Below are 72,089 nucleotides of genomic sequence, written 5' to 3' on the forward strand. Positions count from 1 at the left end.
GGACTTAGTTTTTATTATTTTTAAATTCATTGCCCAAAAATGAAGTCCATGCCTTACCTTCTATCTCTACAACTCAATGAGTGGAAAAAGACTAATATCGAAAGCTTTTTTCATATTACTCTAATTCCCCTTAAAATTTTTGATAGTTTATAATATTAATCATTTCATAGTAAATTTGATTTATATATTATGATTTGTATAAAAAGAATGTCGTTTATTTCATAAAGAGAAAATATAAAATATAGATTTTATTTAAGTTAATTTTTTGTTTATAAAAATTTTATATTTATTGATAAAAGATTTTTAATAGTGATAGAATATATATTTAATATAAATAAAATCATTATGTATTGTTGTGAAAACTCAAAGAAAAATAATTAAATATATTTGTTATTGATTGTTGAGCTATCTTCTTTACAACTATCATACTTAAACAATCATACAAAATTTTGTATTATAGAAATATTTTGTCTAATTTAAGATTTTAAATAATTTGCAATCATTCATGCTTAATTTTCACATTTTAAAATCAATTCATTTATATTATAAATGTTTATTAAGATATTTTTTATCCCTTGATCTAACCATTGCACCTTATTTTGGTGCAAGTGCTAGTTTAGCATCTTTTGAAAAAAATAAGATGGTCACCAATAGATGTGACCTAGATGGGCTCCTCATAGTCCTATTGCACATAGAGATCCATCTATCAACATAGATGACATCCCAAGGAGAAAAGAACATAAAAAAGTGGTCAACAATGGAGGTTGCCAACATTTAGAACAATGATCTTTTATTTCAAAATACATGTTTCATTTTTTTGTCTTTGTAGTCAATTTGAGTTTCACTCTAAACAATGTCGTACTATGTTGATTTTTTCAGGATAGTGCAAAAGAAAGAACACTAGAGCCAAAATATTAGATCATATAGAATGGAGAAAAAAATATAATTTGAAATAGTCTTGATTAATATAATAGCAACTATTGAGAAACAACATGATTCTAAAATAGCAACTATTGAGAAACAATATGATTCTAAAATGGGAAGAAGAAAATTGAGTTCAACATGGATGATAAAAAAAGAAATATACATTTATTGGTTTCCAAGAAAAGAATATGTTAAATTAAAATTTCATGACATGTATTATTTAATTGAAAATATTTTTCTTCACAAATATAAAATTTTGGAATGTTGATTAGGAAGAGTATTTTTTATTGATCTTTTCACTTCTAAGTGAAATTTTAGTTTATATATTTTTTTAAAATTTGAATTTAGATTTTTTGGTTGGAGTTGGACTGGGGATATAAGTTATTTCTCTCTTAAGATTAGTACATCTACTTGCAAGATGTAGAAATAACTATATATACACAAATGGCATTTTACTAAATAATAAATTTGTAAAAAAGGGAATGCCAATTGTAGAATTTTTTTTGTTGTTGATGAAATGTGAATAATACATTATAAACATATTCTTGTTATTAATCTTCAATTTATTGTTTTGTTTTCTATTATTCAAACTATTAGATTCATCAATAGTTGTTATATGATAGCTTGTGTTCAACTAATGTGTTACTTCGCACAATCATTAAATTAAAATATTTTTATCTATGCTTTAAAGGTGATGGTCTAAGATGGAGGCAAAGAATACATGAATGTGTTTAAATTCCTATTAATAATGAACATTATGCATTTACACCATCTTTTATAATATTTATGAAAACTATGCAGTAGATTTTGAAAGAAAGGATATAAACATATCAAAGTAATACTGTACAAGAAAAATAAATCAAATTTCTTAATTCTTGATAACATATATTGTATAAGATGATGTACATACAATTCGAATAGGTAGGTGAGTTGGCTTAGGTAGTGGGTTTGCTCCATCAACAATAATATTTCTTATATTCTAAATCTATCTTATCTTATTCATGGAAAATATTTATATGCACATTTAATTAAAAAAAATTATAAATTAAAAAAAAAAGAAAGGATAAATTGTTATTATCGATAATTATGCTAGGTTCCCTATACAATGGAAATGTCATAATAGTGTGTTTAGCAAGACATAATAGATTAGAAACACTAATTGTGTTGTCTGAACTTTTTGTTATTGTGGAGATTATGGTTATGAAAAACGTGGAGTTTGGAATGTAGGTGGGAGAGAGAAAGTCAAATGGAGTTTGGAATAGTGATTGTGCTAACAAGGGTATCTATAAAAGATGTATGAGAATAGTATGTATTTTATGAGTGAGTGAATAGAAGCTCGGAATTCATTTGGTTGCATTTTCAATTTGGCAACATTACATTGGTTTTTTAATGCTTTGGCTAAGTTGGCATCTAGGTTTCCTATTAAAAATACATAAGTTGAAAGTTGAAAAGAGAAGCAGTGGAATTGTATTGTTGGTTGTTTATTGTGATTGTAGGTGTTGAATGGTTGTGAAGCAACCATTAATTTGCATCAGAAAATAAATTTTATTTTTTATTTTTGGTTCTGAGTTTGAAAGGGCATGTAACAGCCCACAATCCTCATACGATTGTTTGTACTTTCCTTTGTGATAAATTTAAAATGAATATTCACTCGTTGCAACATACAAGCCAATTTGTATATTGTTCTAGCGAAGAGTGGTTTTCTGAGTATGAGGTTTCCTTTTATTTTATTTTGTGAGGGATCTTTTATTCAAATAACTCGCATACATTAGTTTTATCAGACCTTATGATTATACAAAACATTTTATTTACATTTGCTTGTATGGGATAATTTGATTGTAGTTATTTTTTTCTTTTCTTTTTGGGCACTTGAGTGTGGAATATTATTTTGAGAGTTTATTTAATATTTACCTCTCATCCATTAGTTCTATTAGAGAAAGGTTGAACCTAAGAGTGTAAAACTTAAACCGAAGAGAGGTGACTTACACTAGGACTTGTGTGTTGTGGGTTTGTAAAATGTTTCCCAGAGGAAGAGGAAGAGGAAGAGGAAGAGAACCAAGCTATTTGTTAGAGATGATATGATTTTAGAGCATTAAGAAGGTAGGTTGAAACACTTCAAGATAATATAATAAGAGGGTTTGCAAGGATAAGAGACCCGGGTAGTGATGAAGATGAAAGAATTGAAAATGCAAGTCAAGCTGGGAGTCATGGAAGTGTTGGAGTAGCAGTAATAGACCATAATAATTTCTTTATCAAAGATTGGAAAAAGGCCAAAAATCGATGCTTAATCCCAGAAGAATTAATTGACTGGTTGACTAAAATGGATGAGTATTTCGAATTTGAGGAGATAGCAGACCTAGAAAAAGTGAAGTTTGCTAAGACAAGATTGAAAGATCATGCTTCAATATGTTGAAGAGAGGTACAATTGGAAAGAGGAAGAAGAGGAAAAGATAAAATCACTAAATGGGATAAAATGGTGGAGAAACTAAAAAGATAATTTATTCCTGTAGATTATGAACTAGACTTGCTCAAAAGGATGCAAGAATTTAAACAAGGGAGTAGGAGTGTGAAAGAGTACACTAAAGAATTTCACAAAATTCTTATAAGGATTGGACATTCAGAGGTGACAAAAGAGAAAATTGTAAGATACATTAATTGATTAAGGTCAAGTATTCAAGAGGAAATGGCAATTGTTAGAGTTGTGACAATGGAGGATGCCTATCAAACAACATCAAAGATTGAAGAAAGATTAAACAAAAGGTTTTAAAATAATAAAAAAGGAAGTGGAAATGGAGTTAAGGTAGAAGGAAGAACCTACAAGAATGAAGAGAAACAATAAAAATATTTAAAAAGTGAAGAGGGTAGTAATAGGACAACAAGAAATGATGAGGGAAAATGTTCAAGAGACCAAAAATTTAGAGGTAGAGGTAGAGGTTGTGGTTGTGGAGGATGTCCATTCAAAGGAACATGTTTCAAATATGGAGAAGAAGGGCATTGATCCTATGAGTGTCCACAAGTAGACGAGAAACCAATGAGGAAACAAGAGTATCAAGGAAGGGAAATGAATGCTAGTGAAGAAGAGGCACCTTCCTCACAATCTGAAGATGCAAAAGAAGGCTAAACCTTGATGACAAGAAGAACACTTCTTAATGATAACAATGAGCCCATGCAAAGGAAAAAGTTGTTCAAAACAAGGTGTAAGTGTAAAGGTAAGGTATGTAACATCACCATGGATAGCGAAAGCACAAACAACATTGTGTCCAAGGAGATGGTAAAGAAGTTAAAACTTGAAAGGATAAAACATCTTAACCTATATCTGATAGCTTGGGTTCAAGACACTCAGAACTTGCTTGTGAATGAGCAGTGTAATGTGAAGGTCAAGCACTAAAACATTTGGACTAGATTTTCGACTGAGGTTTCTGACGGAGAAGGTATATTGTGGCCAAATTTGACTTTTTTTAAAAAAATGCCCGCATTCATCATAATTCTGACATAAATAACCCATTTGGTTTCGACGAAGAAGGCATTAGCAATGAGAATTTTCTTTTTTTCAAAAAAGTTCTTGAGTTCATCGTAATTCTGACGATAGCGTCCATTACAAAATAAAAAAAGAGACGGGGAATTCATTTGTGAATTGCAATCTTGCGTAGGCATCCGTGGTGACTTCAACTCCCAAGAAAATCAAACCCACGTCGAAGGTAATCACATGTAGGAGGTAGATTCAAATTACCCTAGGTTTTAATTTCATGTTGCAAAAAATATACATGTGGTGGTTAATTGTCCTAGTTTAATCTTGTAAAACCATAGAACTATGATTGAGGAGTGAGCATTCAATTTTGTATCAGCAAGCCCTTCCTCCCGTATACGCGCGTGTTGATTGTTCACATGAGATCACATCTCTTTGTGGCATCATATCAAACAATTCACGAGCCTTGTCCATGTTTCCACATTTTGCATTCATGTCAAGCAGGGCATTTGCAAGTACAACACCTAACAAAATTCCTCTATCCATTATGCTTTGATGGATGTCCATACCCTTTTCCAAAGCTCCCATTTTTGCACAGGTAGGGAGGATGTTGGCAAAGGTTGTGGAATCTGGCTTTATGCCTTCCAATTTAATTTGCTTGAAAGTGTCTAAAGCCTTTTCGACAAATCCATTTTGTGCATATCCAGCAATCGTTGCAGTGCAGGAGACAACATTTCTTTCAGGCATTCTATCAAACAGTTCACGTGCCTTGTCTATGCTTCCACATTTTGCATATATATCTACAAGGGCAGTTATAACTACAACATCTGACAAAATTTCTCTATCCTTTATGCTTCGATGAATGTCCATACCCTATTCCAAATCTCCCATTTTGGCATAGGCAGGAAGGATAGTAGCAATGGTCATGGAATTTGGCTTTACACCTGTCGATTGCATTTGCTTGAAAGTTTCTAAAGCCTTCTCAACAAATCCATTTTGTGCACTTGCAACTACATCTGACAAAATTCCTCTATCTTTTATGCTTTGATGGATGTCCATACCCTATTCCAAAGCTCCCATTTTGTCATAGGCTAGGAGTAGGCTGGCAAACACAACTAAAGAAATGCAATGATCAGCTCCAAAGACATCAAACCACTACTAACAAAACCAAGAGTCTAAAATATGATAGGGAATAGTGTGAGCTGTCCTGAAATAAAATATTTTATTTTCAACTTCAACTAAAACATAATTACTCAACCATTTAATGTTATTAATAAGTGTTTAAAATATGAAAGAGATAAATGGTTGGCCACAAGTACATGAGTTACTATATGCACACAAATAAGTGAATTTGATATTCAAAACTATCTACAATGAATTCTATTCTTGTCCATTAGTCATTTATGTTTGCAATAAGCATCTTTCTTTGTTTTTCTTAATCTTTATTCATAGTTATGTACATATTTCACATTCTATAATTAGGATATCAATTGCTATGGCTGAGCACTAGCATGATGTTTGTGTTGTGGTATAGATGCATGGAAACATAATTATGGGATTGTTATATTATAGAGATCATAAATCTAGATATCGCATATTAGTTCTAGCTCTTCTTGGATTGAGTCTAAAGTTGACATATAGTCATAAAGCCATTATTAGCAGATCTATCCATTTATAGTAATGACAATTCAGAAAGTCATTTTTATATTGAGAGTTTCTTATCTATTTACATATTAATCATTATTAAGCCATAATATTTAGGTCTATTTATCTCTCTTGCAAAACCTTTGTAAGTGTCCTAGATTGTCCCTACTACTCACTCTTCAATTCGGACAAATGGAGTTCTAAAGATTTGTTGCACAAGATGGTGTTGAATGTATCAACAAGGATAGCATGGAAGGCATGTTCAAGCTTCCACTTGTACAACTTACAACAAATGATTTGTAGATAGAAGAAAATCTTGAAATAGGGATACAATTGAAAGACAAGTACATACAAACCTCCTCTGTTGAAAGTAAAATCTATGTATAAAAAGAGTACATTGAATCCCAATCTATAAACACAATAGAGATACCGATGGAGACTTAATTGGATGTAGCATGTCACACCAAAGTTGTTAGAGTATGCTAAGCTAGTACATAATATTTCATAAAGCCACATTAGTATTTTACCCAGATCATTATCTACCAAAATTAACTATAGTAATCCTTTTGAGGATTCATTTCATGGTGCTAGATCTTCATTTAGTTCCATTGCTTGTTGGAGAAAAGAATAGTTATTTCTTGAGGTAGATGAATATCCCATCAACAAAGGACAAGACCCTTTCTAGAATATAACAAATTCTACTACAACAAAAGATCATGGGGGTCTCACTAGAGATATTGAATAACAGATAGACTTCTACTGCTACATTAAAAGCATTGGCATGTTCTTCATTTATTGATGTAAACTCTCTATGACGCCACCACAACCAACAAAGGTGTAAAAAGTTGTTTGCAATGCATGGATTTTTAGGATTGTCCTTTGAGAAAACAGAATTAAAGTATGGAAGCAGGATCTGCCAGCTCCTGAGGGAAAGACCATGTTAGGCAATATCAACGAACAACAAAATGAGGAGACAATTGCTAGATTGTGGTCTAACTTGAAAAGAAAAGGTGATGGAAAATGTTATTTTTCATGCAAAATTTGTAAGGGGTTAAAGACTAGAAGACTTCTAATCAAAATAGTGAAGAAACATTGTAGGCTGCATGGTCACATTGAAGGTGGACATGATTATCATCCATTGGTAAGTTTTTTATTATATCGTTTTGACAATTTATATACATAATAAATCACGTGGTGATGAGATCATGATCATAGTTTATTTATGTATATCAATTTTATATAGGTCGAGTACCCTAGAGCACATGGTATGGATCAGCACAACCCTAAGAATATGGTTTTCGAAGTGGACAAACATGGAGGTGTGAATATCGAAGCTAAAGATAATGATCCCATGGAAGATGATGATCATGAGCTAGAAAACACAATTGAAGATGATGGTACAAATACATTGATCCATGACTCATTTAGTACTTGCATAGCTGATCATGATGATGAAGATGACCTTGATGTTGTTCATGATGTCCCTCTGCTTGAGAAGGCATCTGAGGCCCTTTACGAAGGCTCGCATGCAGCTCTTCTCTCTATTGTATTGTTAATGGTGAACTTGAAGGTTATGAATGGTTTATCCAACATAACAATGTCACGTATGTTAAGGCATGTCATATATGTCATAATAAAATGTGAATCATTTTGTACCATTAATATTCATTATAAAAAATTATATTTTGTTGCTGTAGATTGATAGGTGAGTTTTTGTTACCACCATCAAATATTCTACCTCGCTCATACCGAGAATTATCTGCCGTTATGAAAGATATTGGAATGGAGTATCAAGCAATAGAAGCTTGTCCCAATGATCATATTATATATCAAAAACAACATGAATTTTGAACTTAATGCCTGAATGTCATATCAGTAGATATCAAACAAATCAAATAATAAAAAGGGTTCCTCGCAAGGTTCTTTGCTATATTCCCATTATTCCACATATGCAATGATTATTCAAGTGCACTAGCTTGGCACAATTTATGGATTACCATGCACACAATAGAAGTCGATATGACACTATTCGAATGCCTGCAGATGGTTCAGCATTTATGGACATAGAGGAAAAGTGACCACACTTTAAAGAAGAACCTCTTAATCTCAGGCTTTCATTGGTAGTGGACGATGTCAATCCACTTGGAGAGATGAGATCTGTTTACTCAGTGTGGTCTGTTTTTGTTATCAACAATAACATTCCTCCATGGATGTCAATAAAGAGGGAGCACATAATGTTGGCAATGATTGTTCCAATTATTTTATCATTTAAATATAGTCGTCTAAATTTAATTATAAATATTGCAGTAAAATGGTCATAATAATTATGTAATGTTTTTGTTCATTCGATTAGGTAAGTACCAAGTTAAAGATATGAATGTATATATTGAGCCTCTTATCGACGAGTTGCTGGAGTTATGGAATGGTGTCACTATGTATGACGTCTCTAGACCAATAGGACAAAGACAATTTCAATTCCATGCGATGCTTCTATGGACAATACACGATGCCCTGGGGCTAACACATTTTTGTGGTATGTTCTAGTGTTTAAGTTGTGCATGAACATTATAATTCAAAAAATTATCATATTTAATCCAATTATACATTATCTTTTAGGTCTTCAAACAAAGGGAAAATTTGCATGTCCTGTTTGTGGTCTAAAGATGAAATCTCATCCTTCAAAAAGTTTAGGAAAGCAGGTGTTTGATTAGTACAGGAACTTTCCCACAAAAATCATAAGTATCGAAATACTAAAAAACATCTTTTCAATTGGAAAGAAGAGAATACATCAAAGCCACGAAGAATGACACCTCACCTATGGAAGTTGGAATATAATATAACTACTCATCAAGGTAATGCCATTCCATCTATTGGTTTGTCATAAAACATCTTTTCTATTTTGTTTTGTTTACTAATGATGTGATTGATGATCATGAAGGTCATGAAGGCATAAATGACCACCTTCCTAAGGGAATAAAAAGTTATCCCTGACAATTTAGTAGGTTACCCTACTACGAGCAGTTACAAATTGTTCATTTGTTTGATAGTATGCAGATTGGAAAGAATATAATAGAGACATTATGGAAAATATTGGATGGAAAATATTGGATGAAAAAATTGTCAAAATATGTAGTGACATTCAGGATTCCAATCATGCAATGATAAATGTCATTCAATCAAATAGCCATGGAGACCAGATTAATATAAGCGAGCTTCCTTGGTTATTAACGGACCAACAAAGCAATGCTATAAAAGAAGTCATAAGAAAAATTCGATTTCCCACAGGATTTGCTGCGAACATAAACAATCTCATATCAAATAAAAGTGAATTTGGGCCAGGGATGAAAACACATGATTGACATACCTTTATTAAGGTAATTCATGTTCTTGTGTTTTTAGTATGTATTTAAGTACTGTGCGTACGTGTACTTTTCATTATGTTACAAAAAAATGAAAAGATAATTTTATAATTATTGTAGTACGTTCTACCTCTGTCTCTCCCAGACGACTTCTACAATAATGTCAAGAAATTCATATATGATATTGGAAAATACATGAGGTAAGTAGTGATATTTGTTTAGTTCATTGTATAGATATTATATTTGTGATTTGTTTTACTTCTTATGTAATATATTTTTTTTGCGTCTTCAATACCTTGTAGGTGGTTGTCATGTAAAGAAATCCATAAAGACAATATAAAATATTGGAAGAGAAAAATTCCTCATTTAATGTGTGAAATGCAAAAGTGTCTACCTCCAGCTTTTTTCAATGCACAAGAACACTACCTCGTACACCAAGTTGTGGAGATTGAATTGTGTGGACCTATACACACTAGGTCAATGTGGATGGTTGAGAGGCACTTGAAATTTTTGAAGGCTTTTGTTTGACAAAGAGCACATCCTGGGGGTTCTATGGTGGAGGGATATATGGTATACCAGACTATGGTGTACATTTCTGAATATCTTCCTAAGTTTGCAGCAAAGATCCACGTGGATTGTATTTGGGATCCCAACACCATTAACAAATTTGAAGGGGAGTACTTGACGAGGAAAGGTAGATTGAGGAAAGTGAGAGGTAATTATAAGATGTTATTGTAGTTAATTAATTCTAAATCTTCAAAATAAATCCATTGTAAGACGTCTATTTATTTTTTGTACAGTTGGTCGAGAGTGGGATGCACTACATTTGTATATTGCAAACAATCTTGATTGGATGATGGTATGGATTGAACATTTTCAACATTCTCGATGCACGTTAACATGTGAAGGTGTGGCTTCATTGGTTAAAGAAGCACATTGTAATGGAGATTCCAATGTTACGTAAAGGGAAATTGATTTAGCATAGGGTTTAAGAGATAAACAGGTATGTATAAATTAATTAATCACCCATATGTTTATCAACTCACAATACAATGAATTTTACATGTTTGACATATCACAAGTCAAACACCACAACGCTATGTGCTGCAATGGTCATAAATTTTGCATAAAAAAGTTGGATGACACGAAGAAAACTTGTGATTCTGGCATCATTGCAGTCTTTGAGGTGACAAATATTTCATCAAGAAATGACATTCATCCTCAACAGTCTCAAAATCAATACTATGGCATTTTGGATGATATACTTGAGTGTGACTTTAATTCCTTCAAATTAGTTTTGTTCGTCATCAAATGGTACAGGCTACAATTGAATAAAAATGATCCTGATAGAACTGTTATTGAACATGATAATGGTTTTATAATGCTAAATACAAGGTCATTTGAACCGGTTGGGGATGAGCCCTATGTTCTTCCAAGACAATGTGAGCAAGTATTTTACTCAGAGGTTCCACATAAATCGGGTTGGTAATTTGTTGTTAGACATGATCCAAGAGGAAGGCCGATAAAGTATAATGTGATGGAAGAAGAAGATACCGAAGAAGTAGAAGATGAAGTGGATGATGATCACGATCGACATTTTCTCAATGACGACGAAGAAGAACAAGAAGAAGAAGGAGAAGAAGATGATGATGGTGATGGTGATGGTGATGGTGATGGTGATGGTGATGGTGATGGTGATGGTGATGGTGATGGTGATGGTGATGGTGATGGTGATGGTGATGATGATGATGACGATGATGATGATGACGATGATGATGATGATGATGATGATGATGATGATGATGATGATGATGATGATGATGACGATGATGATGATGATGATGATGATGATGATGATGATGGTGGTGTTGGCGATGATGACCTTGATGTTCATGATGATGAAGAATAAAATGTATGAGGTATGTGATTAGTATATTATCTATTTAATTTTGCTAACGTTTTTTATATTTTTTCTTTGTCACAGGTCAACATGAATCCATCACATATCACAGATAGAGATGTAGCTTGTGACACTTCTACCAAGCAGGTAAACCTCATTGTAATTGTACAAATTAGATAGAAGCAAACTATTACATTATTATGTTCTTTTTTTTAGCGATTTATACTAATTTTGTAATTGTTAATGATATTCTTGACACAGATGGATGTTCAAGGAAAGGGAAAGGGAGTTGCAGTACCTGAGCACCTTTCTATGGATGTGGAATCATTAGGGTTAAGCAATAATGACCTTGAAGATCCCACAGACCTTGTGAAATTCTTTAAAATGCCTCTTATAAAAATTAGAAAAGAGATTGTTTCTTTGGTAGTCGTGCATCTTACCACTAATGAGATACGACAGAGGGTGGAATTATTGTATAAGACAACATAAAACTTGCAAGTACGCAGTAATGAAAGTTTTAATTATAACAAAAGTTCAATAATGGTTTATATTTTATTCTTTTTTATGTCATTAACTAAAATATGTACGTATTGTTTTTACAGCAATTTATCTGCCCTCATGAAAGTCGTTCCCATGATCAGGGTGTTGCAGGATCTTCAGGTGATAATGATTTTCTTGTATTATCACTTTGTTGGCTTATCACTCTAACTACCCAAAACACATCATACTTGATATTGTCAATTTTCAAAATAAAGGTTCATCCTTGTTTACAATTCTTGCACTTTTCATATATTTAATGTTTGATATATTTAATGTATTATTCTTTAGGTGCTGTCAATGTTACTATGCAAATGTCGCCGCCGCCTCATTAGAGGTCACCCTCACCTGTATTTTTTACTGCAATGACGGCAACACGTAGCATGCAAACATCCTCTAGTGCACGTCATATTGGCCCACCCACCATTGGTAGATCCCTCCTTTGCTCTATCTTCTGTCATGTGTTTATTTCCCTTCAAGCGTTCTTTCTTGAATTCTTATGCCATTTCATAGTGGATTCATTTTTTGGAGGAGGAGATGCACATGAGGACGTGCCAGAGGCGACTACTACTGATAACATACCATCATTTCCTAGATCTTCTCGTATTTCTAGTACGGGAACATTGCAGGCCACATTGGTGGTGAGCGACGAAGAAATGCTTCCCTTAAAGATACAAAAGGTTCCAGGTACTTTAAAATTATTATTATATATACTCTAATTGTAATTTACTTTATGATCACTCATTTTGGACTAATGATCCCATGAATTTTTTGCAGGCAATGATATTTTCTATAAACATCTTAGTGACACTGCATTGTAGATATTTGGGCCCACCATTCGTAAAAGGTGGTACATCATATGTGAATGAACCCTAATCCACTTTTGATTTCATATCATTACTGGAATAGTTTACCTTTGATCCATTTCTTGAAGTGTAATAAATGTAGCTTCGGTTCATCTCTGAATCTAACAGGCTTGTTTTTGCTTTAAAAGGTGGAATGACCAAGAAAAATGGTTAAAAGATGAATTGACAAACCAAATGGTTGACTAGTTTGGAAATGACACTTTTGACAAAACCAAGCTCCTTGAAAAAGTTGGCACATATCTAAAGTATGTGAGGGACCAATATAGGACCCATTTAGAGAGGAACCTAAAGTATGAGCATCCCCCCATGATTCCAGAGAGGGAGTGGAAGGACCTGATTTTGGATGCCAAGGAGAGAATTGAAAGGAAAAAAGTAAATACACCATTAGACGCTACAAGAAGGTACGGAATACTATTCAGAATGTAATTATGTACTAATTAATTACTCTTTATATTTATATAATCTAACATATTTCAAAAATTTTATAGACTGAGTGACACATCAAAGGCAACCAAGGCAAGGCAAGAAAAGCACGGGCAACACAAACTCGGCTCTGGTGGTTACATGAAACTTGCTGCACAAATTGTAAGTATCTCATGTAAACAAAACATTGCATCAAAATATTAATAAATTGCAAACATTTTTTTTTATCAAACAATGCAAGCAAAATTCACAGTACCAAGCAAAAATGCAGGGCTCTGAATTCAATAGAGCACCCACAAAAGATGACAAGAGAATTGCCTACCAGCAAGGTTGTTCAACCATGGCTGATCGGCTTCAAGAATTGAGTGGGCATACACAACATTCGAGTGCATCCATCACATAGGTAAATATGGTAAATGGAAGTTGTTTCAAATTGAATACTTTACCAATAATCTAATTGATGTTGAGTTCCAACATAAAGTGACTATATTTGTTTTAAATAAGCAAGCAATGCTAACAATGTGCATGTCATTGCAATGCAACTTGCTAATTGTGAAACACCACCTGCATATGAAGGTTCGGATGTGCGTCCTAGTAGTGGAGGTATTCATTTGCTATTTAAATTTATTTATTTAGCTATTAATAAAATTAAACATCTTAATTTGTAATTAGAGTAGTAATTAATGTAATCTTTTTTGTTAATATTTTAGAGCATCTAGTCGGTGGTGAGCAAGTGGAGCATGATCTGGGTACACAACCTCAAGAACGTGATGTTCCCCACTCAGGTAAAGAGGACCATTGTTATTGCTTTAAACAAATATAATTGCAATTGGTGTTCAGCATTAATGTAACCTTTAGTATTTCAACTCCAGATGATCTAGAGGGTGTTCAACATGTTGAGGTTGAGTCTACACAAAATGATGGAGCCCCATCAGGTAAAGAGCACAACAATTATGTTCTCTAAATTAATGAAATACTTGTAACAATAATAATTTTTTTTTTTGAATTTTACCCTTTTCTTTGTTATTGCAGAGGACCCCCCTTCACTTCAGTGTCCTCATCCTCAGTATAGGACTAGGCATACATTGAGATCACGAGCAGTTGGTGAAACATCTGTAGAGGGGGGAAATGATGAAGACACTGATGTTCCACTTAGTCTTTTCATAGCTTCAAAGAAAAAACAAAGAAAGAAATGCTTGTAATCTAACTTATTTGATAATGCCTGATTTTTATGTGTTAGTGAATGTAATTATGTGCTAGTTAATGGTTATGGATGATATGTGTTAATTAATATTGATGAATGTTGCGTGTTAATTAATGTTAATCAATGTCATGTGTTAATGAACATTATGTGATATTAATGAATGAACGCTATATTTTATTAATGGTAGAAAGAATGAATGAATGAATGTTATAAGATGTTAACGGGGAATTTAGAGTGATGTTAGGGGGGGGAGGGGCCAAATGAGCTTCCACCTTCACGTGGTTGGCCCTGTTAAGTAGAGAATATTAAAATATTCTTGAACCAAGTGAATCTCAACAAGGTAACACACTTTTCAATATTTCATTATGTTGCACAGTTAATCTTATTGAATAATGTATATTGAATCTTAATTGCAGGGTCCAGCAGAGCCAACATGAACAACAACACCACAAGTTGCTGGGTATAATGAACTCCCATATTGTCTTGTCTATACACGAACAATATGAGTTGCTTCTAGTGTTGATATCCAAGGTGTGACTGCAAAAGTTATGAATATGCCTCATCCTTGTAATTTTTTTTATTACTTGTTTGTATTGAATATGCCTCATCCTTGTAAGTTTTTTTATTACTTGTAAGTCATGAATATTGCTCTTTAGTTGATTAAAATTAAATGAAAATCTTTAATGAATACACAAAACTATATACACATGCAGGCGCACCATGGTTGAGATGGTCCAACTCCCTAGTCTCACTCTATGACTAAGCTCATGCCATATCTAAATCAAAGACATCTCAAATACATGGTCGGTGGAAAGCTGCAAAATGCCATTTTCATACATAAGCAAGACATACATAATAGGGCACAATCACCAAGAGAACGGTAAAAAGTGTGTTTGAGATTGTATCATGGATTCTTTTAAGGATTGTGTCATGGATGCAAAAAATCTCTTCATTAATCCTTGACTCATGATTGCTATAATACTTCTTTAGAATTCTCATGTCATTTGTTGCACTTCTTCACTATTTTGGACTGAGTTTCAACTATGTATTTGCCTTGACTTATGACTGTACCTAGATTTGTCCTATCTTTGTAAACTTCCTCTTTGAATTGTGGTTGTAGATTTGATAATACCTTTTTAATGTTGCACTATTTTTAAGGAGGACAACTCCTAATTCATGTTGCAAATTGTGTTCTAGTGACTAAGACTAAACTTTTTGTACTTGATGTTTTTGACTAGTTCTGATAACCTCTGACTTTGATTCTTGTGCTTTAATAGAACTAGATGTTTCTTGTATGCATACTTGGTCAGGGATTTCATTATGATGCTATAGGGCTACAAACTAAGATTATTTATTGTATTGAGTTGCACATTTGACATGAGTTGCCCTATGACTGCTATGCCTCTTGAGGTAATAAGGTGTTGTTCTTGTCAAGTTTTGACAATGCTGCAACAATAACGTGTTATTTGTTGTTAAGGTTTGAAAAGACCTTTTAGAAACTTATACCCTGCTCTTTTTCACTCAGTAGACTTGATTACTATCATTTTATTTGGTACTAGGTATGACTATCTACTAGCTTTACTGTAGACTGCAATCTCTCTAGACTGTATTTTCTAAGTGTTGTTGTTCTATACTTGACCATCTTTTAGGAAAACATAGCTTGAAATGTCCAAAACAATTAATGAATGTGTTGGGTCTCAAATCAACAGATTGGATAGGTTCTAAGGAAATGTCAACTCCTATGATCAAACCCTCCAATTGACTTGGCCAACTTATAGAGTGAACCTACTTTGTTACTAACTCTCTCACTTTAGGCTCTACAGGACCTAGGCGGGTATACTTACTCACTAGTTGTTTTCAATGACTAATGCTTTTTATAGCAAATTAAGTATCTTGATCTGATTTCTTCTGTACTTATTTTTGATGTAGTTTTCTTCTATTTTATCGATATCACTTTTTCAATGAGAATGCTTCTTTCAGTGAATCTTCTTTATCTTGCATCGATGATATTGTTTCTTCTGGTTATATCCTTGAAGACCTTTTCTTGTCAATGAGAACCATCTCCAATTTCCTCGATATCTTTTATCAATGGAGTTACTATCTTCGATGAGTCCTTTCTAAATTTCATTGGCATTTGCTTTCTTTGATGCCCTTTTTATATCGATGAGACATTGCTGGGTCTCATCGATACTGTTTGAATCTTAGATACTTTGATAGAATGCTTTTAGACTTGTTCGATAACTTATGGGTTATTACGGTATCAATGAAAATGATGATTTCTTCCAAAGAGAGATGGCTTCTATCGATGAAACCATGTGTATCGAAGACATGCCTTTTAGTCTCCTCGGAACTCATTCTCATTGAAATCTTTTTGTTGTTTTTCAGGTTTCATGTCGAAGAGACTCTGGACTTGGTGACTTCTTTTGTCCTCCCATCGAAACTCATATCCTTATCGATATCATTCATCGATGTAGTTTGCTTTTGTTTTATCAATATCACTTTTTTGATGAGAATGCTTCTTTTGGTGAATCTTCTTTATCTTGCATCGATGATATTTTTTCTTCAAAAACCTTTTCTCATCAGTGGGGGCCACCTCTACTTTCTTTGATACCTTTTGTTGGTGGGACCATCGCTTTTGCTGAGTCTTTTTACACCGATAGTGTTATATCCTCAAAGACCTTTTCTTGTTGATGAGAACCATCTCCACTTTCCTCGATATCTTTTATTGATGGAGTTACTGTCTTCAATGAGTCCTTTCTAAAGTTCATCGGTATTTGCTTTCTTCGATGCCCCTTTTATATCAATGAGACATCGTTGGGTCTCATCGATACTATTTGAATCTTAGATACTTTGATAGAACGCTTTTAGACTTGTTCGATAACTTATGGCTTATTACGGTATCAATGAAAATGATGATTTCTTCCAAAGAGAGATGGCTTCTATGATTTAATTTCTCAAATCAAGATATTTTACTTAATTCAGATTTGATGCTCAATAGAATGACTACACTATCACCAATCTATCTTGAAGATTTGACTACTCTTTACATTATGATTATGATTGTCATGATATTTCTGGAGACTGCTCTATCCCCATATGAAACCCTTTGTTCCAACAAATCAATGATTTGAACTTGACTGTAACTTTATAGTGATCACTCTCTTTGTATAGTAAGCTTGCTACTTTCTCAACTTTTGATATATTGGAGGCTCCTAGGATGGTTTCTATCTTATAGTCATAATACCTTGCTACATTTTGCAACTATTCTATGTTTATTTGTTTTCCACTCTTAACTTATAGTTTGACCGAATATGGTTCATCTTGGAATCAATGCACATCGGTTATAATCAGATTATATCAGTCTCCATGGTTGCAAGACTTGAAGAAGGATTCTTATCATCAATTAGATGCATACTTTTGGGAATATAGAAAGACAAAAAAATATATTAGAACCGTATATTTTGTTGATTCATAATATGATGTGTTAATTTAGCTAAATAAGGGAACCAATGTTGTATGAGGTTTAATTCCATGATGACATTTGAAGCTTGTTAGAGATAGGGGATTTGTAGTAGTTGGCTTGTTAGGTTATGTCACAATCCCATGAAGGTCCTTGTAAACCATTAATGTCAGTAGACATGAGACTGTTATGTAACGAATTGGATCAGCTAAACCTAGAAGTTCTATAACCAATGAATCAACTGACTCAAGTGTATGTTAATTATCTTATGATGGTCATTTATGACCGTTATTCTTAGTAGACATTAAGTAGTTCACTAGATAGTTGGTTAGTAAACCAGTGAATTAGTTGGCTCAACTGTATGCTATTTATCATATGATGGTTGCTAATAACCATTATTGTTAGTACACATTAAGCAGATGGCTTGTTTAGATGGTTGGTAACTAGTGAGTTTGTTGAGCTCAAGAATTGGATGTACAAGTCGAGCAAGGGAGGTGAACACTAACAATGCATTGGTGCTTGTAATGTTAAAATTACTCAAAATAGAAACCAATAAACTATTGAAAGTAAACTAGAAGACAACACAAAATCTAGGCTCGAATGTTCATAGTCTGTATATTGATATTAATTTTGAAAAGTATTACAAAACTCAGAGTATTCTCCATAAGACTAGAAAATACCAGATATATTTCTGCAAAGTTTTCTTACAAATTCTTGCGATCCCCCTTTTCATTAGTCCTAGTATCCATTTATATAATCATGGATGCATACAAGCTTCGGGCCCCTTTTCAAAAAGAGTTTGTTACAAACTGAAAATACTCCCCAAGAAATGGTTACAAGTCTTTTTCAGCATCTTCGGCCTCTTGCACTTTTTGCTCGGTTGCAACCTCTTGTAATTGCTCCAGAGCATCTTCTTCCTGCACCACATATTTTTTGGACCACTCTTGAAAAACATCATCGGCAGGCCATGAGTAGCCAATAATATTTTTCTTCAACTTTAATAGCTTTTTCCAAGAATTCCTTATTTTCCTCAATTCTAACTCCAAGAAACCATAATGTCATTTGATCTTTTCTATTTCCTCAATTGTTTTAACAAATAGTGAGGTGTCATCTTTATTGATTATTTCATTTACCCTTAGAGATAGATTAGCTCCTAACTCATCCAGCCATACCTATTTGTCCTTTATCTAATTTTGGTTGACAAAACCTCTAGGAAATAGTTCAAATTTGTGCTCATTATACTCTTTTCTATATAAATTCGCCTTCCTTTCCATATTGGCTTTCCCTTCTGCTAGCTTTGTCAAACCTTTGGTCAATTCACATGTGGATTTGATAGTGGCATCAGATCCAGCTTCATCATAAGATATACACATGAATTCTAAAACTACTTCCCTCGGGATCCACTTATTTATAATAGGCTCTAGAATGGCCTTGTCCTCATTTAACTCGCAAAGAGTGTCAAAAATTCTCTTCATATTGATATGTATTGTGGGAGCATCAACGGTATCAGCAAAACTCAAAATTGTAGCCTTTATCTTCTCCTCATACTTATTTGCAAATAAGGCCTAAGCCTGTTTCAACTTTTCCAATTCATGTTGATAAGTCTCAGCTGGTTGAAAACAAGAAGGCATAGGAAAAGGAGGGAATTCTATGATGGGACTAGTAGGTAGGGGCCTTACTAGAGAAGAAGAAATTGCCAAGGTAGAGGACTCACCTCCTTGGTATTGTACCATCAGCTGACTTTGAAGTTTGGCAATGATAGTGTCCTTACTAGCTACCTCCTTTTTGGCTTCATTATAAGCCTTTAAAATTGTTTCCAACCTAATTTGGAGATCGGCCTTTTCTTTTGCTTCCTTCTCTGCTACTACTATATTGAACTTAGCAGTCTCTAAAATAGTACTAGCTGCTTCCACTACCCTTGTATCCTAAACTCTTCTGACTATCATAGCTCCTAGAAGGTTAGACTGTGAGGTATCTTTCCTTCTTCTACCTTCATCTCTTTTAAGGGACCACATAACCAGAGAAGCATCATCTTTGCTGAATACCACTCCCTTCATTGGCTTAGTTTCCTTTCTGACCATTTCAAGAACCAATGCATCAACTATATCCCATTTAGGGAGGATTAGCACACCAGCCTTATCCACCATCTCTCTTCCAGCCTCAGAAGTGATAGCTTTGAACACAGCCATAATTTCTTGTTTAACCTCTTCCTCCACTTGGGCTACATCCTTGAGAGGCTGTTCATTTACCCTTTGCTCACATTTGATCTTGAATTGATCAATATTTTGCTTCCATAGAAACTGCATAAAAGCTCCTGATGTGACAAAATTGCTGTCGGCTAGGAATTCTTCACTAGCTTTTTTGATAGTAATGTCCAATTATTTTCCCTGTAGCTCACCATCAGTTACATCCATTTTAGGATAGGGTGGCTCTTCTAGCATTCCTTCTTGAGTCTCATTTTAGGTGTAGGCAATTTCACCCAGACTCCCCAATTGTATCAATTACTCAGCCACCGCTTGCTCATCTCCTATATGAATAGGGGACTGAGATGGAGAGTACTGAGGGTCATCAATTTCAAACTCTTTACCTATCCTCTACCTCTTAGGAGAGTCCTGAATCTCAATAGTATCTTTAATGGCCCATTTCCCTCTAGAAGTAGAAGGTTCACCTGTTACTTGCATCATTACAGTATACTTAGATCTGTTGTGCATTATATAATCACCTAGTGGAATAGCCTTAGCAAAGGCAGGCTTGGCTAGGACCAATTTAGCCCTGTGAGGATCATTCTGCATTATGGCTTCTCTTTTTTCCTTCAGGGTTTGCATTAAATCTTCAAAATAAAGAATTAAGAATTTAACATTTTATTCAAAAGGGGTAAAACTAGTGAGAAGATCATAACTAGAATCAAATTGATGGATAAAGTCAAGGGCTCTTCTGTATGCAATCCACTTCTCCTTCCTCAACTCTTGCTCATCTAGACTAAATTCATTCTTGATCAAATCTTTAGGGAATTGGAATTGGTGAGGCCTGATTTTACAAACTGCTCTCTACCTAAGCATGTTGTTGAAGAAATATTGAGGGTCGACACACCTTGACACTGCAGTTGATAACATGTATGGTTTTAATAATTCTTCAAAATACTTTCATCCACCTTTGGTAATTACAAAATGATGAGCCATGGTGATTGTTGGGAAAATTGTCCCTTTACCCTTGTTAGTTAGCTCGGCCTCCTACACTCCTCCAACCTGTCTTAATACTTCTGCAATCCCTATCTTTAATGGAACCTAATAGGGCAGTAGATAAGGGGTACCCCTAAATCCAAACACTCTAAAAATAGTATAAACGGGATATAAATACATATCTCCCCATTTATGAACAATCTTGATATCCTCTGCAAATTCTTTGGGCCTAAGGAATTCCAAAAGAGCCTTGGGAATCCTAGGGTTTTCTGCACACAAGAGAACTCTAATTTTAGAAGCAAAGCATCTATCAAACTTTAGATAATTTGCATCCTCTCTATCCCAAGATAGAACAGTACTCCACAATTGCACTGGCATCTCCTCTTTATCCTTGACCTTAACTAGGTCCATCTCTTTTGCAAAATAATCAGCCCCTTGAATAGAAACATATGCATCAACAAGGAATACCATCCAAATGGCTTGTCTACCATACCATTCTTAATTCCTACTAAGCCTGCATGGATAGCATCAAAGTGGAAAGGAGTGAAGTCAAATGTTATGGCCAGGGAAGGGTTCAAAATTTGGGCAATCATTAACATATAATGGACGGGCATGTTTTTCTCAGCATCTTCTCCAAAAATCTGACACAGTGTCCAGTACATACCCTTAGCTCTCAAGGTAAATAAATTCAGGGAAAATGGCTCCATTGTGCTAGGGCCTACAAATGTTAATCCCCCTATTTTGACAAAAAATTCTCTCAATGGGCCACTCCTAAGATGATCTCTTTGGGCATTGTAAACTTGGGTTAATGCCTCAAAATCAATAGGCTCAAGGTAGCTGGAAGCTTCACTAATCTTGAAGACATTCCTAAATTCATCATCTTTGATTTCGACAAGGGCTAATCCCTTTATGTGTTCTAATGCATCTGGCAGCAGGGTCATAATTCTATGCAATTAGGGTCAACAAATCTACATCCATGAAAACACTTGGGACCACAAGCTTCCCTACATCTAAACTCAAGACACTATTCATAGGGGAAGGGGCATGTCTCTGACCAAAACCCACTTTAAACAAACTGAGACTAGATATCCCTATTTCAGGGTCCCTCAACCAATTTCTTTTATCATATAAACCATCCCCAATTTTCAAATGGGGGTTTTTTGGCACTAACTCCTTGGCCCTAGCCCCGACATTGGTCGACATGGTTAACTACTCAAGAAAGTCATCACAAATATTTTGGTCTTGGTAATTTACCTTCTCTGTTAATTCTCTTTTGGGTCCCATTTTAGGAGTATGCAACTAAGCCAATTATCAATCAAAGCAATTTTCTAATAGGACAAGAACACAATTCAACAATCTTTAAGCAATGGGTAAACAAAGAGCAAGAGAACCTGATTTCGGTTTGCAAACTTATGCTCTGCACGAGCTCTCTCTACAACTTCTTCTATGAAATGATACCCTTGTTCAATTGATGCAGGGATATATACGGCAATTTGGCTCCTTAACTGCGACATTAACACTACACACTTCGACCATCCCTTCAAAATTGAATTCATGAAAGAATTCAAAAATTTGTCTCCAATTGATCAAAACTGCTCTGAGTATTTTTCATTTTGCTCTTTCGCTGTTTCACAGAGCGTAAAGCTCTTGCATGTTCATCTAGCGAAAAGATGCCAACCGTTGGATCAGATAGAACTTGCACCACTTTTACCCTTTTGACTCTTCCTTGCTTGGCAATAGGCTGGAAATCCTTTCGCTATTTTGCAATGGGTAACCATCTTGCATCTTGACCTCATGAAGTTGTGCTAGCTATCCAATCAACTGAAACTTGATCGATCTTTACATTGTCCTAACCTAGCGGTTTATATCACTAACCGCATTCAAAACGGTTAACGCTAACCGTTTTCGCTATTTCGCGAATGGTAACCATCATGCATTTAAATTTTATGAAATAACACCCACCGTTAGATCCTTCTTGAGATGCCCTTCCTTTAACAACCTATTAGAACTGCTAGGCGTGGGCCTTCTGAATGAGCGCCATTCACTTTGGCATTCGATCCCTCTTGAACTGGCGTGTCAACTTCCTACTCGCTGAAAGACTTCAGTGGGATCCACTTCTGAAATGCCACCTGTGCATGACAGGTCTCCTCTTTGTCTTCAATTTATATCATTCTGTTTGTTGGGCCCACCACTTGGTCACCAAGATTGTTCTTTGTTTTTCGTGATCTGGAGCACATGTGTAACCTTTTGATTTGCGATCCCTACTTCCTGGACTACTCACTTGGAATGCCATGTCATTTCGCCACTTCGCGAAAACTAACTCTCAAGCATCTTTGGGTTGTGAATCAACGTAGGTCATTGATTATTCTCTGAACCACTCACTCTTTACTCGTTAGAAAACCCACCGGCTTCTGGGACCTACCACAACCTTTCTCTATTTCGTAATAGTTAAAACACGTACGCTTTGATCTCATGAAATAATGAGGGCCATCCGATCAGATAAAACATGATCGGTCTTTAATCTTCAGATGAAGCTTGGACGTTGGGCCCACCAAACCCTTTCGCTATTTCGCAGAAGGGTAAAACTTGGTTATCTTTATCTCGCGAAACAATGCGAGGGGTTAGATCTCAGGGACTTGCATTATTGTTACTCTTTCTACTAGCCACTTCACTCAAGCCCACCATCTTTTCGCCATTTCGCAACTTGCAAACCACGAGCATATTTAGGTTGTGAATCAATGCAAGCTGTTGATCTCTTTCCAAACCGATTGCCCTTTAGCCAAGAAAGAAGTCCTCATCGCTAGGTCCCACCAAAACTTTTCGCTACTTCACGATAGGTAACTTTCGGGCATGTTGAGTTCGCGAATCAATACGGGCCATCCGATTGACTGAGAGTTGCACGACAATTACAAGGCCCGATGGTCATTAGAAAAGGCAATTTAAAAGTGAATAAAAATTAAAACATTTAAAAGGACCGCCTAGGTAAAAAACAACGGGGGGAACACTTTGCATGACAAAAGGACCCATTACTTAAGTGAATAAAGTAACACGGAAATAGAATTATAAGGGTTTTTTCTCAAACATTTTGAAAGTGATTAAACCTAAACCCTAAACCCTCTTTAGGACCCAAAGCAATAGAAGTCACAAGGCCATACCAGACCCAAGAATTTCATAGACTTAGCCAATTATGGAAAAGAATACCCATTTTTTAAACAGTGATAACAGTAACCTCTGAACCTTTATCTCTTCCCTCAAAAATGAAACTTGCCATTTGAATTCCTTTCTCATATTGATTAGCTTAATAATATTTGTTTAGTGTTTTTTATCGTTAAAAGATTACCTTCCTTTTAGATAAATTAGTTAGATTCTTATTATGTTGAAGAACATTTAGTTAGTTTTCTCCTTCAACTGAAGTAGTTATGTTTTATTTTGAAATGCTCAATTTTTTATCTTAATATAGATCACAATTTATTTTCTTTAAGTATAGAATTAATGGAATATTACATATGGTATCAGAGCAACCAAGTTCAGCATTGAACCTTAGGCTTTCCACCTATAAACAAACCTATATACATATGCAGGTGCACCATGGTTGAGATAATATGCATGTGCACTATATACAAAACTATATTTGCAAGTAAATCTTTTATTCAAATCCACAATATGAAACACGAAGTTTTACTGGAAGAAAACAAGTAACCTTATCTCCTTTAGATAATATCACAAGCAACTGCCTACAGAAAGATGCAGTAATCCACAACATATACACAAAAGAAAGATGACTAATTATATTATGTATGTTTGTAAAATGGTACAATAGTAAGCCTGAGGCTATATTCTACTTCTTCTCTAATGATCCTTATTGTTACAAAAATTCCCTCATTTATATGAGGGTATACATTGTCACCAAGCATCGTGGCTTTTCAGCACATAACTATTAATTAGCAGTTTTGTTAACAATTTCGAAGATAAACAAGTTCAACATTCCTATGTGTTCAATGCACTTATCATCTTTATACATTAGAACGTCATTGTTTAGTGCCCTCATGTCGCTTTCTATCTGGAAATGATTGGATAGAATATTGTTAACACAGTGACAAATCTTTGTCCCAATCCAACTCTGGTACTGCTTGATTCTTCTCATCACTGAACTCTTGTTTCCACTGTTCCAACGATACTAACTCACCATTACAGTAAAAAGAGGGCATGCTAGGGGTATTCCCATCATCCACCCTCTGATTCTCTTTCCTTAATTGATTTTCCAATTCATCATGGGACTTCAAGTGAGCCTCGGCTTCAATTTTCTCACCTGGATTCATCAGACCATTGTCATTCATCAAGCCTTCCAACCGAGACTTGAGCCCTTCATGCTCTTTCATAGCTTTGACTATTCTAGTGTATGTCTTCCAAATAGATTTCTGCAACCTGCATCATACTTTTGAATCTATGGTCAATCACCTCGAGAACTAACTTATCCATCTTTTGTTGTTCCTTTTTTAGTTGTCGAGATTTCTTTTCGGCCTTGTTCCTCCAATACATAGCGTCTATCATGGCATCCATGGCATCTATGTCAACATCGTATGTCATCAATGTTTGACTAGTACCTGTATCAATCTGACGCAATCTTGCTTGCAGCCTCTATTTTTCTTCATCGGTTTTATCATATAGGCTTTTGTATGTACAATTTTCTTGGACCAGAAACTCTATCTGATCTTGGTTCAGTTTAACGACATCCAAATTTAGTTTGGCAGTTGTTCTAGGGTTAGTCTTTCCAACCTGCTGCACCATCAAATGTCCAAAAGCTTCTTCTATATCAACCAATATAGGTCTTTTATCTTTTGGATAGATAGCCCACTATAGAAGAGCCTTCTGATCTGGATCATATCCTGATCCTCTAAAGAGTTTATCAATCTCTTTTGGCATCATTTACCTACTTGGGTCCTATTTCTTGAGGAATCCATCAAACAACAAGGCAGAGTTCATGTCCCATCTAGAGTATAATAGAACACCAGCTTCCTTAAGCAACTATCTTCCCTTCTGAGGTGTCATTTCTCTCATCATAAGATCCATCTCCTCTTGTAACTTTTGAAGCTGCTGCTCTTCTTCACTATTTCTCATGTTATTCCTAATTTGAGATCCTTTATGTTGATAGAGGAATGCGGTGAACTCCTTGGAAGCAATGCAGTCACTATCAGTAATGAAATCTTCATGCTCTAGGAATCTGATGTCAGCCACTTCTCGAACATTTAGTTGTCCTGTTGCCAAGTCTATCAGTGTATCCTCTGCATAACCAGGGGGGTAATCCTCTGCATAACCAGTGGGTTAATCCTCTTGAGGAGTGAATGGAATGATGCTAGATGTTGAAGCAGGAGACATATGAGCCAAAGGCTCTGTATTCCTAATAGTATCAATGTAATCCCTAAAAACATGAGGTGGGACTCCCTCAAGTATTTCCAATTCATGCTCCACAAGTTTGTTGGCAAACTCCAAGGGGTCTTCAATCTTTTGTAGCATGTTCTCATCCATTTTCCTTCTATAAAGCTTCCATTTATAAGCCTGCATTGCTTTCTCAAACTTTATTCGCTTCACTCTGGCCTCTTCTCTGCCAATGTTCTTAATGAGGTCATCTAGTAGGTAAGATTTATGCTCTCTAGCCTTCAGCTTTTGTGATGACTGGGCTATCCTTATGTATCCTTCAGGATCGAAATTGGGCCTTGGATCCCCCATAGCCATGCCATAATTTTGACTATAGTAGGCCATAACTCTTTGAACTTTTCACAATAAAATCTGAAAATACTAACAACCTAGGTACAATTAATTATTTTCCATGGCTTGTCAGATGTTCTGTACTCACTATTGACAGTTGCCTCACAATTTCCAAATAAGCCAGTCTGTTAGGGACTATAAGTGGTAGTAAATATGGTCTCCCTTCGAACCCGTATACCCTGACTTGTGTGCAGTTTGAAAAACAATACCAATCTCCCCAATTGTGTTCAATTGAGGGATCTTCAGCGAAATATTTTGGTCTTAGGATTCTTTGAACCTCTAGTGCAAGGGCATGATCACATTGGCATCCCAATAGTCTATATAATGGCTTGACAAAGAACTCCTCAAAATTCCAATATTGATTATTCACATACCTCTGGTGCCATGAAGAAACCCATAGTTGCACTTGTTTTCTCATTCTAGCATTGTTATATGTCCCGACACATAACTCTTCTAGCCATAACCCTTCATCTTGGCCCACATACAATAGCATATGCATAAGTAAGGAATAATGCTTGAAATAAACATTGATGACATCCCCCTTTAACTTTTCTAACCCATGATTCAAAACCTCAACCAAATAAGTAGAAAAATCAAAGAAGCGGGGGTCCTTAGACTATAAATTGGCACAAATGACCATGGCTGCAATATGCATCAAAGGATGGGCTTTTATCCCTAGCACTTGGGCAACACAGTAATAGGTATACTTGAAATATGGATGGAAAGAGTTGACATCATAGGGAGCATTGTCATCCTAACCTAGTGGCACTAAGGACCCTGCATTCCTAGGTCTATATATAGGGAGTCTCCACATTTTGTAAATGTGCTCTAGGTTAAAATATTCACTTGTTAACTTCTTGAGGTCAATCAATTTTTCATATCCCCAATCCAACTCGAACACGGTGTCAATAACCTCCTTTGTGATTGCAAGAATTGGCTCACCCATGTAGTTATACATGGTCCTAGTTTTAGGGTCATAATTGTTTGCCAATGCCTTCATGAGCTCCACATTCATGAGTACATTAGCCACAACTAACCTTCCTAAGTTCAATCGCCATAAATTGTTGATAGGTTGAGGGGCAACTCTTCTATTGTACGAATAATTCATACCCTCTATCTCCAAGATCCTCAAACTGATCCTCCAGGCCTTCCACATCAGCTCTAATCTTCTTGGACCTCAAACTAGATGATGGGCACTGGTCAATTAGGTCCTGGGCCAAAGGATGCCCTTCCCTTCTCTGTCTTTTAGGTTTTTCTTTTGCAGCAATAGGTTCTTTTCCCTTTCTAGTATTATTAGTTTTAGATGATGAATCCATTTGAATTTTCAAAAAGAGGTCTGTGTGCAAACAACTTACTTGGAATTATTGAGCTTTATCTATGAATTTGCCCAATTCCTGCTTTCAGTTCATTGCTTGTGAATTCATTAATGCTATTTCCTTTAATGGTTGATCCACTACTTATGGCGTATTTAATCAGTTAGTAATGGCACTTTGGACAACGGTCACTTGGGCACATGTTTGAATTTAATGGCAATGTGATCTTTCTTGGGATTTGTTTATGATTTTTGCGGCAATCAATAATCATTTCGATGAGGATATATCTTTCAATCATTTGTTTCTTTATTCCATCGATCTCTTTGTTTCTATCGACAATACTTTTGTTTCGAATATTACTATGATCAAGTATTTTTTCCCTTCATCGAAATACTGTATTCGATCAGTATGGATGTCTCCTCATCGAAACATATCTGATATGCATCGGGTCTTATGTTGAAGAAACCTTGGGCTTTGGTGACCTCCTTTGCTTTTCCATCAAAATTACTTCTTTCATCAATATCACTATGCCCCATCGATGAATGAGTCTATTATCTCACTGAAGCTTTTCTTTATTTTCCCTTATCATTCTTCACCGATAAAGTTACATCAGCAAAACCACACATATCGAGAACATGCCTTGTAACCTCCTCGAATCCTATATCCTCATCAATATCTTTTATCAATGTAGCTTCCTTTTGTTTGATCGATATTATTCTTTCAATGAAAACACTCCTTTCGATGGGTCCTTTTTATGTTGCACCGATAGTATTATTTCCTCGAGAACTTTTCCCATCGATGAAGACCCTCTCTACTTTCTTCGATATCTTTTGTCGATGAAGTTTAACCTCCTCGAAACCTATATCCTCATTGGTATCTTTTATTGATGTAACTTCTTTTTATCTAATCGATATTATTCTTTCGATGAAAATGCTTCTTTCGGTGGGTCATTTTTATGTTGCACCGATAGTATTATTTCCTCAAGAACTTTTCTCGTCGATGAAGACCCTCTCTGATTTCTTTGATATCTTTTGTCGATGAAGTTATTATCTTCAGTGAGTCCTTTCGGCGTTTCCTTCCTTCGATGGCTCTTTTATATCAATGATAATTATTATTTTTTTATAAAAATGATCATCGTCGGAATTATGACGAATACTAAGCTTTCGATGGACGACTTCTTTGACCATTGGTAGAGTCCATTGGATTGTTGAATTTTTGACAGGCATGGTATCATCAACCAATCTGACACCGAGTTTTCGACAGTGGATTTTGTCAACACTCCGACGAAAATTTGTCGAAAATCCGACAAACGACCGTCAGAAATCAGCTCTGAATGTACTAGTGAATGTTCAAAACTATAATAAAGAAATCTTCTGTGATATCATCCCTATGGATGCTTGTCACATTTTTTCTGGAAGACCATGAAATATGATAGAAAATTAAGACATGATGGGTGTGCCAACAACTATACAATTGTGAAAAATGGAGTGAAACGTAAGTTGAACCTTTCAAGGAGAAAAATATTCAAGTTTGTGGTAATGCTAGAGTTTGTTTAGTTTATGCTAGAAAATTTCTTGATGGTCTGAAAAATGAGAAGTTTCATTTTTCTATTATTCCTAAAAATAAAAAAGGTGTGAGTGAAGAAGTTCCTACAAAAGTTGCAGATTTGTTGCAGGATTTCCAGGACATAGTGTTTGATAATGCACTGAAGGGACTCCCACCACTGAGAAAAAATAGGTGGATCAAATAGATTTGATTCCAGGGGAAAGTTTACCAAACAAGGAAGCACACACAATGTCACCCATAGAGAGTGAAGAATTGAATAGACAAGTAATAGAGTTGTTGAAGAAAGGATTGATTCGAGAGAGCTTAAGTCCTTGTGCAGTGCCTACAGTATTGATGCTTAAGAAAGGAGGAGATTGGAGAATGTGCACAGACTCCAGATCCGTCAACATGATCACAATAAAGTACCAATTTCTATTACACCAGATGGATGAAATCATGGATTTCTTCAGTGGGGTTGAGTACTTTACCAAAATTGATTTGAAGAGCAGGTATCATTAGATAAGGATACGAGAAGGAGATGAGTGGAAGACTGCATTCAAGACAAAACAATGTTTGTATGAGTGGTTGGTCATGCCATTTGGGCTAACCAATGCACCCAAAACATTTAAAATATTTATGAATGAAGTTTTGGAAGAATCTCTTAGGAGTTTTGTGATTGTGTACTTAGATGATATTCTCATTTTTAGTAAGACACTAAAGGAGCATTTGATGTATATTAGATGTGTGTTTGAAAAAATTATAGAAAGAAAATCTCTAATCAATCTCAAGAAATGTAGCTTTGTGAAGAAGGAGTTGGTATACTTGGGTTTTGTGGTGTCAATTAATGGTGTCAAGATGGACCCGAAGAAGATGAAAGAAATCGTGGAGTGGCCTACACCAAAAATAGTGACCAAAGTGAGATCATTTCATGGTGCAGCTAGTTTTTACAAAAAGTTCATAAGAGGATTTAGTAGCATACATACCCCACTAAAGGAGACTATGAGAGGTGATAAAAGGGATTTCAAGTGGATTTCAGGGGCAACAAAGATTTTCAATGTGTTGAAGGAAAAAATCATAGAGTAATCTGTCTTAGCACTTCTAGATTTCAACAAGGTTTTTCAAGTGGATTGTGATGCAAGTGGTAGTTTCATTGGAGCTGTTTTGAGACAAGAAGGTAAACCCATTTCTTACTTGAGTGAGAAGTTACATGATGCTAAGAAGAAGAATTATATGTATGATCAATAATTTTAAGCTATTGAGAAAGCATTAAAAAAGTGACGACACTACCTTTTGCCAAAAGAATTTATTGTGTACATTGATCATCAAGCATTACAATATTTGGGCAGCCATGGTAAGCTAAGTCAAAGGCATATTAAGTGGGTTGAATTATTACAAATAACTCTTTTTGAAGCATAAAAGCGGTAAGTCTAACAAGGTTGCAGATGATTTGAGTAGGAGATAAAAATTGTTAGTTGAGATGCAGGTTGAGGCTGTAGGATTTGATTAGTTGAAGGATTTGTTTGAAGAGGATCCTGATTTTGGAGAAGCATGGAAAGCCTATAGGAATCCTATTTCAGCTAATAGGACAAGATGTTTGGATTATCTCATTCAGGATGACATGTTATTCCAGGGTAACAAATTTTGCATTCCAAGAAGTTCAATGAGATTAAATCTAATCAAGGAAAAACATAGTGGTGGACTTGCAGGTCATTTTGGCATGGATAAGGCATTGGCACTTCTAGGTGAGAAGTACTATTGGCCTCAAATGCAAAAAGAGGTGAGAAATTATGTGCAATGTTGTAGAGTTTGTCAAGTAGAAAAAGGAGTGAATAAAAAAATCAGATTATATCAGCCACTACCTATAGTTGAGAAACCATAGGAGGACATAAGTATGGATTTTGTGATTAGTTTTCCAAGAGCACAAAGAGGACATGATTCCATTTTTATTATGGTTGATAGATTTTAAAAAATAGCACACTTTATCCCTTGTCATAAAACTAATGATGCAGTGAATGTTGCATATTTTTCTTTTAAGGAAGTGGTGAGACTTCAAGGACTTCCAAAGAGCATTATTTATAACAAGGATACCAAGTTTGTGGGCTACTTCTAGAAGACTTTGTGGAAAAAAATCAATAGTGATGTGAATTTTTTCTCAGTATACCACCCTCAAATAGATGGGCAAACTGGGCTGGTAAATAAGAGTTTGGGGAATCTATTGAGATGTTTAGTTGGAGGCATACTAAAGCTATGGGATTTGGTTATAACACAAGCTAAGTTTGCCTCCAACAACTCAGTTAAAAGAAGCACGAGTAAATCTCCATTTTAGATTATTTATGGAAGAAATCCTATGGGTGTTTCAGATTTAAATCATATTGACAAAAGTGTGAAGAAAAGTGCAAATGCTTGCAACATTTTGATAAGCACATGAGGACCTTGCACGAAGAGGTAAGAAAACATATCAAAAAAATGAATATTTTGTACAAAGTTAATGCTGATTTAAAGAGGAGACATAATGAGTTTCAAGTTGGTGATCATGTGATGGTACATTTAAGAAAGGAGAGGTTTCCATTTGGAGCTTACAATAAGCTCAAAATGAAGAAGGTTAGACCATGCAAGGTGTTGAAGAGACATGATTTAGGTAATGCTTATGAGGTTCAGTTGCCTAATGAACTTACTATTTCTCCCATATTTAATGTTTTTGATTTAACCATGTTTCATGAGGATAAAAATGATGAATTTTTATTAAATAATAAGCCACAAGAACTCATTCCTAAAACAAATCAAGAAAAGATTGAATCAATTCCTGATAAAACAGTGAAAAGGAGCACATGATTTTTTTTTTGGTTTATAATTTTATATGTCAAATTAAATTCAGATTTTTTGTTGTGTGTGATGCAATTCCATTTGATGATTCAAATTTCAATTTGAAAATCAAATTTGGAGCCAATTCATTATGGAGATTGTTCAAGCAATTTGTGAAAAATGGAAAAAGGCTGAAAATATGGGCATGGATTTCTTGGGAGTTAAAAATAATTTATTTGCATTCAAATCTTGGAAAGAAAGGCTCCTAAAAATTAGGGAAGAAAAGGTGAACTCCTAGGTTGTGGAAAAGTTGATAATAAGTAATGTAATCTCCATTCATCTTAAACGGTGTCACTTGCAGGTTGCAAAAGTATTAAGCAAACAATATCTAAAAAGGGTGATTTGTATGTTTCCCTTAAAAAGTATTAGAAATTTGAAATTGAGGGCATAGAAGGTAGTGAATTCAATACTACAAGAAGTTTATAAAATTCAAAATAAAATTAAAAAAAAAGAAAAGTATTTTTACTAACATGATTAAGAAAAAAATGACCTTGACCCAAAAATGACTATGAAATTTTAAGGGGTTGCAATTTACGACACTATATTTATCCCCCACTTTAATGGGAGTATGAACTTATGCTCATACTCATAGTAAAGTAGGATTGAGAGAGAGAGAGAGAGAGAGAGAGAGAGAGAGAGAGAGAGAGAGAGAGAGAGAGAGAGAGAGAGAGAGAGAGAGAGAGAGAGAGAGAGAGAGAGAGAGCTTGATTAACCACGAGAAGATTAACAAGAGGTAAGATGTCACTAAGTTTGAGAGAACAATCCCCCAAGCTTAAAAACTTAACTCACACAATCACATGTCCAAGAAATTACATACCAGATAAAAGGAAAAACATATGCAAACAAAAAGGCACACAAAAGGGGTTAGTACTAAAAAAAGGCTCCAAGTCAACTAATTGAAGAGTCCTCAATAATCAAAATGTCTCAAGTATTAATATCATTCTCAAAATATTAGTGCAAGAGTACAAGAAATCCTATTGCAAGAGAAAGAGAATACACCAATTGATGAGACAAGAAACCATCACCCAACAACTAGAAAGTTATGTTATGCTATGGGTTCATGGAAACAATGAATGCTACTGGCCAAGAATGTGTATTATGCTGGGTGATTCATGTTAGAGGAATGGATTCTATTGGTTAGCATGTTGTGGTGTGTTAGTTTAATATGGTGGAATAGGGATTCACTAGTAAACAAGGAATGAGCCTATTTCATGCAACGTTTATATTGAAGGGAGGATAAATCAGTAGACTCACCTCTCAGGGGTGGATGTTGATTTACTTTAGGTGGATCCTTTTGTGGGGGTTGAATTGGATATCTAAAACTTGTAAAGTGAAGGCTAGATCTAGGGCTAAAGAAGGGAAATCAATATAAATGAACATGAATAGGTAATTGCATATATGATATGAATTTGTTAGTACGGATCTCTAAGATGAGGAAGATGAATAAAATCTATCATTGGAATTTGGACCTAAAAAATCAAGACAATGTATCTCCAAATGAACTTTTTCCTAAATATGAGAAGCAAAGAAAATTAACTAATACAAAACCAAAATGTTGCTCATTATCTTCACCTAAATTCTCATGAGAAATTACATCATTCATTAGGTTTTCTAACAAATTTAAAATGTAATAAATTATGTTAATACTACATTAAATTCAAAACACTCTCCTCTTCATGTCTACCTCTCTAATATAAATATTGAAACTTTCTCCATTTAACGAAGTAATTGTACAAGAGGAGACCATGACTTGAGAATATAAACCCTATGAAAGTATACATAGCATCAAACTATAATATGCTCCTAGCCAAGGACCTAAATATGTAGAATAATCAAAATATTAAATTATATTTTAATTAAAATATTGACTATTTCTAAAACATGACCAATATTAAAACACTTTTAATTATTAGTTTTATGTAATTAATGGAGATCATGAACAAAAATTTGTGAATTTCAATCATTAGCATAAAAGGTGGTTCTCATTAATGTCATACTTAGTTCTAAGGATCAATAGTGAATAAAAATAACCAAAAATCATGAAATTTTTTTGCCCAAATTAACTAAGTATTAACTTTAAAAAAAAAAAAACCAAGGATCCACCATAATGCACAAAAATCCACTACACCAATGAATGATGAATTAATATATAATGCATCACTATCATTCATAAGGTAAAATTCATCATGCAACTTAAATAGTCATTAATTTTGTATTTATGAATCTCTTTTCTCCTTCAATTTCATATTAACTTGGAGCACTCTACCCTTTGGAGTTTTTCCCTCAATATCTTAAAGATAGAAATAACATAAATAACAAGAAAAAAAATCTTGAATTAGTAATAAAAATAACATGAAGGCATAGAATTAAATTAGAAAAATTTAAGAAACAATATATTTCAAAAAAATTAATATTTTATTATAATATTACTAAGAAGAATGTTATATATACATCATTGGAGATTACCAAGCATAGTATTCATAGATAAGAAATTTGAGAGAAATAAATAACTCATATGTATTTTAGGAGCATGCATTTTCCTCATATTCATGATAACATTTATTACATCATATAAAATCATGTATTTTATATTGCACTAATAACACAATATATTCTAAAAACTAAAGGAAACATATCATGATTATTGTTTTCCTTAGTATTTTTGTACATAAATGGAATTACCATCTATTCCAAGTATTATTTTTCATATATTTATTTATTTCTTACCACACTAACTAGTGATATTGAATAATATTCACATATTTTGGAGAAGTTAGCCAATGACTTTTTTCCATTGAGTTTTGTATTTGTGTAATAGTGCATATATTCTTTTTGTTTGAACTTCCCATATAGTGAAGGGTGTTCTTCATTGACAAGGTTGCTTGCAGGAGCCACTTCATCATCTAAGCCTGGGAAATAAAACATAGCAATGGATAACCTTGTGCTCTCTTTGTTTGTCACCGCGCGATGTTCTATACTCTTATAGATTCCATTTGTCATCACCTATAAAAAAATTAAAATGTCACATGTTATATTTTATAAATTATTAATACTAGAAATAGCTTAATCAATAGCCAAACTTACATAACATTTACCTCTATTAGGTCACCAATATTAACAACAAGGGCATAAGGAATGGGTTGAATAGGAACCCATTTGTTGTTCTTGCGAACCTGAAGGCCTTCTATGTGTTCATCTTGAAGTAAAAGTGTTATGGCAGCTCCATCGGAATGAGGGCTTAACCCCAACACTAGATTAGGCCTAGGGCAAGGTGGATATAAGTTCATCCTTACTGCCATCATTGGATCTTCTCCAAACTTTTCTCTAAAATAATCATTGTTTAATTGTAAGTTTTCAGCAAATAGACTAAGGATGATTTGAGCAACCCTTTCCACTTGAGTTGTGTAACATTGTAGTGTATTTCTACAATAACATATTAAAAACTCATTAGGTGGTGATTATAAGTATTAACAAAAAGACTTTATTATCAATCATTATGTTTTTTAAATTATGGTTTGATATTTAATTAGTGAAAGTTTATTATAAACAACTCAAATTTTATTTTAAACAAAAGCTACCACACAATACAATCCTCACCAAATTTTGGCAAAATGTTGGTAGTGATATCAACAATTAACATGATAATGCAAGCAAAATCAATGCTTCAATAAAGCTAAATACAAAAATAAGTTTTCAATTAATAATGAAGGAGAGAGAAAAATTCATTCTAGAGTTATAATATGGAATTCACAAATGTAGACTTCTAACAATAGTCTTATGGATTAACAGTCTTATGGATTGAGAAAGTGCAACTGTTAGAAATTTTCTAAACTAGATAATATTGTGTTTTTCTAAAATAAAATCACCTTTAAAAAAATATAGAGAAATTCTAAAGGAAACAAATATATAAAACCACTTTAAAGAGAATTAAAAAAATAAAATTGATTAATATTTTTCTTGAGCACTTGCTAATGACAATATTTGCATGATCAATCAAATGAAGGGAATGCTATAAATAATGAGCAAACAAAATTTATTCATGTTTCATTAGCCGAGAAAGAAAGTAAAGTCACATCTAAATATTTTAATGCAATCTATTGCTCAGGCCATGTTATTATATATCTAAAATTGTTGATGCTCACTCTTGAGGTGAAGATCAAAATTGGGGACGATCAATTTTGGGTATGTACGTAGGCCTAGGATTGACTTCGACTACTTTAACAATTCAAGGTAAGTGACTTAGGTAACCGGGGTGAATTGTGTGATCTAAGGAACCCCATTACCTACAAGCATGGTATTGGCATGGTGTTGTAGAACTACAATGATGGTCAGGTTGGTTTGGGGCTTGAAATTATCTTAAGGTTGGAGCCATGGTCAATGTTGAGGATAGGCTTCAGCCCAAGACTAACCTAAGCAACCTTAGAGACTAAGCATGCCTAGATGACTTGGGTGAATTGGTTGATTCGGAGAGAAACATTGCTTGGTAGCATAGTCAAGGCTTTGGCATCGTAGTAGTGATAGACCCCAATTCTAGGGCCGAAATATATGTTTGAGTATGATTGGGATTGACTTGCATGATATCAACAATTGAAGCTTCCTAGTTAACGCATGTCACATGTGTGACATGTGGGAACTTACAAGAAGCCAACATTTGGAAACATGATTATGGCATGGTGTTCATAAGTTCTTCAATGAACATTTTCTTTTCCCCAAGGTATGGTCTAAGGTTAAACTATCAGTTTGGACCTAAGGCAATCCTTGTAGCGAACTCAATACCTGTAATCCACAATAATAGGAAGAAATTTAGAAAGCTATAAACTTTTAGTCAGCCCAGTACCTGTAATCCGATGGTGTTTTTGGCCATAGAGATAACTTGACAAGTTTCTTAGGCATAAGAGCCAAAGCTATGGAGTCACCCCAATCCAACTTTTGATCTTCATCAACCACAAACATATTACCATAGCCTTGAGAATCTCCTGTTTGTGGAGCATACTTTTTCTTCTCTTCTAAGGAAAGACTAAAGAATTCATTTGTCACTCCTCTCATGCGATCTACCAAAGAATGTGGAATTCCATGGTTCACAATCTGAGGATCATTACACAATTAGCACAACTACAAATTTAAAGTATTAAGTCTAGAGAATGTTAGTCAATTATGAGTGTTAGTGTGACCACATAGCTTAAGCAACATATTAAGTTCAGAAAATGTTAGTCAATTCTGAATGTTTAACTTTAGAAGTGTAAACTTAATGTATGATTTAATCCTTTCTCCAAATAACAGAAATCTATGACTACTAATTATTTATTCTGAAAGAATTTTATTGTACCTGAAAGAAGCCCCACTCTATGCAGGCCTTAGAAAGAATGCCCATCTCCTTGCATCTTTCATGGTTGTCAGAGGGCAAGAGAATCTTTTCCACGTCGATTACAAAAACTGTCAAGAGAGAAGAAAGTGGTGTTGAAGACGTCCTTTCTTCTTCTGATCTGATGTATCTCTAGGGATTGTCATTGGGTTTGTTTAGTGCAAGCTCTTGCACACTCTCCACAGAAACAAAATCAAAAGCAGTCTGGAATGGACTACTCAAAGAGTCAGAGGAAGCCATTCTTATTTTAATTTGTTCCCGACCACAGGAAACCTAATCAAATCAACAAATATACCAAAATGAAATACAAAATAAACAGGAAATAATATCACCAATATGCATTCCTTTGATGTGGCTTAATTGTTCTTTCTTTCTCCTCTAATGGTGTGTATCTCTCAATAGGATGAGTGCAAAAATGACAAAATGCAAAGTGATTTAACTTACATGATCGTGAGGTTACTCAAAAATGAGCAAAAACAACTCAATTTATAGTATTCAAAATCAAAAGGATGAACAAGATCCAATGACAATTGATGATCATGATTGAGGGTGAGGAGGAGTTAAGTGGAATGAAAATGGGAAAGGTCTCATTTCCAAGTGGAGATAAATGGGAAACACATCATTTGTTTAAGTGAAAAGAACAATAGAAGGTGTAATGTGGGTGAAATGAATGGATGAGAAGATTAAGAGGAAATTTGTTCTTCCCTCAAAGGAGAGATGAAAGTTTCACTATGGATCTCCCTTCAACCACCTCACACACATTATATTGAAAAGAGGGGGGGAATTCACTTAGGAAAGAGATTGAATTCTAAATGAATTGAGAATGATTTGGAAATGTAAATCTAACCCCTCTTTTAGAATGGAAAATATTGTTTGAATTAAAAGTTTCAATACTAAGTGTAAAAGTAGCCAAAAATTGCTTATAAATTGAAATAGAAGCATGGGATGAAGCTATCCACTTGGATCTGGTCATAATATGTCAAGACAAAACTACCCCATGAATTTGAGAAAAAGTCATCAGAACCACGTTGAAAGTGCACACGGTCCTACGAAAAATCTGCCAAATGAAAAGGGTTTTTGCAGCTCTGCAAATGGAGTCCAAATCTGCAAGAACAACTGCACACATGCAACATACACATAGAAAAGAGAGGAAAAGTGGTTAGGATTGGGGGTTTTCCTTGAGGTCAAACCCAAATTTTGGAATTAACCAAATGATGAAAGTAAGTAATTGCAAGTAAATGTAAATGAATGAATAAAATGTAATTCACCTCAAGGGAGGATGCAATTGAAATATAGATATAATTACTTGTGTGGAATTGAATGATGAAAGAGATCTCCTCTTCAACGGTTGAATTCTTGACCTGAATGCAACACCTAGCCTTTAAGGGAGACTTGAGAATGCTTAATGCTTAGAAGGATGCTTGAATGCTTGAATGTTCTTGAATGCTTGATCAATTGAATTCCCACTTATGCAAATTTTCACCTTATGCAAATGGGAGGGTAAATACGACATATATATTCGTCAATTAGGGTTATTGGACTGATTTTTCATCATAGGCCTGATGAATAATGATGAATAGTAAGTACTCAACAGATACTAAGAGGGGAGGTGAATCAATATAGCCAAAAATCTCCTTTAAACCACTTTGACTACAAAGACTGAATTAACTGGTAAACAATATCACCGATCTAAAACAGGGCACTACCGGTAAAACACAGTGAGACTGTGAAACACATAGACTGGTAACACTTAGATCTTCACCACGCCTAATATCTCCTTACCACTTCACCCATATGCATAAACAAGTAATACATCAGAAATATAAAGACCACTGGATCAGCATGCATTACCACTTAACATAAAATACTAATCATGACATGAAAAAGAATCACACATGACACGTTGATTTTTCACATGGAAACCCAACTAGGAAAAACCACAGTGGGGATGAATACCCACAAGTTGTTCTTTGAACTCTTCTGAAGTCTGCTCTGTTAGGAGCCTAATCCAGTTGAGGACTTTACAATAGGTTCCGCTAGGAACCAATCCTACTAGGGATCACCCAGTTAAGGGATTGCTAAATACCTAGTTAAAGGTTAGAACCTTGTTAAAGGTTACCTCACAAGAGGATTTGAAGAACTCATTGATTTGAGTCACCCTGTTAAAGAATTTACACAAATCTTGTTAAAGCTACCCAGTTAAGGGATTTTCCAACTGCTGAAATGGTTAGAAGTCAACAGGTAATACACTGATCTGATAACAACACTTCAATGCCAAGGGAGATCCACTTTATTTTCTTTTCTTCTACAATCATACTCTGCAGGTGTCAACATACTTCTTTGGTCTGGCAAGAATCAAGTATCTCTTCACTTGGATACACACATAACATTTTCCAACAACTTCACAATGCAAATCATCATCAACCTCATAGGAAACAGATAGGTCAGTAGCATAAACCCTAAAACCAAAACATTTAGGTTATTAATACAGTCAGTCTAATCTTGACCATTCAATCACATTGCATTGAATAAAATAGTCTTGATCAGATCTCAAGACGTTCGCCATCATTCATTCTTTGCCACTTTTGGAAGTTGATAACCCATCATGCACTCTCCACCATTTATTGAGACTTCACTTTCTTCCACCTTCTCTTTCAAAAAGTTATACTAAATAGATATGTGCTTTCTTTAAGAATCATATACCGGATTCTTTGATATACAAATAGCAGCAGAGTTATCACAGTGAATAACTATCAGTGCATCATAATCCACCTTTGTATCCTTCAACATTTGATTCATATTCCATAAAACTTGTGTACTGTTAGTAGGAGTAGCAACATACTCAGCTTCAGCTGTAGATGAAGAAGTACATGACTGTTTATTGCTGATCCATGAAACCAACTTCTTTCCAAGAAAGAAAGCTCCACTGGAAGTACTTTTTTGGTCATCAACATCTCCAGCCCAATCAGTATTTGTATATGCACATAAAGTAAAGTTATCATCCTTAGGGTACCACAAGCCATATTTTGATGCACCTTGCAAGTATCTAAAAATCATTTTCACCGCCATCTCATAATTTTCTCTAGGATCACTCTGAAATCTTGAAATAATACATTCAACTTTCAAAATGTTAGGCCTAGTCTGAGTCAAATAAAACAGACCTCCAATCATACATTTATATCTTGTAGGATTTACCAGTGCAGAAACATCTTTTCTTGTCAATTTCTCACTTGTAACCATAGGAGTACTTACTGGTTTAGAGTCTCCCATACCAAATTTCCTCAATAATTCCTTAGTATATTTTGTTTGATAGATAAAAAAACCTTTATCAGTCACAGTAATCTACAAACCTAAGAAAAATTTCATCTCACCAATCATAGACATCTCAAATTCTTTCTCCATATTCTTAGAAAATTCTATGCATAACTTATCTTCACCTCAAAAAATAATGTCATCAACAAATACTTAAATAATTAGTATATCATCATCAGTTATTTTATAATATAAATTACTATCAGCACTGCCTTTAGTAAAACCAAGCATCAAAAGACATTTATCCAACCTTGCATACCAAGGTCTAAGTGCTTGTTTCAATCCATATAAATCTTTCCTTAGCCTACAAACCATATATGTATCATCTGATAGTGAAAAACCATCAGTTTTCTCAATATAAACTTCGTCATCAAGATCCCCATTCAAAAATGCACATTTAGCATCCATCTAATAAACCTTGTAGCTTTTATATGCAGCATAGGCAATAAATAATCTTACAGCTTCGATCCTAGCTATAGGTGCAAAAGTATCTCCTTAATCAATTCCTTCCTTCTAAGAATATCCTTTACAAACCAATCTAGCCTTATTCCTTATAAATTGACCATCCTCATTCAATTTATTTCTAAAAACCTGTTTAGTTCCAATAACATTTTTATTTTTAGGCCGGGGAACCAAGGTCCATGTGTTATTTTTATCAATCTAATATAATTCTTCTTCCATAGCTTTCAACCAATATTCATCTTTACATGCTTCAATTACTGATACTAGTTCAAGTTGTAAAATTAAACATACCTCATTAGTTGCCAGTATTTTTCTTGTCCTCACTCCATTTCTCTTATCCCCAATGATTTGATCTTCAGAACGATTCAATCTCACATACCTAGGGGTCTTCTCAATTCATGTTCCTCTTCCCTTTTCTTCAGTTACTGTAGAATTCTCTGATGTTGCCAGAGTAACTGGTTCACTCACTGTTCTAGTAAAGGTGCCATCGGTTCAGATATAATCATTTCCACTACTAGTTCCTTCTCATAAACTTTACTTGACTTCTATTCAACTCATCTACTTTGACATTAGCACTCTCCACAATTCTCTATAGTCTCTTGTTATAACATCTATATGCTTTTCTTTCATTAGAATAACCAATAAATATGCCTTATCACATCTAGGATCAAATTTCTCAATAATATCATCTGTCCTGATATAACATTTACTACCAAAAATTCTTAAATACTTAACTGTAGGTATATTTCCAAACCATAATTCATAAGGTGTCTTACTAGTTTCTCCTTTGATATGTACTTTGTTGAATGAATAAACCATTGTGCTCACTGCTTCTCTCCAGTAGATATGAGGTAGACTGTCTTCTATCATCATTGTTCTAGCAACATCCAAGGTAGTTATGATCTTCCTCTCCACAACTCCATTCTGTTGAGGTGTCTAGGGAGCAGAAAATTGTCCACTTATCCCATGCTTGTCACAATAGTTATTAAACTCACCGGATGTAAATTTTCTACCATGATCTAATCTCAAACATTTAATCTTCAATCATATCTCAGTTTCCACTTTAGCCTTGAAAATTTTAAACATTTCAAATGCTTCCTATTTTTCTCTCAAAAAAGTAACCCACATCATTCTAGAATAATTATCAATGATTAGCATGAAATATCTATCAAATTGAAATTTTTTAACTCTAGCAGGGCCACACAAATCAGTACGAATAACATCAAGAATGCCATTTGATTTATCTTGTATACTCGTAAAAAATGTTCTGACTTGTTTACCCATTTGATATTCTTTACATATCGGATTATAGGGCTTCATAATCTTAGGTATATCCCTAACTGCCTTAGTTGAACTGATCTTCACAATGCAATCAAAATTCACATGACACAGCCTTTTATGCCATATCCAACTCTCATCAATCTGTGTAATCAAATATTTGTTTTCACCAGAGTTTAAGTGAAATATAATACCATTTGTTTGTGTACCGGTTGCAATCTCCAAGCCATATCTGTTAATGATTTTGCATTTTCCATCCTTGAACTGTAATTGAAATCCCTTATCTACCAATTGTCCTACACTCAAAAGATTATGCCTCAAACCTTCAACATAATAAACATTGTCAGTATTTTTCTTACCATCCAATGATATAGTTCCTTTTTATTTGATCATACATGCCTTGTCATCTCCAAATCTAACTAGACCACCATCAAATTCTTGCAAAGACAAAAACTTCCCTTTATCTCCAGTTATATGATGTGAACAACTACTATCAATTACACATTCATCCTTGTCTTCATTTTTAGTATCAAGTGCTTTCTCTTCAGGTACATTCTCTTCCAATATCGGATCATCTTCCTTGATAGCGAGGAATACCCATTCCTTGCCATTCTCAGATCCACTAGCAGAGTCTTATGTCATTTCATCATCTAAATCAGTAATTCATTCCTCATCCTCTATGTAGCATGATTTGTCTCTTTTTTTCTTGAATTTATACTTGTTCTGATATCCAGGGTTAGGCTTAAATGATCTTCTAACTCTTTCTTTGAATCATGAATTTCTTTCAAGATATCTAGATGCAAAATGACCAATCTTATTACATGTAAAACATTTAAAAGGTGATTTTCCTTCATACTTACTTCCTACCAGCCCTTTAGGTACTCTTCTAGCAAATAGTGTTTCAAGTTTCTCAAAATCATCATCTTCTCTCTTCATATCTTCTAATTCGTTTAAATATAATTTTTTCCTATCTTGCTTACCAGTTATACATGTAGATGCATGAAAAGAAGGTTCAGTCTCCACAGCTCCAGAAGGTCCAAACTCATCAAGCTCAAAAGCAAATAGTTTGCGAACCAAACTATCTCGGTTGACAAATGTATTAGCCATTTGTCTCAACTTATTAATAGATGTAGTAGCCTTCATTTTATAATCCGATGGTAGGGCTCTCAAGACTTTAGAAAAAAATTCATCTTCACTCAAAGTTCCACCACAATATTGAATTCTGATAACAATCTCATTTACCCTTTCCATGAATGCAGTAATCCTTTCATCTTCTTCCATCTTCAATTTTTCATATCTCACCTGGTAACCATCAAGTTGAGCAATCTTTATTGTGGGTCACCTTCATTAAGAGTCTGCAACTTATCCAATATAGCCTTTCTAGATGATTTGTCTATTAATCCTATTATTTTATGATCAGAAAGTGCACACAAGAGGGATTCTCTTTCTTTACAATCATTCTCAAGCTCCTTGCCCAGGTTTTCCAGAGGAGGATTGCTAGAGCCCAGACTATAGGGTGTGACACCATTCTATGTGATCTACCAAATCTCCTTGCCAAGACATCTTGGATGAGTCTCCATCTGAATCTTTCATCCTGTATAATTTGTTCCATCAAGCCTCAGAGTATTCCTTCGAAAGATAACTCTAGAAGAATTGGATGAACTTGAACTCTTAGCCTCCATAGGATCTTCCTCAACCGGTTAAGCTTTCTGCAGAGAGGACCAAAGCTTTGATACTAATTGTTAGACAGTTTAAATAACTAGAAGGCAACTGAGAGGGGGGGCTAATCACTTGTCGCAAATTATATGAACCATTAGCGATTTAAAATTTAATATCGGAATAGCAAATAAATCAATTAAGCATAAACAATTATCACAAAATAAAAGACATCCACATAACACAAAGAATTGTATGTGGAAAACCCTGTAAAGTGAAAAAACACGGTGGGAAGCCTACCCAGAGTTAGATAATACTTTTGCAGTAAGGATGTGAATTACAATTGAGGGGCCTGAACTTGTAGGAAGGCCAACAGCCTAGAGCGCACTGCTCATCACAAAAGTAGCCTCAATGAATACATATAAATCTAGATTACAATGTGGAGAAGTGTTGAACTACAAAAGATAGCATCTCCTATCACTGAGTATAGTTCTATTTAAGCTCAATACCAAAGGAATAAATATTCTTACATAAACCAATTTCGATCTCCAATGATCAATGAACTCCTCTTCTTGAATGATATTACATTATTCGCACATTATATTCTTTGACCATGACCTCTTACATATAACCTTGATTATCTACAATGAGATCTTACATCTAATTATACAAAACCCTCGACCATAAACAATCAGGTCGGCCACCAGACAATAAATTGATTACATAATTACAAACCATGTCATCCTTAGACCAAACAAATAATATCAACACATAAGACATCCCAAAAATACACCCATAGGTCCTATCCACACATTACATTAAAGTAGTCCATAACCTAGATCAACCAGGACCCAGTATAGGTTCACATCCAACAACAATGATCTCCAACCTCAAATTCTCGAACATGATCACCAAAAAAATCCTGAAACTCCACCATAAACTGCACCAACACCACTTATGTAATTCATCAAATATCTCCATCAAAATCTCTACTGGTGAAACCCTCATCGAAACCAAAAACCAATCTTCTAAGCATGGGTATGTGCACCAATTTGTGGTACCAAAAGGGGGTCTTAAGATGCCACTTTTTTCTGAAATCAACAAAATCTGAACTTCAATGACAAATTGAAGATAGTTACACTCCAAATTTGAAGATGCAACAAGAACAAGAGTCAGAGTGCTTCGAGTCTACTTTCTAAACTACTAATTTTTTTTGAAAATGGTGCAGATTAAGGGCTTCAAAAAGGGGGGCCACAAAAAGTGGTCTTGTTTTTATGCAAAAAACATAACATAGCATATGTTGTGGCCCCCCTAAAATCTTAACTTTTTTTTTGAATTTTTAAAATCGCTTCAGTGAGAAATTAGCTAACACCTTGTAGTTTATGCCAGATTTTTCGACTAATTTTTTAATGAGTATATGATTTTTTACTAATTTTCAAAGTGGACACATCCTGAAAAATAGAAAATTAAGCGTGCTCCCCCCCAAAATCATTGATAACTAATCAAAAATAATTCTTTTTTTTCAAATTGTGTAGAATGGAGTCTAGTTTCTAAAAGTGTAAGTTTCTTCAAAATCCGATGAACATGTAAAAAACTATACCAAAATAGTGCATGTTGGTTTTTGACAAAACACAAAATAACTAACAAAATAAATTATAGATGAAAGCCTTAACAAAATCAAAATGTGAAAATAATTACATGCTTGGATAGCTAAGAGGGAGATCGAGGTCTCTATGGTGTTTTTTTTTAGTTTTATTGAAACACGTGCAAGCCTGATAGAGAGGATGGCCAAAAATATGTTAAATTTTTCTAATTTTCTGTTAAAAACACGTCTCAGGCTTGAAACAATCATCCAACCCTTTGGGTTGGATGCCAAAGTACAATCCAACCCAAAGGGTTGGTGGTTTCCAATGCAGGCAATTTGGCGAGCGCCAAATATGGCACTCGCCAAATGAAAAAAATTGACTTTTCCCATTTGACGCACGCCAAATGAGAAAAGTCAACTTTTTTCATTTGGCTAGTGCCAAATTTGGCACGTGCCAAATGTCCTGCATTGTCCAATTTGAAGGTTTTGTGATGCAAATTTTTTAACTTGGGCACAAGTTATACCCATCCTAAGAGGAGAATATATACATGAAATATAATATTTAAGTATGTCACTTTAAGTTATATTTCATGTATATATTAGCAGGATGTTTGAGAGTGGTTTCAACTCTATAGGAGTTATAATGTAGATTCTATTTTTTATAGGATCATATTGAATTTCATACTTAGTCAAATTTCAGTAATCAACATGCTCCTATTAGCATTCTTTAGATCTGTATCTCACTATCTTTATGTTCCCTAAACTCTACACCTATCTCTCTCCCTCTCTTGTCACTCTCACTTCTCTCTCGCCTCTCTAGGTATATCCCACCCTCTCTACCTTTAATCTCTTCCTTGTACCCTAATTTATATCATTGACTCCCTTTCGCTCTCTTCTCTCTCACTCTCTTATTATTTCTCTCCCCTCCCACTCGTTTCTCTTGTTCACTACCGATCCCTTCTATCCTCTCTCTCCCCATATCTAGGGCTCTCCTTCCCTCCCTATTCACCTCACTACCTCTCCCTCCCTATATTATTACCCACCTCTCTCTCCCCCTCTATTTTTCTCACTTATATAATTGTCCACCATCTAGTTCTCTCCCTCCCTCTCCACCTTTCTCTCCCTTTTCCTTGCCCCGATCTATTTGTCAACACTCTCCCTCTCTTCTCTCTCTCCAAATGTAGATCCATCTCCTCATTCTCTAGGTCTATCACTCCCTCCATTTCTACCTCTCCATCTATCCCCTCTTACTCATCTATTTGTTCTTCTATCTCTTCTCTTCTCTCTCCCTTCCCTCTCTAGATCTCTCTGTTCCTTTCTTCCCCTCTCCATTTATATCTCCTTCCCCAACTCTCTCATTATCTCTCTTCCTCTCTTATTCTCTATCTCCATTGTCTAGTTCATTAACTCTCCAACCTGCCCTCTCTCCCCTCTTTACGTTTCTCCATCCCTTCCTCTCCACCTATCTACCTTTACATATAGGTCTCGTTACCCACCTCTCTTTATCCCCCTCTATCTATCTCACTCCTCTCTCACAATCTAGGTCTCTCACCTATCTATATGTCCCCTCTATAGTTCTCTCTCTCCCTCTCCATCTCTCTCTCCCTCCTCCTTAACCCTATCCCTTTATGAAGTCCCTCCTCTTCTCTTCCTCCCCTAATCTCTTTATCTCTTCCTTCCATAGGTCTCTCACTTCATGTCTTCCTCTCCATCTGTCCCCTCTTACTCCTCTCTTTTTTCTTCTATCTCTTGTCTTCTCCCTCCCTCCCCTCTCTGGGTGTCTCTCTTCCTTTCTTCCCCTCTCCCTCTCTATCTCCCCATCCATACATACCCCCACATATATCTCACTCCCCCACCTTTTTTATTCTCTCTTCATCTTGTATTCTCTTTCTACATTCTATGTCACCAACTTTCTCTCTCCCCTCTCTAGGTTTCTCACTTCCTTCTTCTTCACCTACCTACCTCTACATAAAGTATCATTACTCACCTCTCTCTCGCCCACTCTATCTATCTCAATCCTCTCTCTTGTCATCGAGGTCTCTCATCTCTCTTTCCCCATATATTATGACCCCTAATGACATGTAATGGGTCATATGGTGTCCTAAGGGGTCATAGAACACCATATGACCCCCTAGGACACCATACGACCCATAATGACACCATATGATGTCCTAAGGGGTCATAGGACACCATATGACCCCTTAGGACACAATATGACCCCTAACGACACCTAAGGGGTCATATGGTGTCCTAAGGGGTCATAGGACATCATATGACCTCTTAGGTTACCATATGACCCATAGTGACACCACACGGTTTCCTAAGTGGTCATGACACCATACAACCCATAATGACACCATATGATGTCCTAAGGGGTCATAGGACACCATATGACCCCTTAGGACACAATATGACCCCTAACAACACCTAAGGGGTCATATGGTGTCCTAAGGGGTCATAGGACATCATATGACCTCTTAGGTTACCATATGACCCATAGTGACACCACATGGTTTCCTAAGTGGTCACGACACCATACAACCCATAACAACACCATATGGTGTCATAATGGGTCATAGGACACCATATGACCCCTTAGGTGTTGTTAGGGGTCATATTGTGTCCTAAGGGGTCATATGGTGTCCTATGACTCCTTAGGACACCATATGACCCCTTAGTACACCATATGGTGTCAGTATGGTTTGTATGGTGTCCTATGACCCCTTAGGAGACTATATGACCCCCTAGTACACCATATGGTGTAAGTATGGTCCTATGGTGTCCTATGATCCCTTAAGACACCATATGACCCCTTAGGACACCATACGACCCATAATGACAACATAAGGTGTCCTAAGGGGTCATACTATGTCCTAAGGGGTCATAACACACCATATGACCTATTAGGACACAATATGATCCCTAATAACACCTAAGGGGTCATATGGTGTTCTAAGGGGTCATGGGACACCATATGACCCCTTAGGACACCATACGACCCCTAACAACACCATATTGTGTCCTAAGGGGTCATATGGTGTCCTAAGGGGTCATAGGACACCATATGACCCCTTAGGACACCATACAACCCATAACAACACTATATTATATCCTAAGGGGTCATATGGTGTCCTAAGGGATCATAGGACATAATATTACCCCTTAGGACACTATGACCCTTAACAACCCCTTACGGGGTCATAGGACACCATATGACCATTTATCACACCAAACAACTTATAATGACACCATATGGTGTCCTAAGGGGTCATTGAACACCATATGACCCCTTAGTACACCATACAACCCATAACAACACCATATGGTGTCCTAAGTGGTCATATGGTGTCCTAAGGGTTCATAGGACACTATATAACCCTTTAGGATACCATACGACCCATAATGACACCAAGTGGTGTCCTAAGGGGTCACAAGACACCATATGACCCCTTAGGACATAATATGACCCCTGACAACACCTAAGGAGTCATATGGTGCCCCAAGGGCACACCATTTGACCCCTTAGGACATAATACAACCCATAACGATACCATATGATGTCCTCATTGATTATATGGTCTCCTAAATGGTCATATGGTGTTTTATAACCCCTTGAAATACCATATGACCCCTAACAACACCATAAGGTGTCCAAAGGGGTCATTGGTTTCCTAAGGGCTCATATGATGTCCTAAGAGGTCATATGGTGTTCTATGACCCCTTAGGACACCATATGACCCCACATAACACCATATGATCCCTAATGACACCATATGGTGTCCTAAGGGGTCATATGGTGTCATTAGATGTTATATGGTGTCTTATGGGGTCAAATGGTGTTTTATAACCCCTTACGACATCATATGACCCCTAACAACGCCAAATGGTGTCCTAAGGGGTCATATGGTGTTCTATGACTCCTTAGGATACCATATGACCCCTAACATAACCATATGGTATCCTAAGGGGTCATATGGTGTCCTAAGGGGCCATATGACCCCTTAGGACACCATATGAACCCTAATGACACCATATGGTGTCCTAAGGGGTCATTTGATGTCGTTAGGGGTCATATGGTGTCCTAACAAGTCAAATGGTGCTCTATGACCCCTTAAGACACCATATGACCCATTACAATACCATATAACCCCTCACGACACCATATGGTGTCCTAAGGGATCATATAGTGTCTTAAGGGGTCATAGAACACCATATGACTCCTTAGGAGACCATATTACCCTTAACGACATCAAATGACCCCTTCGGACACCATATGTTGTTATTAGGGGTCATATGGTGTCCTAAGGGGTCATAGAACATCATATGACCCCTAACTAAACCATATGACCCCTTAGGACAAAATATTACCCCTAATGAAACCATATGGTGTCGTTAGGGGTCATATGGTGTCCTAATGAATCATAAAATATCATATGACCCCTTAAGACACTATATGATCCCTAACGACACCATATGACTCTTTAGGACACTATATGGCCCCTAACGATACCATATTGTGTCTTGAGGGGTCATATGGTGTCACAAGTGGTCATGTCATGTTCTGGGATGTTAAAAGGGGTCATATGGTATCCTAGGGGGTCATAGAACATAATATGACCCCTTACATCACCATGTGACCCCTTAGGACACCATATAGTGTCGTAAGTAGTCGTATGGTGTTCTAAGGGGTCATATGGTGTCATTAGGGGTCATACGGTGTCCTAAGTGGTCATATGGTATTTTATAACCCATTAGGATGCCATATAAGCTCTTAGGATACCATATGACCCTGAAAGACACCATATGGTATTATTAGGGGTCATATGGTGTCCTAAGGGGTCATATGGTGTCATAAGGGGTCATATGGTGTTCTATGACCCCTTAGGACACCATATGACCCTAAGAGCACCATATAGTGTCCTAAGGGGTCATATGGTGTCGTTAGGGGTCATATGGTGTCATTAGGGGTCATATTGTGTCCTAAGGGGTCATATGGTGTTCTATGACCCCTAACGACACAATATGGTGTCCTAAGGGGTCATATGGTGTCCTTAGGGGTCATATGATGTTCTATGACCCCTTAAGACACCAGATGACCCCTTAGGACATGCTATATGGTGTCTCTAGGGGTCATATGGTGTCCTAAAGGGTCATATGGTATTCTAGGACCCATTAGGACACCATATGACCCCTAACGACACCATACGACGTTTGTAAGGGACATATGTTGTCCTAAAGGATCATACCATGTCCTAAGGGGTTATATGATGTTCTATGACCCCTTAGGACACCATATGACCCCTAAAGACACTATATGGTGTCCTAAGGGGTCATATGGTGTTTTTAGGGGTCATATGGTGTCCTAAGGGGTCATATGGTGTTCTATGACCCCTTAGAACACTATATAACCCCTAATCACACCATATGGTGTCCTAAGGGGTCGTCTGATGTTGTTAGGGGTCATATGGTGTCCTAAGGAGTCATATGGTGTTCTATGACCCCTTACGACATGATATGGTGTCGTGAGGGGTCATATGGTGTCCTAAGGGGACATAGAATACCATATGACCCCTTAGGACACCATATGGTGTTTTTAAGAGTCATATGGTATTCTAAGGGCTCATATGGAATCCCAAGGGGTCATAGAATACCATATGACCACTTAGGACACCATATGTTGTTATTAGGGGTCATAGAACACCATATGACCCCTTAGGAAACCATATGGTGTCGTTAGGGATTATATGGTGTTGTATGGGGTCATATGGTGTGCTAAGGGGTCATAGAGGACCATATAACCCCTTAGGACACCAGATGGTGACGTTAGGGGTCATATGGTGTCCTAAGGGGTCATGAATATCATATGACCCTGTAAGACACTATATGACCCCTTATGACACCATATGACATGTTCTAAGGGGTCATATAGTGTCTTGAGGGGTCATAGAACACCATATGACCCCTAAGGACACCATATGACCCCTTAGGACACCATATGGTTTTTTTAGGGGTCATATGGTGTCCTATGGGATCATAGAACAACATATGACCCCTTAGGACACAATATGACCCCTAACGACACCATATGACCCCTCAGAACACCGTATGGTACTGTTAGGGGCCATATGGTATCCTAAGGGGTCATATAACACCATATGACTCCTTATGACATGATATGACCTCTTACGACACCATATGACTCCTTATGACATGATATGACCTCTTACGACACCATATGACCCCTTATGACATCAGACCCCTAACGACACCATAAGGTGTTGTTAAGGGTTATATGGTGTCCTAAGGGGTCATATGGCATCCTAATGGGTCATAGAATACCATGTGACACCTTAGGATACCATATGACCCCTAATGACACCATATCACCCTTGAGGACACCATATGACCCCTAACGACACCATATGGTGTCCTAAGAGGTCATATGGTGTCCTGAGGGGTCATATAGTGTTCTATGGCCCCCTAGGACACCATACGACCCATTTTAACATCCTAGTACACAACATGGCCATTTTTGACACCATATGACCCCTCAAGACATAATATGGTATCGTTAGGGGTCAAATGGTGTCCTAAGGGGTCATATGGTTTCGTTAGGGATCATATGGTGTCCCAAGGGGTCATATGGTGTCATGAGGGTTATATAGTGTCCTAAGGGGTCATATGGTGTCATTAGAGGTCATATGGTGTCCTAAGGGGTCATATGGTGTTGTTAGGGGCCATTTGGGGTGCTAAAGGGCCACACATGTGTTAAAATACCATATGACCCCTTAGGACTCCATATGACTCCCTCTCTTCTCTCTCTTTCTCCTCTCTCCCCTCTCCAGGTCTCTCCTATGTAATCTCTCTTTCTCTCTCTCACCTTCCCTCCTTATCACCATATCTATCCTTACCTCCCTCCATCTCTTTGTTCTCTTTATCACTACCTCTCCCTCCCAACTTCTCTCTCCATCCTTATGTTTCTCCTTCCTTCCATCTCTACCTCTCTACCACTCCCTCTTTGTATCATTACCCACCTCTCTCTCCACCTCTATCTCCCTCACCTCTATCTTTCCACCCTTGGTCTCTCACCTCTCTCTTCCTAGGCTCTAGATCTCTCACCTCTAGATCTCTCTCCTCTTTGTATCATTACCCACCATACATGTGTTAGAACACCATATGACCCCTTAAGACATCATATTGTCCTAAGGGGTCATATGGTGTCTTAAGTGGTCATGTCATGTACTAGGAGGTTAAAAAGGGTCATATGGTGTCTTAAGGGGTCATATGGTGTCTTAAGGGGTCATATGGTATCTTGAAGGATTATATGGTGTCCTAAGGGGTCATATGGTGTCATTAGGGGTCATATGGGATCCTAAGGAGAGGGAGATGCGATGACCTAGAGAGGGGAGGGAGAGAGAAGAGGAGAGAGGGAAGAATAAAGAGAAAGAGAGAGCTAAGAAGAGAGGGAGAGATGGGTAGGAAGTGATTGAGAAAGATAGAGGGAAGAGGTAGATAGGTAAGGGAGAGAGAGAGAGAGAAGAAAATAATATATATAAGTTCACAAAGAGAGAAAGAGGGGTAAGAAGGTGGAGAGGAAAGAATAAGAGATGAGAGAGATATAGAGGTGAGTGATCTAGAGGCTAGGAAAAGAGAGATGAGAGACCAAGGGTGGAAAGATAGAGGTGAGGGAGATAGAGGGGGAGAGAAAGGTGGGTAATGATACAAAGAAGGAGTGCTAGAGAGGTAAATATGGAGGGAAGGAGAAAAATATGTATCGAGAGAGAGGTTGGGAGGGGTAGCTAGTGATGAAGAGAACAAAGAGAGAGTGGAGAGAAGAAATGGGAGGAGAAGAGAGATGGAGGGAGGGAAGGATAGATATGGAGATAAGGAGGGAAGGCGAGAGAGAGGGAGAGAGTATAGGAGTGGTGCAGGACCACCTAGCTTTATTCTCAGCTTCATTTTCATCACAAGTTTTATTTTTGTTAGTGTTAAGTTGGAAAGTTGTCTACGATGTTTTTGAAGTTGTTCTAGGTTGTTTGGATGAGTTTCGAACTCATTGTGTGGTTTTGGTTTCTTGTTTTCATCATTTTGCTGAAAGTTGCTAGTTTGGTGTTGCTTGGCAAAATGATGGAAAAACGAGTTTTTTTTTTTTTGGTTTTTGTTTTGAAAAGATTTTAGACATGTTTTATGTTTGGGTTTTAGGTGTGAGAAGTGTTTTTAGGTGATGGTTAGTCTTGGAGGTCAATCTTGCATTTTCTAGGCACCAAAAGTTGTCATTTGGGCATCAAAATGTAAAAATTAAGTGCCCTTGGACATGTACCTATCCATACAGGAGGCTAACCAACTTGGAGAGGTATTTAGTCTCCTGTTTTAACTATTGTAAGGGTTTATCATTCGAAGTTATGAAGCATTTTGCAAACTTGCACTAGTTTTACTTGGTTTTTCTCTAGTTTTTAGCTCCATGTGAACAACAGTCCGTACACCAGCTGTACTTGGCCATACTATTCTTGCATTTGCAGATTATAATATGTTTTCTTAAGCTTTTCCCTTTGGTGGAATCTAATTTTATCAAGTTTTGAGTTTGTAGCAAAATTAGTTTGATTTGACAGTTTCACTGCCTTGTCTAGGAATTGGCAAGGATGCTTCACCAACTTGGCTTCTTGGAGTCCTAAAATGTTCATGGCTTCCCAAGAACTAGTTGGTCAACTTTTAAACTATGTAAATACATGTTTTGTTTTCAAGAATGCAAGTGTAAGGAGTTTTGTGGCCATTGAGACCTAGGCAAGTGTGCCATTTGGCTATGGTCTTGAAGAAATTTGATGCTTTGTTGTCCTATAGCAAGTGCATTTAATAGTTGAATAGACTTGCCTTGATGAATAAGTTTGTATGCAAAGGCAAAGAGGCTTTCTAAGCCATGAGGAGAATGTTTTCATGTTTAGTTTGTGAAAATAATGTAAAAGACAGTGAGTCACTGTTTTAGAGTCAATTTCCTTTCATTAGCCTACTCTCCATCATACATTGGAGCTTGTAAGGTTGTTGTTCCTCCTTCTAATTGCTTTCAAATAAGAACAAGGAGTTATTTTGATGTTATCTATGGGTTTGAATTTGCCAAGATCAATGAATGATCTTTGAGGCAAGGTTGTAATGCCAATTGGCTGTCACAGTCAACTAGGACTGAGTTTTACACTTTCTTTTGAAGTTATACATGTAATCTTCTCCTTCAAAATGATAGGTATGAAGGTCAATAAGGAATTGAAGATAGAGCCTTGTTAAGGAGCACAAAATAGACTTTTTGTGAAGAGTTCTAACAATGAAAGTGCGGGTCACAGTGAACAAAAAAATAGTGAAAGGGAAAAATGCAGTGACAGATAGTTGACAGTGGATACTCCAATGCTTTGTAATTTGCTTAATGAATTTTGTGCAGGGATAACATGATCCCTTTCTTGTCACTAAATAATATCCATGTTCACATGTTTTGTATTGCAATTGGTTCTCATGCAAAAGTTGTGTTTGTAAAAAGCAAGATTTAAAAGTTGTCAATGTTGCTCACTCCCTATGAGCATTTTTGTGAATTCTTGTTCTCTAACCCTTTGAGGGTGAAAAACTACTTAATTTTGGTCTAAATAGCATGAGACATGGGAGTAATGAGGTTTCATGGTTCCCTTTGAAGATTTACACTTTGCAAATTGATTCTTGCCTCCAAAACCCTTCCAAACCCTCCTTTTTCACCCATTTTTGGGACAGTCATGGAGAAGGTCTAAGAGACCTTGAGACTTTGAAAATATTCAAGTTTTCCCAAAAGGGTATCCATAAATGTGAAGCTTTCAGTCTGGAAGTCCAACGCTTGAGCAGGGTGAGCACAAAACTTAAAATGGAGGGCTAATGCCTAGTAGCCCATTTTAGGCCTAAAACCAAGTTTTTGTCAAATCAGGTATGCAAGTTAAGGTTGCAAAGCATGAAATCCAACAAATCAAGTTGAAACAGGTTAACCTAACCTGAATTCAACCTATTTGGTGATTTTGGCTTCATAAGTTGGTTTTGAAGCACTTGAAGGGATGTCTACAACTAGGGAGTTGGAGCCTTTGAGTAGCCAAGAAGAGTTTGACATAGGGAGGTGGAGCAAGGTGAGTTGTTAGACTGCCTTTGAGCTATTTGCACTCTATCCTTGGGGACTACACCTCAAAATAGTAAGGATCTATCACTTAGCAGACATACTAGCCACTTAACAACCACCTAGCACCATCCTCCCTATCATAGTGGTATCAGAGCACAGTTACACTTGGGAAGAAGTAGCAATTTGGCAACCATGGTGACAAATGCAGAACTAGCAAAGAAAGTGGAAGACTAGAAAGAAGAAAATAGGTTACTCAGAGTGAAACTAGACGTTTTAGAGCAGAAGTTGGGTGAAGTAGAAGTGAAGGCAGATGAAGCCAGGAATAAGATAGAGGGAACAGAAGGTAAGGGTAAGTTATTATCTATAGAGGATAAGACCCCTATACCAGACCCTGTGATAGAGAATGAACCCTTTTTGAAAGCCTTGAAGGCTATGAGTGGGAGAACACTAGAAGTAGTCCCACTATTCAGTGGTAAAATGGACCCAGAAGTGGTCATGGAGTGGATTGAGGGACTTGATAATCATTTTCTATGTGATGGTGTGATAGAGGCCCAGAAAGTGAAGGTGGCTAAGTCCAAGTTGAGAGGAGCTGCCTTAACATGGTGGAAGTTCATTCAGGATGAACATGAGAAAGAGGGCAAAAGGCCCATATCAACTTGGAAGGGAATGTTGTCCAAGATCAAAGAGGCTTACATTCCAGAGCACTATGAAATACAGCTCCATAGGAAAAGGCAAAACCTTAGGCAAAAGGAGTTAGATGTTAGCACCTACACCGAGGAGTTTCAAAAGCTATGCCTTAGGTCATAGATCCAAGAGGATGAGAATGCCAAGGTTGCTAGGTATCTCAATGGCTTGAGATGGAACATACATGAAGAGTTAAGTTTGTTGTGCCCTACAACAGTCCAGAAATGCTATCAACTTGCACTCAAGGTAGAGGAAAGGAGTAGGAAGAAGCAAGAGTAGCATAACAGAGGTAGAAGAAGAGGCAGAGATGGTCGAGGCCATCAAGGTAGTTATGGGGGAAGACACATAGACCAAAGGTCCCAAGGGGAATCTAAGCTTATAGAGCAAAGTGGGGATTCTCAATGCAAACCTAATTATAGGGGAAGGGGTAGGTCTTATTTCTCCACAATGAAATGCTACAACTGTTAGAAATTGGGTCATCCTGCTTATAGGTGTCCCGAAAAGCCTAGTTCTTCCCATGGAGGTGAAAAGAGAGTGAATTATATTCAGGAGGAAGGAAGTAGTACAAGAACTCCAGCAATGAACCTAGCACCTGAAGATGGTGAGAGTCTAATGATGAGGAGAGTATTGATGCAAGAACCTCATAAGTGTGAAGTGTCTCAGAGAAGAGCATTGTTGAGGATAAAATGCAAAATCTTGGGTAAGGTATGTAAGGTGGTTATAGATTTAGGCTCCATAGATAATATTATCTCAGAGGAGGTAGTTAGCAAATTGACCCTACCTAGAATGAAGCACAGTGAACCCTACAAGGTAACCTGGTTAAACAAGGGGCAACATGTCCTAGTGAATGAACAAGCATTGGTAGACTTAAATATAGGTGAATACAAGGATAGGATACTTTGTGACATCCTTCCCATGGATTCTTGCCATCTACTATTGGGTAGACCTTGGCAATTTGATAGAAGGGCACACTATGATGGTGAAAAAAACACATATTCCTTTCAAAAGAATGGCATTGTCTACAAAATTCAGTCCCTTAGTGAAGAGACAGAGAACAACAAACCACAGGCACCTAAGGTGCTATTAGTCAATGAAAAAGAGTTCATCCAAACCATGAAAGAAGGAGATGGGATTGGTTATGCACTTGTAGTGAAACCTAAGGAGGATAAGAAAGAAAAACAAGTTGAGATCCCACAAGAAGTGCAGCAACTTCTTGATAACTTTAAGGGCATCATCAGTGATGGACAACCAGCAACATTATCTCCTCCTAGAGCCATTAGTCATCAAATTGACTTTATACCAAGAGCTTCTTTGCTAAACAAAGCAGCATACAAGATGACTCCTGAACAAAACAAAGAGGTAGCTAGATAGATTCAAGAGTTATTGGATCAAGGATTAATAAGAAAGAGTATAAGTCCTAGTGTCATGCCCACTATGTTAGCACCTAAGAAAGGGTGCACATGGAGACTATGCACAGACTCCAAAGCTATCAACAAGATCACAATAAGATATAAATTCCCTATTCCTAGGATAGAAGATTTGATGGATTGTTTAGGGGGAGTGAGGTATTTCTCCAAAATAGACTTAAAGAGTGGTTACCATCAGATAAGAATCAAAGAGGGTGATGAGTGGAAAACTACTTTCAAAACAAATGAGGGTCTTTATGAATGGTTGGTTATGACTTTTGGACTCTCTAATGCTCCCAATACCTTTATGAGGTTAATGAATGAAGTATTGTAGGATTTTCTTAGTAAGTTTGTGGTAGTCTACTTAGATGATATTCTCATTTTTAGTAAGACTAAAGAGGAGCATTTGAAACACTTAGCTATTGTTTTGCAAAGATTATCTAATGAGCAATTAACCATAAATCTTGAAAAATGTGATTTTACATAGCAAGAGCTAGTCTATCTTGGTTTTGTTGTGTCTAGTGGAGATCTTAAGATGGATCAATCTAAAGTTGCAGCCATAACAAGTTGGCCAACCCCACAATCAACCAGTAAAGTTAGGAGTTTTCATGGTCTAGCCCAGTTTTATAGGAAGTTTATCAGAGGTTTCAATGAAATTTGTGCACCCATGTTAGATACAATAAAAGGTGGTCATAAGGTCAAGTTTCAATGGACCGAAGCAGCTAATAAGGGGTTTGAGTTACTCAAAACTAGAGTTGCTACACAAGCAGTGTTAATGCTTCCTAGTTTTGATAAACTCTTTACCATAGAATGTGATGCCAGTCATCTTGCAGTAGGTGCAGTCTTGAGTCAAGATAATAGACCAGTTGCTTTCTTTAGTGAAAAACTGAATGATGCAATGAAAAAGTATTCATCTTATGATTTAGAGTTATATCCATTGGTGCAGGCACTCAGGAAGTGGAGGCATTATTTGCTTCCTAAGGAATTTGTTGTGTATACAGACAACCAAGCAGTCAGTTTCTTGAATTCTTAGGACAAACTCAACCATAGACATGTGAAATGGGTAGAGTACCTACAAGCATATACATTTACTCTTAAGCACAAGAAAGGGCAATGTAACAAAGTAGCTGATGCTTTAAGTAGGAGATTGTTGACTATCCAGGAGATCCAAGTTAAGAGTATTGGGATTGATTGCTTTCAAGATTTATATCCTAATGATGATGATTTTGCTGCTGCTTATAAAGTTTGTCTTGCTTTTGAGAATCATTTCCATAGTGAGTATGCTGACTATACATTGCAAAATGGTTTGTTATTCAGGGGAGGACAACTATGTGTTCCTAAAGGTTCCATGAGAGCAAATCTCATCCAAGAGAAACACAATGGGTGTTTGAGTGGCCATTTTGGTCTCAATAAGACCTTAGAGTTGGTTCAATGCTTTTATTACTGGCCTAAGATGTGGAGAGATGTTTGGAGGTATGTTGAACAATGCATGGTATGTAAGAAGGCCAAAGGTAATAGCACTAATGCTAGTTTATATCAGCCACTTCCCATTCCTTCTAGGCCATGGGAGTGCATCAGTATGGATTTTAGTGTAGGTTTACCAAAGACAAAAATAGGGCATGATAGTATCTTTGTGGTTGTTAACAGATCTAGTAAAATGGCTCACTTTATACCTTGCAAAACTACTAATGATGGTAGTCATATTGCTTTCCTTTTCTTTAAAGAAGTTGTCAGAATACATGGTTTGCTATCTAGCATTGTATCAAATAGAGATGTTAAGTTTTTGGGTCATTTTTGGAAGACTTTGTGGAAGAAATTGGGTACTAACTTGTCTTTTGTCTTAGCTTACCATCCATAGATAGATAGCCAAATAGAAGTGGTGAATTGAACATTGGGTAATCTACTCAGATGTCTCACCAAGGAGTATGGACAAAGCTAGGATCAGCTCATCCCACAGCCAGAGTTTGCCTACAATGATAGTGTAAACAGATCCACTGGTAAGAGTCCATTTCAGATTGTTTATGGTATGCACCCAAGAGGTGTTTTTGAGTTACATGATGTGACTAACTTGCAACATGTTAGTGGGACAGAAGAAGATATGGCACAATCTCTAAAAGAGATACATGAACATGTTAAGCAGTCTTTGCAAGACACCACAGCAAGAGTCAAGGCAAGGGTGGATGCTTCAAAGAGGGATGTCCAATTCTCAGTTGGAGATTTTGTGATGGTACATCTCAACAAGTGTAGATTACAAAAGGGAGTTCCTACCAAGTTATAGATGAGGCGAATTGGACCTTGCAGGATTTTGGCTAAGTATGGTCCAAATGCTTATAAAATTGATTTACCTGCTAATGTTTCCTTGTCTCCTATCTTTAATGTTGTAGATTTGGTACCTTTCAAGGGGCAGCCTCCAGAAAAGACTCAGAGAGCTTCAGACATTTCAAATTCCCTTTCTGATCTATCTATCCCCTCTTCTTCTTCTCCCATTCCTGAACAGGTACTTGATTCCAGAATCATCAAAAAGACTAGAAAGTATGACTACCTTGAGCATTTGATAAAGTGAAAAGATCAACCAGATTTTGAAGCCACTTGAATACCTGAAAGTGACTTCACCAAGGCTGGTATTCCTCTCTCTATTATACCCAAAGGAGTCACATGAATTCTTTGTCACTGGGGGAGTATGGTGCAGGAGCACCTAGCTTCATTCTCAGCTTCATTTTCATTATAGGTTTGATTTTTGTTAGTTTTAAGTTGGAAAGTTATCTAGGACTTTTTTGAAGTTGTCCTAGGTTGTTTGGATGAGTTTCAAACTCATTGTGTGGTTTTGGTTTCTTGTTTTCATCTTTTTGCTCAAAGTTGCCAGTTTGGTGTTGCCTAGCAAAATGATGGAAAAATGAGTTTTTTTTGTGGTTTTTGTTTTGAAAAGGTTTTAGACATTTTTTATTCTTGGGTTTTAGGTGTGAGAAGTTTTTTTAGGTGATGGTTAGTCTTGGAGGTCAATCTTGCATTTTCTAGGCACCAAAAGTTGTCATTTGGGCATCAAAATGTAAAAATTAAGTGCCCTTGGACATGTACCTATCTATACAAGAGGCTAACCAACTTGGAGAGGTATTTAATCTCCTTTTTTAACTATTTTAAGGGTTGATCATTCAAAGTTATGAAGCATTTTGCAAACTTGCACTAGTTTTACTTGGTTTTTCTCTAGTTTTTAACTCCATGTGAACAGTAGTCTGTACACTAGCTGTACTTGGCCATACTATTCTTGCATTTTCAGATTCTAATATGTTTTCTTAAGCTTTTCCCTTCAGTCACATCTGATTTTATCAAATTTTGAGTTTGTAGCAAAATTAGTTTGATTTGACAATTTCACTGCCTTGTTTAGGAATTGGCAAGGATGCTTGACCAACTTGGCTTCTTGGAGTCCTAAAATGTTCATGGCTTCCCAAGAACAAGTTGGTCAACTTGTAAAATATGTAAATACATGTTTTATTTTCAAGAATGTAGGTGTAAGGAGTTTTGTGGCCATTGAGCCTTAGGCAAGTGTGCCATTTGGCTAGGGTCTTGAAGAAATGTGATGCTTTGCTCTCCTATAGCAAGTGCATTTAATAGTTGAACAGACTTGTCTTGATGATTAAGTTTGTATGCCAAGTCAAAGAGGCTTTCTAAGCGATGAGGAGAATGTTTTCATGTTTAGTTTGTGAAAATAATGTAAAAGATAGTGAGTCATTGTTTTAGAGTCAATTTCCTTTCATTAGCCTACTCTCCATCATACATTGGATCTTGTAAGGTTGTTGTACCTCCTTCTAATTGCTTGAAAATAAGAACAAGGATTGATTTTGATGTTATCTATGGGTTTGAATTTGCCAAGATCAATCAATGATCTTTGAGGCAAGGTTGTAATGCCAATTGGCTATCATAGTCAACTAGGACTGAGTTTTACACTTTCTTTTGAAGTTATACATGTAATCTTCTCCTTCAAAATGACAGGTATGAAGCTCAATAAGGCATTGAAGATAGAGCCTTGTTAAGGAGTACAAAATAAACTTTTTGTGAAGAGTTCTTACAATGAAAGTGCAGGTCACAGTGAACAAAAAAATAGTGAAAGGAAAAAATGTAGTGACAGTTAGTTGACAACGGATAATCCAATGCTTTGTAATTTTCTTAATGCCTTTTGTGTAGGGCTAACATGATCCCTTTATTTTCACTAAATGATAGCCATGTTCACATGTTTTTTATTGCAATTGGTTCTCATGCAAAAGTTGTGTTTGTAAAAAGCAAGATTTAAAAGTTGTCAATGTTGCTCACTCCCTATGAGCATTTTTGTGAATTCTTGTTCTCTAACCCTTTGAGGGTGAAAAACTACTTAATTTTGGTCTAAATAGCATAAGACATGGGAGTAATGAGGTTTCATGGTTCCCTTTGAAGATTTACACTTTGCAAATTGATTCTTGCTTCCAAAACCCTTCCAAACCCTTCTTTTTCACCCATTTTTGGGATAGTCATGGAGAAGGCCTGAGAGACCCTAAGACTTTGAAAATATTCAATTTTTCCCAAAAGGGTATCCATAAATGTGAAGCTTTCAGTCTGGAAGTCCAATGCTTGAGCAGGGTGAGCACAAAACCTAAAATGGAGAGCTAATGCCTAGTAGCCCGTTTTAGGCCTAAAATCAAGTTTTTGTCAAATCAGGTAGGCAAGTGAAGGTTGCAAAGTATGAAATCCAACAAATCAAGTTGAAATAGGTTAACCTAACATGAATTCAACCTATTTGGTGAGTTTGGCTTCATAAGTTGGTTTTGAAGCACTTGAAGGGATGTCTACAACTAGGGAGCTGGAGCCTTTGAGTAGCCAAGAAGAGTTTGACATAGGGAGGTGGAGCAAGGTGAGTTGTTAGACTACCTTTGAGCTATTTGTACTCTATCCTTTGGGACTACACCTCAAAACAGTAAGGATCTATCACTTAGCAAACATACTAGCCACTTAACAACCACCTAGCACTATCCTCCCTATCAAGGAGAGGCCTAGAGAGGGGAGAGAGAGAGAACAAATAAAGAGAAGGGAGGGAGAGTAATAGGTATAGAGTTTATGGGAGATAAAGAGGTGATGAGAGAGATAAGCAAAGGAGAGAGTTCATAAAGGGAGATGGGTAAGATGCAATGGAGAGAGTGAGGTGGAGAGGAAGGGAGAGAAGTAGAGAGGGGATAGATAAATTGATGAGATATGTAGAGGGTGGGAGAGGTTAAATACCTAGATGGGAGAGAGAAGGGAGAGATAGATGGAGGGGCATAGAGATAGGTGCCTAATGAGACATAGATGTAGAGATATAGAGGTGGAGAGGTGGAGAGAGAATGAGGGAGAAACCTAGAAATTTTTGAAAGGGAGGGAGTGAAAGTAGGAGGGAGAGGTGATGACCTAGACAATAGAGAGAGGGAATAGATAAAAGAGCAAAGAGATGAGTATGACGGAATGGATGGAGAGGTAGACATGGAGGGAGTCAAAGACATAGGGAATGAGGAGATAGATAGGGGTGTGTGTGTGTGTGTGTGTGTGTGTGTGTGTGTGAGAGAGAGAGAGAGAGAGAGAGAGAGAGGGAGAGTTCATAAATGGATAGGGGGAAGGGGGGATGGAGAGAAAGGTGGAGATAGAAGTAGAGAACTAGAGCGTGGGCAATTAGATAGGTGAGAAACCTAAAGGAGGAGAGAGAGGTGGGTAGTAATATAAGGAGGGAGGGAGGGTGAGACCTAGATATGGGGAGAGAGAGAATAGAAGAGATAGGCATTAACCAAGAGAATGGACAGGGAGAGGAAAATAATATTAAGAGAATGATAGAGAAGAAGAGAAAGGGAAGGAGTCAAGGATACAAATGTGATTAAGGAATGAAAGGTAGAGAGGGTGGGATATACCTAGAGAGCAGAGAGAGAAGTGAGAGAGATAAGAGTAGGAGAGAGATATAGAGATAAGAAATGCTAATAGGAGCATGCTGATTATTGAAATTTGACTAAGTCTGAAATTTTATATGATCCTCTAAAAACTAGAATCTACATTATAACTCCTATAGAGCTGAAACCACTCTCAAATGTTATATTTCATGTATATATTCTCTTGTCGAGTTCGTATAACTTGTACCCAAGATGAATTGCCAAAATGAATAATTGGATAATGCAGAGCATTTGGCGCATGCCAAATTTGGTGCTCGCCAAATGCAAATAATTGACTTTTCACATTTGGCAAGCGCCAAATTTGGCGCATGCCAAACGTGAAAATTCAAAATTTTGAATTTGGCGAGCGCCAAATGCCAAATAGTTTTCATTGGAAAATACCAACCCTTTGGGTTGGATTATCCTTGGGCATCCAACCCAAAGGTTTGGATGACCTTTTCATGTCAATGACGCGTTTTTATGAAAAGATAAAAAGTGGCACCTTTTTGGTACCACAACTTGGTGCATATACCCGCATGCAGTATAGCATCTGATCACCAGACCAAAACCAATAGACCAAATATGAGTATAAGTATTATGAACAAGATGGTTCCATCATCAAACTATACCGGAGCCTACCAGATCATGCTGGATCCAAGTTAACCAAAAATCACTCAACCTACCAGGACTAGAAGGGTTTGATTAAAGCATCCAAATAGCTAGTGTTGGAATCAATGGCAAAACACCAATGCAACACATAATCAATTCCACCAAATGGCCAACATCTTCTACTTGAGTTAGTTTTGTAAGATTCTCTAGTTGGTGTTTGAGATATATATTATTTAAAGTTGAAAATCTATAAATACATCTCTCTTGTCAACATCTAGTGTATACAAGACCTTCAGCAATGTGAGATACTTTGATTACTATATAACAATCTTAGAAAATATAACAAATATTTGGCAACCTAAAGCTATCTAACTTATGTCAAAATTATCGTTGAAATATTTTAAAATTAGCTTCAAGCATTTAATTTTGGTTTTGTATGTTTTTGAAATTTCTTTGTATAGCTGAATTGATCCCCATTGGAGTTGCATGCTCACATGTTTCTAGTACACATTTTATTGATCTTGAACCTTTATTTTAGAGATTTGATTCAATGCTTCCATTAGATGGTTAATTGTATGTCCCACTTGATTGTAGATGAAGTCGGTGTCTTTCTTTTCTTTCAAAATGAGAAAGCTCTTTAGATGTTCATTGATGAACATTTCTAATCATATTTTGTTCATCTCTATTTTAATTTTTTTATTCTTGTATTGTTACTTTTTCCTTTCTTCTAACATTTCTTTCTCTTCCAACTTCATTATTTCTTATTCTTTGTTCTTCCCTTTCAACTTCTCTCATCTCTTCCCATTGTCCTTTTTGATATTCTCTTTGATACTCTTTATGAGATTCTTTATGATATTTTCTTCTTTGTTGCCCTAATTAAAAATTCAATCTTGGTTGCACCATATCTATTAAAAAATCATATTTGACATAAAGTAATCATGTTATTCTCAGAGCATTGTTCGAGTTCGGAGAGTCGAATGCAAGACCAATGGGGAGCAAACCCACCACCCAAGCCATCTCTCCTTCCCAAGATAACTAATATTAAATTATTATAAATATATGATTATGTTATTAAGATTTAATATATTCTTGTTATTATATTTCTATATTCTATTAAAATATTTAAAAAAGAAAGAAATTAGTACAATTTTCATTTTTTTTTTTGAAAAGAAGGGTGTAAAATTTTTTTTCAGTTGAAATCAAAAGGCCCAAGGCTAGACCAAGAACACCTAATAGTCCACAAACCGAGGTTACAGAAGAATCCCACCAAAAAATCAAATGCACAATTTTATCCTCCCTAATTAACTTTTCCAAAGGCTTGGTATACTCGGACCCCAAGAGACAGTAATCATCCACATCCCACATATCCAATTTCTCTGAAGCCCATTTTTCCACACAATTTGCCACTTTGTTCCATTCAAGAGTAATATTGTAGAAAGAAATATCATCCAAAGAAAAGCACAAATTTGAGATTTTCTTTAACACTACAGCTAAATGCAAATTAGCTTCACTTAAATGTTGCAGATTCAGCACATCAATCACAATTTGAGAATCAGATTTGCAAACGATCTTCTTCCAACCAAGAGAACAACCTTTTTCTATAGCACAAAAAATAGTTATAGCCTCCATAATATTATTAGAGTGATGACTCTTATAAGTAGCGAAGAAGAACACATCACTTCCATCCCTATCCCTAACAATACCACCAATGCTAGCATGTCCAAGATTCTACCTAGAAGAGCCATCAATGTTAATTTTTAAAGTTCCCTTGAGAGTAGGAAGCCATCTCCCATCTATATGAATCTTTTGTTTGGTCTATCTCAATCAGTATGCAAAAATTCTACCAAAATTTTACCTAATTAACCTTGTTCAACTCTTTGGTGTACCCATTGCAAAAGAAGGTGCAAATTCTAGAAAATAAACTTAATAAATAAATATTAAATTGTGTTTTAAATAACATAAATTTAAAATAGTAGCAAACAATAAAATGTAAAAAGAATCTTTGGAAACTATATGTATTGAATAAGTACAAAATTATATTTAAAATATAACAAATCGAAATTACTAACAAACAAAATCATCGTAAAAATATGTGGAAAATAAACCTATTAAACAAGTCCAATATTCTATTTAAAATATAATGAAACATCAGTATGCAAAAATTATATTGATAAATATAATAAAAAATAAGTCATAAGTATGCAAAAGTTATACAAATATTTTACCTAATTAACCTTCCTCAACTCTTCGGTGTACCCATTGCATAGGAAGATCCAAATGCTAGTAAATAAAGTTAATAAATAAATATAAAATTATATTTAAAATTTTAAATACTAATAAACAATAAAATGTCAAAAGAATCATTGGAAAATATACGTATTGGATAAGTACAAAATTATATTTAAAATATAATAAATCAAAATTACTAACAAACAAAACCATCATATAAATATTTGGAAAATAAACTTATTAAATAAATACCATATTCTATTTAAAATATAATGAAACAAAATACTTACAAATAAAAAGAAAAAAGTCTCTGGATAATAAATGTACACAAACAAACAAAGTGTCAAAAGAATCTTTGGACCTAGGTTTGGACATACATATCACAAGTAATATTATATAAAATTATCTTTGGTAAGATGTGAATGACTAGACCAAGACACGTGCACTACATTCAAAACTCTTTATTATAAAACTTCTACAATGTGTCCAACAACTTGCTTCAGAAAAAAATAGATGTGAATGATTATTCCAACATGTGGGAGTGCATTCAAAACTCTTTATTATAAAACACATATAATGTATTCAACAATTTTCCCTATAAAAGTAATGCCCCATGAAAAGGATGTCAATGATTAGTCCAACACGTGGGCAATGCATTCATAACTCTTTATTATATATATATAGACACTAAAAAATGGTCAACGCCTATGTCTCCCCTTTTAAACATGTTTTCCTGTCATGTGTTTGGTCTTTACCATTAGTCGATCTTATGTCATTCTTTTGTCCTCTAATTTAATTATTTCCTATACATTTATTATTATTTTGATGTAAATCACCCTTCTTGATGTTCTTGATTAAGCAATTTTGTTGATTACTCAATGTCATGATTATTGAGGTCAATTTGTCCCAATTTCATAATCTTTGATATCAATTTGTCCCAATTTTGGTCTCATGATATCAATTTGTCCCTATTTCAAGTCTAATGATATCATTTTGTCCCCACTTTGGTCCTACAATATTAATTTGTTGCAATTTCATATTGGATGATATTAATTTATCTCAATTTTGGTCCCATGATATCAATTTCATGCCAATTTTGTCCTATGGGATCAATTTGACCTAATTCCCTCTTAGGGTTAATAATTATTTAATTATTATACCTCCTCTTATTCTATCCCTCTTAGGGTTAATAATTATTTAATTATTATACCTCATCTTATTCTAACACATCCCTCTTGGATAAATAAATTTATTCTTTATTTATCCCTAATTTGATGAGTCACAATTGAATCAATATTTAATAGGCTTATTCCAATTTTGAGTGAATTATTAAATAAAAATTTATTAATTTAACCTCCATTTATAATCCCACTTCCAACTCACCTTATCTCTTCCACTTTCCCTAATTTGCATCACTTAAGTCCACTTACCTTTTGTAGCATCATAAATTGTGACCCTTGCAATTTTCGACCACATTAGGGTCTTTACGTTGGCGAATCGAATCCCCAAGCTTGATCGGAGACCCAAGACTTTCTCAATCCCTAAAAACTACACTTTTCCACAATTCGCACTACCCAGAACCTGCTTTCTGTCTTTGATAAGGGTAGGACAATGGCATGGGGGCATGGCGCCCCTATCTTTGCCCTATTTTGGGGCCCCCTTTGTCCCATCTTTGCATTGAACTTTACAATTGAAGTAGGAAAATTTTCCCTAGGTCGGCCTATGATGAAAAATCAGCCCAATAACTCTAATTGATGAATATATATGTCGCATTTACCCTCCCATTTGCATAAGGTAAAAATTTGCATAAGTGGGAATTCAATTGATCAAGAATTCAAGCACATTCAACAATTCAAGCATCCTTCTAAGAATTGAGCATTCTCAAGTTTCCCTTCAGGCTAGGTCTTGCATCCAGGTCAAGGATTTTACCGTTGAAGAGGAGATGTTTTCATCATTCAATTCCACACAAGCAATTCTATCTACATTTCAATTACATCCTCCCTTGAGGTTAATTATATTTTAGTCTTTCGTTTACATTTACTTGCAAGTACTTTATTTCATCATTTGGTTAATTCCAAAATTGGGGTTTGACCTAAAGGAAATCCCCCAATCCCAAAACCTTTTCCTCTCTTTTTTGTGTTTAGGATGCAGGTGCGCGGCTGCTCTTGCAGATTTGGACTCCATTTGTAGAGGCAAAAAAACCTTTTTCATTTCACAGATTTTTCAGAGGACCGTGTGCACTTTCAATATGACCCTGATGACTTTTTCTCAAATTCGCAAGGTAGATTTCAAGTTATAATTAGTTCTTTTCTACTTTTACACTTAGTCTTCAAAAATTTAATTCAAACAATATTTTTCATTCTAAAAGAGGGGTTAGCTTTTCATTTCCACATCATTATCAATTCATTTAGCATTCAATCTCTTTCCTAAGATATTGGATCTAGTGAATTCCCCCGCTCTTTTAAATGTAATGTGTGTGAGGTGGTTGAAGAGAAATCCATAGTGAAACTTTCATCTCTTCTTGAAGAGAAGAAAATATTTCCTCTTGATCTTCTCATCCATTCATTTCACCCACATTACATTTTGGTGAACCTGACATCTTGCATGCTTTACTTTGAAAATAACATTGTTTGTCAAATTCAATTTCTTTAATGTCTTGTTCAATTTGCAAGTTAAATTCACAAAGATAAGAGGCTAATTGTCCAAACCCTCATTTTCAAAAATCATCTTGAACTTGTGCAAAAAATAAATTTCCATTTAATTTTCAGATTTGTGACTTTTTTTAGACTTATCCTCTTTCCTAAAATTAAAATTTTCAATTTCCCTCCTTTTTCAAAATTTAAATTTCAAAAATTAAGTGCTTAGGTCCTAAAACCCTAATTTTTAAATTTAATTGGATTTTACGCAAATTTCAACCAATTTCGATCAATTTCAGCTTTCTAAACATTTTTCAAGGTGTCCCTATCCATTAGGTTTGACCTCTTTCAAATTTGCAATTCAATTCCTCTTTTTTCTCAAAACTTTAATAGGGTCCTATTTTTATATTCAAATCTTCGTTTTGCCTATCTAGAGATCGCAAAATCCACCAATTTTTTGGGGTTAGCTTTAAAATCATCGTAACTTTTGTCTCTGAAAAGTTTCAAAATTTTTGGAAAGACTGTGTGCACTTCAACACGGTCCCTGACTTTTTTTCCCAAAGTTTTGAGAGACTGTTATGACTATATTTAATAGCTTAAATCCAGAAAATTGGCCAATTTTGTTGATTTTTGATCCCTCTAAAATAAAAAATACCTTCAAAATTCAACATTTCAAATTTCAAGGAAAATTTTAAAATTCAGTAGTTAAATATAATCTACCTTGATTTTAAAAATTCTGATTTTGTCAATTTTAGGGTTAAGTGGTATCCCATTGGCCCTAATTTTAAAATCTCAAGTTCCTTTCATTCATCATAAAATTATTCTTTATTTTTGGAAATTGTGTCATTTCTCCTTTCAACAAAGTTCAAATTGTCTAATCATTATTTTCTTAAATTTTGCATTATTCAATCTTTGCAAACTTTGTTCCTATCATTCAAAACTCAAATTCAAAATTTCAAATTTTCCCTCTAGTGCATGAGTTTTACCACTATTATTCCTACCTATACTATCCCCATTAGATGAAGCATTAGATTTAAGGCTTCCCGAGGTTTAATTACCTAGGAGATAAAACCTAATTTAGGTGACTTCTTTCATGTAGATAATGCTAATTCTTCCCATTCTAATCATGTCCCTATCTATCCAGTTGATGAATCCCATGGTGATGAAGAAGCTTTGACTATAGTTTCCATAGATCAACTTTTAAAATTAGACAATCAATTTGATAAATTCCAACAATGGATGTCCCAAGAATACCCTAATAGTTAAGCTCTTCCATTAATTGAAGGCCTTAAACGTATGATTCAAAGTGATAAGAATGGAATTGATATATTGCATGGCATTGCCCATATTGTTGACTCTAATGTCATGCCTATAAATAGTTGTGTCGAAACCCTAGGTTATTCACAACCTTCAACACAATTCAATCCTTCTATTCCTTTGACTACTCCTATGACTAGTGTTCCTACTTTTACCTCAAACATCATGGTTACATCAACTCAAAATATTCCCTACAACGATTAGTCATGGAGCCAATCCCTTTACTTCATTTAATCTTCCATCTTTACCTATGTCTTCAATAAGCATTCCTATTATCCCTCAACCAATTAATGTGACACAAGGGGGTAATTCATTCTACAATTTTATTCCTCCTTTAAGTGTCCCATTTCCTACTCAATCATCACCTATGCCTGCTTATCATAATGTCCCACCACCATATTCTAAATCCATTCCTTTTTTCAATAATATCACACCACCTTCTCAATCAACCATGTCTAACATCAATTCTTATACCGAAGCAACCATTAACAATCTTGCTCGAACGCATTTCAAATATTTCAAACCTTATGTACCAACTTTTCTTATGATCAAAGACTGCTTGCAAAACTATTTACAAGAACACTAAGAGATAAGGATTTATAGTGGAATTTCTCTTTCCCTTCTTATTCTATCACTTCTTTTCAACAATTAGCAAATGATTTCATTCAACAATTTCAAAACAACATTGGTCCTAAAATCACTTTGACTGATTTAATGCATTGTAAACAAGGTGTTAAAGAAAAGGTGACTGATTTCATTGGTAGATATAAGCATTTGTGTGCTCAAATCTATTTTCCTATACCTAATAATGATATTCAAAGAATTTTCAATTATAATTTGCAAAAAGATATTAGGAAAAATTTTCTTTTGTCTGAGTTTACTTCCTTTCTGCAGTTGTGTGCAACACTCCACAATTATCAACTGGTTGTGAGTCAAATGGAACAATATACTCCTATAGGTCTGAGTGATAAGGGGGGCAGTGTTCAACAACTGTTTGAGAAGTTCAAACCAACAAAAGGCTTCATCGAATTCAACGATACAATCAACAATAACAATGTGAATCCTACAATAGGTGT

At 35.8% G+C, this 72,089-nt stretch overlaps 1 protein-coding gene across 1 annotated transcript; it reads right to left on the reverse strand.

Annotated features, from left to right (window-relative positions):
• Positions 1–35,160: 35,160 nt before the first annotated feature.
• LOC131056187 (codeine O-demethylase-like) lies at positions 35,161–38,050 on the reverse strand. Its single transcript, XM_059220523.1, has 5 exons — positions 37,987–38,050; positions 37,775–37,881; positions 37,286–37,533; positions 35,544–35,772; positions 35,161–35,451 (listed from the first exon to the last, which is right to left on the reverse strand). Exons 1-5 carry the CDS (start codon positions 38,048–38,050, stop codon positions 35,161–35,163), a joined length of 939 nt encoding a protein of 312 aa, XP_059076506.1.
• Positions 38,051–72,089: the final 34,039 nt, after the last annotated feature.

The sequence above is a fragment of the Cryptomeria japonica genome, chromosome 5 (assembly GCF_030272615.1).
Source record: "Cryptomeria japonica chromosome 5, Sugi_1.0, whole genome shotgun sequence".
In the NCBI taxonomy this organism is placed as follows: domain Eukaryota; kingdom Viridiplantae; phylum Streptophyta; class Pinopsida; order Cupressales; family Cupressaceae; genus Cryptomeria; species Cryptomeria japonica.

Excerpts from the sequence above, each read along its gene's own strand:
- LOC131056187 (XM_059220523.1), bottom strand. The coding sequence starts at position 38,050 with ATGGCTTCCTCTGACTCTTTGAGTAGTCCATTCCAGACTGCTTTTGAT. Across the intron at positions 37,534-37,774 it reads TAGAGTGGGGCTTCTTTCAG|ATTGTGAACCATGGAATTCC; the intron begins GTACAATAAAAT and ends AATGATCCTCAG. Across the intron at positions 35,773-37,285 it reads AAAACACCATCGGATTACAG|AGAAAAGTTTGGAGAAGATC; the intron begins GTACTGGGCTGA and ends TGATTATTTTAG.